The sequence below is a fragment of the Oncorhynchus masou genome, chromosome 5 (genome assembly GCF_036934945.1).
Source record: "Oncorhynchus masou masou isolate Uvic2021 chromosome 5, UVic_Omas_1.1, whole genome shotgun sequence".
Classification (NCBI taxonomy): Eukaryota; Metazoa; Chordata; class Actinopteri; order Salmoniformes; family Salmonidae; genus Oncorhynchus; species Oncorhynchus masou.
In genome coordinates, this window is record NC_088216.1 from 26,976,759 (window position 1) to 27,030,934 (window position 54,176).

The window sequence follows — 54,176 nt, forward strand, 5'->3', positions numbered from 1 at the left end:
ATAAATATTCATGATTGACATGTCGCCCTATTGTATCTGTGTGCTTACAGGTCTATTTCCTACATGCTTTAAGATGTCCTAATGCCCTTGATGTGTCTATGTAGAGCAGACCATTGATTACTTGTATACCAAATTACAGCAATATCAGAGCTTGCAATTTTGGGTTACATGAGCTTAGGTGGCTCACTCCCCCTCCAGCCAGGCATTATTCTGCACTGTTTGAGTTATGGGTGTGTGTCACCATATCTTTCAATTTAACCACTTTTGCAATAGGATTATTGTATACAACCATCCATATATGGGAGAACTTAAGAGACATGGAAAAACATGGTTGTGCTTTGTTATACCTCAGGTAGCGTTCTCTAAAAAATGTAAGCGTTTTTGAAGATTGGCAACTAGCCTAAAAAGATCATGTGTCTAGTAAAAATATTTTGAGAAGTTGTTAAATGTGATTGCTGAATAGATCAATACTGGAAATAATGGTTTCACTTATTTTACCCACAAAACAACTTTGCTACTTTGAAAACCAGAGACACTCTACACATCAGGCCAAGTTGAGCAACATCTTTATTGTCCAAGAAGAGCAATCACAAATGATCAAATATTTATACAACCCCACCAGCATGCCAGCATCTTCATTGAAACTGTACAATGTGTGAAGGAATGTATGGGAAAGCATAAGATCATTCACAATATCTGAAACACTTTTACATCCATATGCTTAGGGTACAGTACATGTCAATTCCACTTTCTGATCCAAAATCCCTCCCTCTTAACATACTAAAACAGTATCACGCATTTTCTGCTAGCACATCCTACTCTGTGCAAACGCTACAATTTTCCCCATCAACGTCTCTTTCCGTCAATATGTCATTGGGCAAAGGCTGGGGCCTGACTGTGGAGGTGTATATCTTAACCCTACCAGCTCCTGTTCCTAATGAGAGCTGAAACACCGTCAATGTCTCCAGCAGCAGACGGTGAGTCATTCTCTACTCCTGTGCTTTCTCTGGTACTTGTCATCTCATTTGACCTCCGACAGCAGGCTCTAAGGGTCGTAACAAAATGTGAGTGAGGGGGGGAGGAGGGAAATTGGATTTGGGATTGATGTACATTAAGGCAAAAAAAATACAAAATCGTGGTCTTTCTTTTTCACGTGACCAAAGTCGACGATAAGGCCTCATGGCTAAGGAACACAAGTGTGTTATCAATAATGATGCCGTGGCCTGCTGGGGTGGGCAAGGAAAAAAACACATAGGTAAATTGTAGGTGGTGTATTCTATTCTCATTCTAACTACCATGTTTACTTGTGTTTAGCGGAGGTTGAGTTTAGACAAAACAGGCCAGGAGCAGCATGTGTGTAAACTTTACAGGGAAAATCACAACTAGCAAAGAGATTAAGATGGTGATCAGTTGATAGTACAATATGCCCTTGAGTGAGTCTACCTGATGGCAAGCACCACATGAAATATACAACATACAGCCCAAGTCATGCACCATCTGTTAGTGCACCACCATGATAACTGTGCAAGAGTAGTAAACTGATTATTGGTGAGTTAAACTGATTATTAGATTTTTCGGTATAAGGCAGCACTGGGGCTTACGCCATTTTTTTTCATCCAATGTTATGATATCTTTCACTTACTTGGCCCTAGCCTCTGCCGAGTCCCCAACAACTGGAAGTTCCTGTTTTCAGGGTAAATGGACTTCCGCTTTTGGACATTAACAAGGCGACACGCCTCCTCCACATACAACAGAAAACCAGCAGGCTGCGGACCTCGTAGGGTAAGAGTTGAATACTCCTTATGTAGGAGATCTAGTTTGATGTTTTTTTTTTATACACCTGCTACATTAGGTGACCGTGGCCCCAATCCCCATGTAAGAGGAAAGGGTTAATACATTTAAGGGGGGTGGGAGGAGCTGAAGTAAACCAGCTCAGTATTAATTCACTGTATGTTTAAAAGACACGCTCCAGAACTTTTTTCCCTATATTCACCCCCACTTGGGCAAGCCCCTTAGTAATTCAAGGTTCAGCCAATGAGCTTCAGCCCCTCACCAGTGACGGCTAGCAAGACGCACACACAATAGAGCGAGAGAGAGAGCAATGACGTGGTGCACATATCTGCACATTTGTGACACAAGCAATTTTGGGGACTACTTTTGGATCATGGGTGCTACTTTCAGAACCACTGGCAAAAAATAATACAAAAGTTCAGGAGAATATCTTTAACAAGGCAGGTCTTGGTAAAATATATAAAAAAAACAACTAGCAAGGAGGCAAGCAAAGGAATGCTAAAAGGGGGCAGAACAAAATGGCGGGGAAGGAATGACCATAAAAGATGATTAATATCAACAGTGACATGAACAAAGCCACAGTATACTAGTATTCATATATATATTAAAAAAAGGCAAAATGAAAAGTTGATTGTACACTTGCTTTTCCACGTGTACTTCTTACTGACAGGAAAACCATTTAGGGAGCAAAGGGGGGTTTAATCTCTTCAAGCAGGACAAACCATGAGGGGTGGGGGGGTTGGAGGACAGATCCTGCACAGTACAGCTATGAGAGACTTAAAAAGGTCCAATGCAGCCGTTTTTATATGTCTATTAATTTCTGGGTAACAATTAAGTACCTTACTGTGATTTTAATTGAAAACTATGTCCAAAAAAACTAAAATAGCTTCTTAGCAAAGAGCAATTTCTCAAGCAAGAATTTGGCTAGGACTGTCTGGGAGTGGCCTCAGTGGGGAAGGGAAAACTAGCTGTTATTGGCAGAGAGGTTTGGAACTATTCTTTATTGGTCTATTAACTAATTTACTGACTGGTGAAGTCACCAGGGGGCCAAAACTCCATCCCACCAAGGCAGTCTTTTCAAACAGCTCCAACACTGAAAGGGCATTATCATAATTTTAACAATATTATTCCAAACTCAGTGTCGATATATATGTATATACAAAACACGGCAAAATCACATTATTGACTGCACTGGCAGGTTGAGGACAGTGAATCAATTATGGTGGACTTTGTGCAACCAATGAAAGCAGAGGGGGATGGACGGACAGAGGGGGCCGTTGCTTCTGCTGCCGCTACGAATGCAGACGGATAAATGGGGAGAAACGTGGGAGACGAGAGGGATGGATGGGTCGGAATGAAGATTGAAGACATGAGGATGGGATGAAGTAGAAGAAAATAAACTCATGGAGAAATGGGGACATGGTTGTGGGGTTTGGTTTTGAAGGCCTCTTTCTTAGTCTTTCCAGTCTTTCTTGATGTTGAGGTTCCACTCCCAGGAAAGGTGGTCGTGCTTATCGTCGTCGGTGAACTTGGACTTGATGTTGTAGGTGCCGCGGGCCAGCATGCCTTTAGGAGCCTCCTCCAGCGGGGTCAGGAAGTCATACTCATTTGGCCTCGGCCCATAGCTCCCCACCATGTAGTCTGACTTGTCAACTACAGAGACAAGAGAGAAAAGAAGGGCTGTTTGAATCACCAGGGAGGATAAAAAAATACACGGTGGTGTTCATTAGGCACTAAACAGAAAACTGAATGAAACAAGGAGTAACTAGTAACTACTATACTAGCTCTCTGGGAAGAAAGTTATCAATAAAAAAGACTAATGAAAAACAAGACTAATGAAAAACATGACTAATGACTTTTGCGACAATTTATAGATTTTTTTTGTACTTTTACCCCTTTTTCATGTATCCAATTGGTAGTTAGTCTTGCCCCATCACTGCAACTCCCGAAGGGACTCGGGAGAGGTGAAGGTCGAGAGCCATGCATCCTCCAAAACACGACCCTGCCAAGCCGCACTGCTTCTTGACACAGCTCGCTTAACCCGGGAAGCCAGCCGCACCAATGTGTTGGAGGACACACTGTCCAGCTGGGGACAAAGTCAGCTTGCAGGTGCCTGGCCCACCAGAAGGAGTCGCTAGAGCGCAACGGGATAATGGAATCCCAGTCGGCCAACCCCTTCCCTAACAACACCGGGCCAATTTTGCGTCGCCTCATGGGTCTCCTGGTCACGGCCGGCTGTGACATAGCCTTGGATTGAACCCGGGTCTGTAGTGACGCCTAAAGTACTGCATAGCAGTGCCGTAGACCGCTGCGCCACTCAGAAGGCCTGCTCTAATTTATTTTTAATCTGTCGATTTTTCAATAAGCCTCACAAACACGACTCACTAATAAAGCAATTGACACAACAGGCTGTTTTGTGCCTAAACGTGCATCCAGTTTCAAACAAACCTGCCCTTTTCTGCTCAGGAAAAATCTAAACAATCTCTCAATAATATCCCCATTGACAGTGTTGAGTCTGTTTTTCAGCCTTGACTTGTGCATCCGGTTTGAAACAATATCTCAATTTCAGTCCCCGGACCTTCTGCCGGTTTCTCTTGGCAGATTAAAAAGGGAAGGCAGTGTGTGGGCCGGGGCCGTCTGGCAACGTCATTAAACAATGGTAGTCTCCACAGGCCATAAGTGTTTACAGCTCTTCATTGAACTATTTCAACGGATTCCCTTATTGTCTAAAGAAAAGGCGTTGATGTGGCATTATGCCACTTATCTCTTCAATTCTGTTAGGACCAACATTTGGAAACCATGACAATGTATCACCTAGTACATTCCCATAACAGAGAAATCTGCAGAAACTGATGGCGGTGGGAAACTTCAACATTGATGTCAACATTCGCTTGAGTCTAGGGCATAATTTCCCACATTTAGTATGGGAGGAAGGCCTGTGAGGTTGAGATGGAGGTCAGGAGGGAACAAACAAGAGGGATAGGAAGCAGTAAGCACTCACTTCTCACTCCTTTCCTGTGGGTCTGCTGGACATACTTGAGTCCCGAAACAATCTCCTTGTTCACCTGCAGAGAACGAGACATTGTTAGTGGCATGGAAAATCAATCTAGCTTATCGCAAGCGCATCTGACAGAAATAGTCCATTTAAAGACCCATTGAACCATGAAATCTGAAAAATACAATACCTACAGGTAAGCCAAGTTCATTAACAGCACAATCTGAGTGTTTGATTTCTAGTGGGGGAGAAGAGTATAGCCACCGCCTTTTTATGGGGAAAGTGAAAGGAGGATACTTGGCCAGTTGAACAACAATGCATTCAACTGAAATGTGTCTTCTGCATTTATTAACTGATGGGGTCTTCATACAAACAGCTTTCATTCGAGTAAATTTAACTACATTGATTCTCTCAAAAGAGAATCAATGTAGTTCAATTTAATTGTTTTACGCAATATCTTACATATTGTACAGGTAACTGCCAAAATAATGGAAACACTTTAGTAAATGAGGGATACAAAGTATATTGAAAGCAGGTGCTTACACACAGGTGTGGCTCCTGGTTTCAATAAGAAATGAACATCCCATCATGCTTCGAGTCTTGCATAAAAATGCTGGGCGGCGATTATTTTGGCAACCATGGCTATGCCCCTATTGGATGACAATGCCCCCCATCCTCAGGGCACGAGTGGTCACTGAATGGTTTGATGAGCATGAAAACAATGTAAACTATATGCCATGGCTGTCTCAGTCACCAGATCTCAAACCAATTGATCACTTATGGGAGATTCAGGAGCGGCGCTTGAGACAGCGTTTTCCCTTCACCATCAACAAAACATAAAATTATGAAATTTCTCATGGAAGATTGGTGTCACATCCCTCAAACAGAGTTCCAGACATTTGTAGAATCCATGCAAAGGTGCATTGAAGCTGTGGTGGCCCAACGCCCTATTAAGGCGCTTTATGTTGGTGCTTCCTTTATTTTGGCTGTACTCTCACTTTGAAGCTGATCTTTATTCTGTACTCCACTCCCTCCTTCAGGATAAAGGACTGCTTCTTAAAGGCCTCCAGATCTCCTGTTAGAAAGACAATGAGGGGGAAAAAAACAGTAAGGTTTCTCCAACACACACACACTAACTAACTAGGGCATGCAGCAGGGGACTGCCAACCACAAGGCCCCAGTGTGGAGTGTGAAAGCAGGATGTCTTTAACAGTCATGTAGAGTCCTAGGCAGCTCTGACAACTCAGCGAGGGTCATTATCTCAGCCCAGCAGTGGCACTGCCTCATTAGCACACTTAATCAGGGGTTTTAATACTGCCTTCTAGCTGTGCTGCAGCACTCTCGCTCAACATCTAGCAGTGTAACAAATTGGACTGGGGAAACAGAAGCAATACAGTATTCTCCTCTTTATTCCCCCCACGAGGAATGCGTCAAACCAGTTTTTACCCCAGAATATGCCATGTGCTGTACATGGAAAGACCACAAGGTAAGGCTTTGAAATGTTCAAAAGACACCAAATGTATTCCTATTCATTCACCGTTTAGTGCATGTTACCGCTGACACGAGTGTCTGTGTTATACTGTTCCTCAGGAACCCTTTTTCTGTGTTAGTTTATGACCGACCAATCATCACTACAAGTACATACGAGTATGATGCCCGCATTTTGTTACTGGCACTGGCCTGCGTCATTCAGGATGACTCAGGTCATTCTGTTCAGCAGCACAAGGTCTCCTGCTCACCTCAAAAGAGTCAGGTGACAGTAGCAGGTCTTTTCTTAGAACACGGGCTAACAGATCAGTTTGTCAGCGCCAGTTAGTTACACACTCGGAACCATTTCCCCCATATTTTGAGACGCTCGTACGATAAGATGTCAATTTCTGGGGATTACAGTAAACAAAGTACTACAGCATTATAGCTCACCTTGAAGGTCCAGGGTCAGTGGGTTCGGAGCAGTCTCACACATCAGTGTCAACCGTGTCACCTGGACGTTGGGAACGCTGGGATCTGTAACAAGACCAGACAAAGAACATCCATAAGGATCACGTAACTGACCCACAGCAACCTCACACCCTACTTACTTAACCATAGGTTTGTATGATATGTAATGTTTGTAAATGGTTGGTTTCAGACCTTTAAACTTAATAGGTCATTCAGTGTGAAAATACATCAAACATATTTTATAATCTGACATTTAGCACAAAGACTTCACTTAAATTTATTTTTATATAATTCTGCATTTGTGTCTGAATGACAACTGAACTGAACACATCCAAGTTTTGATAAATGTGAACTGCTGGCCCTTACCGAGGCTTCCATTTAAACATTAAAACTTTTAATCGATTGGACAGACCAAGACTTCTTAGAGGCCCTTTTCTTAGAGGCAACATTGAGGAACGAGGACTGCATGTATACTATCAGTAATAACCAGCTGTCCAACGGTCTCACCCAGATGAGAGCTGAAATCACCACAGCTATCCATTATTTGGAAGGGCCCCATCATTAAAGAAGCATTAGTTTATTCTGAGATAAACAGTCTCTGGGCATTAGCTATAGCCTTTCCCCAGATCTAAGCAGTGTCTTATTGACCCGTAAAGATACTTAGCAGGCGCCAGGCAGACACGCATACAAACACAAGTATTGAGAGAGAAATGACACACACACACACTCACCAGCAACAGCAGCAGCGCCGGCTCCTAGCAGAACCTCCTTGTACTTCCGGAGGCTCTCGTCATCCTGGTCCAGCTCCTGGATCTCCTGCAGGGTCTTCTGGGCCGGGGGCTTGTAGTTGACCGTCTCGCCTACGTCATTTTCCGCAGCGATGGCTGCGAGCTGCTCCGGAGTCAAATCGTCCTCAGCCATGTCTGTGGCGAGAGAGAGAGACAGAGAGAGAGGGGAAGAGGAAGAAGAGAGGGAGAGAGATGAGGAATGGTACGACCAATATTAGTTCCGTTAAATCGCTACTCCTCGCATGTGGTTTCTTCTCAGATGTAGTATATTCTACTCAAATAAAAGGATGACAGCATCTCATCAATTACTATGAAATGCTGCTATGACATCACACAAGGCAACAAACAATGAACTAAAATGCAGAAAGGTTCCCTGATCGGAAGAACCAAAAAAGGTGCAGAACTAAAAATAAAAAAAATCACATTTTTTTTAAAATAAAGTGTTCACCATTGAGTGAGAAGTCCTCTTTTACTACCAATGACTTAATCCTGGGACAAATGTGAAAAATCTGGGCACACTGAAACAGCGTCAGCACTGGTGGGAGACCATCACCATCGAATGAGGTCATGTGTGAAAAGTCGCATGACACGGGCCCCTAACACACACACGATTGAGGTCAGAGGAGCAGGGGCTGTGTTCCTTAGCATTGAGGGAACCACCAGAGGGGTTGTTCTAAATACAGACCAATCAAACACAGTCAGTTTCTCAGAACCATTGGTCTCCAGTAGAGGTCGACCGATTATGATTTTTCAACGCCGATACCAATTATTGGAGGACCAAAAAAGCCGATACCGATTGATCGGACGATTCTTTTTATTTTTTATTTCTAATAATGACCATTACAACAATACTGAATTATTTTAACTTAATATAATAGATCAATAAAATCAATTTAGCCTCAAGTAAATAATTAAACATGTTCAATTTGGTTTAAATAATGCAAAAACAAAGTGTTGGAGAAGAAAGTAAAAGTGCAATATGTGCTATGTAAGAAAGCTAACGTTTCAGTTCCTTGCCCAGAACATGAGAACATATGAAAGCTGGTGGTTCCTTTTAACATGAGTCTTCAATATTCCCAGGTAAGACGTTTTAGGAGGTACTTATTATAGGACTATTTCCCTCTATACCATTTGTATTTCACTAACCTTTGACTATTGGATGTTCTCATAGGCACTTTAGTATTGCCAGTGTAACAGTATAGCTTCCGTCCCTCTCCTCTCTGGGCTCGAAACAGCAACACAACGACAACAGACACCATCGAAGCAGCGTTACCCATGCAGAGCAAGGGGAACAACTACTCCAAGGCTCAGAGCGAGTGACGTTTGAAACGATATTAGCGCACGCTAACTAGCTAGCCATTTCACTTCGGTTACACCAGCCTCATCTCGGGAGTTGGTAGGCTTGAAGTCATAAACAGCACAATGCTTGACACACAACGAAGAGCTGCTGGCAAAACGCACGAAAGTGCTGTTTGAATTAATGTTTACGCGCCTGCTTCTTCCTACCATCGCTCAGACAGATACTTAGATACTTGTATGCTTGCTCAGTCAGATAATATGCAACGCAGGACACGCTAGATAATATCTAGTAATATCATCAACCATGTGTAGTTAACTAGTGATTATGATTAATTGTTTTTTATAAGATAAGTTTAATGCTAGCTAGCAACTTACCTTGGCTTTCTGCATTCGCCTAACAGGCAGTCTGTGGGGTGCAACGAGAGAGGCAGGTCGTTATAGCGTTGGACTAGTTAACTGTTAGGTTGCAAGATTGGATCCCCCGAGCTGACAAGGTGAAAATCTGTCGTTCTGCCCCTGAACGAGGCAGTTAACCCACCGTTCCTAGGCCCTCATTGAAAATAAGAATGTGTTCATAACTGACTTGCCTAGTTAAATAAAAGGTATAATAAATAAATAAAAACCGTCAAATCGGCACCCAAAAATACAGATTTTCGATTGTTATGAAAACTCGGCCATTCCGATTAATCTGTCGACCTCCAGTCTCCAGGGGCCTCTTAGCCTGACTTATCAAAACAAGCTCACACCAATCTACTTACACCGACTGTCATATGTTAAAGAATGAAAGCAAGACATCACTGTATCAAGTGAGTTCAACTACGCTGACAGATGTGGTCAAAACGATGTTGACATACAGAATTCACATGCTCCTAAAATAGACCACATGTAGGCTGCATTCTTTAGATCAATGCAATCAATGAACATGGTCCTTAGATGTAGTTTTTGCCTGTTTGACACAGATCTGTAATGGCCAACTCCTAAGGTGGTTGTAATGACAAAACTTATGTTTGGATCTGGGACAACTTCCAGGCTTAATTTGTGGGGCTTTCCTCAAGTAAAATCTGAATGAAACGGTTCTTGAAATTGCTTCTCAAAACTCAACCTGTCCACCTCTGTCCTTTGAACCCATGCCGACTTCATTTGATGCTAACTAAAAACCGTTTGACAGCAAGCCTAATGGCATTCACAACAAACAAGATGGCCAATAAAACACACTCCAGATGCATCATCGCTATCCAGGGGTTATAATTGGAATGAGAGGCCTCTCCTCAAAATACTCGAGTCACGACAACTGGAGGGGCTCACAAAAGCAGGAAGAGCTGTTTTTATGCCAAGAAAAGTCCAACATTCCCAATAAGGCGTTCTCTTCCACAATAGCCTAATCATGAATCCTCTGTCTGTGTCTGCCACTACTACTGAAAAGCCAGCGATCGGAATGGAGCTTCAGTTCCATCAAACGTCCATGTGTTTTAGGCTAATAAAGTTATTTTCCACTTGATGTTGGTGACCTATCATTCTTTGCTGGGGCTTGGGAGAGGGAAAGTATTTCAATGTTGGCGTTTAGTCTTAAGAGTTAAATGCACACCTGTATCCTTGTTAATCAAAGAGTGTGAGACTTTAAAAATCTGACTAGCAGCCTGGTGTGGGACTTTGATTTGGAGGAAAATGGAGCAGGGAGAAAGAATGATGCAGTTCGTTTTGGAGTTTTGCATGGTGTACAGTGCTTAGTACAAGTATTAGGAAACTAATCCCTCACTAAAGCCAATCTACAGGGGAACAAAGATAACGACAAAAAAGTACACCATAAAACAAAAGAAAAATGGGAAATAAATAAGTACTGCTGCGTCAGGGTTTCCGGCTTTTGGGAAATACATGTTTAAAAAAAAGCCAATGAATACAATTGGCACTGGCCAATTGTCCGGAAGGAGGAAATAAAATCCCATTGCAAAATAATGCCTTTTAGCCTATTCATTGATGGAAATACCATATCGGTCAAAAGGTTAATTTACATTTACTGTTAAAATGAATTACCATAACCTAAACGGGATTTGTGTCTTACTGAGTACCGTGGACGCCCTAATTAGGTTACGCACCCGATGCATATGGGTCAGGTAAATCAAAATACATTTTCCTAACGGAAACTGTGTGCTGAATTTAGAGTTGTTTCTAATGTGTTTATGTGAGCTGGCCTCAAGAGTTTCACAGAAGCCCATCCTCCGTGTGACAGAGTTGTAGTTCCACCATTGACCTAATGCCAGTACTTTACCTCCGCCCATATACAAGAGCCAAACAACAAGCTGTTTGAAGAGGCTAAAGGGCCGGTACGACGGCCGAGTCTGCAAGTATGATTCAGGCCTAATATGAAAGGCGGGTCATCTCATCTTGACGACAACTTGGAACCTTGACGGCAAACACTCCAACTAATTGGAGGAATGCATTCTACTTTTGTATTTAAAAAAAAGCCCTTCCACGCATCTATATTAACGATCTATTTGATGTTAGATTACTGTCAGAGTTTGTAACATGAAAACTGTAGCCTATTTCCTAAAGGGCTAGTTTGCCTTGGAAACAACTGCTCACAAAACATCTCTCATTGTGCTAGGGGCAATAAAAGGCACCTAAAATGTGCAGTGTTGTCACAACACAGATGTCTCAAGTTGAGGGAGCGTGCAATTGGCATGCTGACTGCAGGAATGTCCAACAGAGCGGCTGCCAGATAAGAGAAATAGACATTCAATTATCATAAGCCGCCCCCAACGTTGTTTGGCAGTAGGTCCAACCGGCCTCACAAACGCAGACCACGTGTAACCACGCCTGACCAGGACCTCCACGAGCCACCCGGACAGCTAATGTCTGCATAAGAATGTCTGCATTAACTGTCAGAAACCGTCTCAGGGAAGCTCATCTGCGTGCTCGTCGTCCTCACCAGGGTCTTGACCGAACTGCAATACCGGTTTCAACTGTACCAGGCAGATGGCGTTGTGTGGGCGTGCAGTTTGCTGATGTAAATGTTGTGAACAGAGTGCCCCATGGTGGGCAGGCATAAGCCACGGACAAAGAACATAATTGCATTTTATCGATGGCAATTTGAATGCACAGAAATACCGTGACGAGATCCTGAGGTCCATTGTCCTGCCATTCATATTTACCAGACATGCCTGTATATTTACCAGACATGTCACCCATTGAGCATGTTTGGGATGCTCTGGATCTGCATTTACGACAGCGTGTCCAGCTCCTGCCAATAACCAGCAACTTCACACAGCCATTGAAGAGGAGCGGGACAACATTCCACAGGCAACAATCAACAGTATGATCAACTCTAAGTGAAGGAGATGTGTCAAACTGCATGAAGCAAATGGTGGTCACACCAGATACCAGATACTTACTGCCAATAAAAAGAAAAGATTAAGATGGGCAAAAGAACACAGACACTGGACAGAGGAACTCCGTCTAGAAGGCCAGCATCCCGGAGTCGCCTCTTCACTGTTGACGTTGAGACTGGTGTTTTTTGCGGGTACTATTTGATGTAGCTGCCAGTTGAGGACTTGTGAGGGGTCTGTTTCTCAAACTAGACATTAATCTACTGGTCCTCTTGCTCAGTTGTGCACCGGGGCCTCCCACCCCCTTTTCAATTCTGGTTAGATACAGTTTGCGCTGTGCTGTGAAGAGAGTAGTACACAGCATCTTCTTGGCAATAGCCTTAATTTCTCAGAACAAGAATAGACTGACGAGTTTCAGAAGAAAGTTATTTGTTTCTGGCCATTTTGAGCACAAATGCTGATGCTCCAGATACTCAACTAGTCTAAAGGCCAGTTTTATTGCTTCTTTAAAACAGTTTTCAGCTGTTCTAATATAATTGCAATAGGGTTTTCTAATGATCAATTAGCCTTTTAAAATGATAACATTGGATTAGCTAGCACAACATGCCATTGGAACATAGGAGTGATGGTTGCTGATAATGGGACTGTATGCCTATGTAGATATGTCATTAAAAATCTGCCGTTTCCAGCTACAATAGTCATTTCCAACATTACAATGTCTACGTTGTATTTCTGATCAATTTGATGCTATTTTAATGGACAAAAAATATATATATTTAAAAAACAAGGACATTTCTAAGTGACCGCAAACTGTTGAACAGTAGTGTACGAGGGATTGTTTATTCATTGACAAATAATGATAATTTAAAGCAATTTCCAAGTAAATGCTAACTTTATGGATGCTCTATTTAATGAGCCGTGATGTTCCACCGTACAGGGCTCAATCAATGTTATCCTGGCTTCCAGTCTGAAGGGTCCACAACACCCCGCCCAGTCTAAGATGTGATACTTAAAATTCAGGTTGACAGAAGAAACTCAAATCTAACTACGCTAATGAATTTCCTTTCTCACATTCACCAACTAGAATTTGCATCAATAAACAAAATTGATTATGATTGAAATAATGACTAATAATTCATTCAAACTTGCGAACAAAATGTATTGTACTCTGCACAGGTGCAGAACAGTCTCCTTCCCCTGTGCAATCACTGACAATACTCTACACAGCCACCAGCTGTAAAATTATAATTTGTGCTGCAATGAAACTGGGTATGCAGTGTGCACTACAGATCAATATAGTACGTAAATACAATTGTCATCTTATCAACATCGCGTTATGCACCTGTGTTACTTCCTGGAAGATAAACAGCGAACAAAGAAATCTCATTTCCATTCTTTTGTCTGTGGGTGGCTAAATAGCTTGAGCTTTAGCGTTAGCTTGCTGCAAAGAAAGACTGCCCGGTTACTGTAGTTACTGACAGGTGCCGACTTGGGAGAATCCCAACGAATATCTAAATAATAAGCTAAACATGTGTTAAACTATCAAAGAACAAAGGTTGCCTAATCGTCGAATTTAGCACTGTTTCAGGCGACAAAGTAACCAAACGTCAAAGACAGCCAGCTAGCTAATGTGTTAACTGGCTAACAGGTCTCTGACCGGCTAGACACTGCCGCAAGTCATCAAGCTGCACGAGGATTGCTAGCTGGCTAATTAGCAACATGGGTGTTGGACTCCCTAGCTACCTGCCACCCAATTAAACTAAACTATGCTTTTACATAATATTTTGCTCTGCTGCAGTGGAACTTAACAGTAGACCAACGTTTATTTCACGTTTCCCTGGCGACAAATGGGCACTGCTGCAGCCAGGGTGTGAAGTATGTAGATACGTTGGCAGGCTAACGTTACCGTGGTTGACATGCTAGCACAACTCAGCAAATTGCTAGCAAAGTTGGGAGGAAATGACACCAGATACAAAGTACGTCTAAAACATAATGAACCGTCATATGCTTGATTGGTAACTATTCTATAGGTTGTGAAAGCATGTCTTTACCGTTTTCCTGCTGTTTTTTCCCCAGGCGTTTGAAGAATAAGTGCTTCTGTCGCTCTTCTCTGTGCAAGTATGGCGAACAAGGAACGGCGCCGCCCCATACAACTCGTTTCCGGGAACTATGCCGCGGCGCGCACGCTCAATGCAGGTGGCGTGCAATTGCTGGTGCCGCGCGCACTGAATTGATTTTAGGTGGGGCTCGTTTGAAGTCTTGAACAAGTAGTGCTAGTGTATTTAACACTTCATTTTAATAGTTAAAATATATATTTTATTAGGTCCCCATCCTTCACTGCTGACAGAAGACTAATCAACTGGTCCGTCTATTTCTTTGACCATTTCAAATAATAATCGAACAAGTCAGTGATGTTAGTTTGAAAATTAATATACCTTACATTTTAATAACCACAATAGTATGAAAAGTTATTACACATGGTGTTTGACAAGCTCACAAGTGTTGAGCATGTTAAAAATGGCTTTAGCTTTTTACAAGCATTTGATATAGCAGTAGTGAACTACCATTGGAAATTCAATAATTTCCACACATTTTACACAATACCCCTTGAGGTCTAAAAGCCAATTAATGCTTGAGGTGAAAATGTGGTCTGAGGCACCATGTGGATGGTGTGACATAATTGGAGCCTCTAGAGGCACGCAGAGGCCGAATTGAGCTCCACACCACATCACCATCCGCCTCAAATGTAGTAAAAGTGAGGAGGGCTCCATACAACTCCTATTTGACATGATTGGCGGAAGGTCCTGTAAAAAAAAAAAAAATCACTTCACAAGAGGTCTGCGCCACAAAGCACAAGTAGTATGAATGTTCCTACTTCTGCAGAGGCTGTATCACCATAAATGATGTACGGCCAATGCAGACGTCATATTGACCATAGGCTTTTAGTACCGGTTTCCTGGACACATAAAGCCTAGTCCAGGACTAACATAAGCTCTTTGGAGAATATACACCAAAATAGTTTTAGCCCATGACTAAGCTTAATGTGTGGGAAACCAGCCCATAGTGTTGTACAGACCTTCAACAAGAGGCAGATGCACTGGAACATTTTGTTTTGTAGGTTTATTACAACTATGCACAAGGAGAAGGGGAGGCAAAGGGCAAAAAAAAACAACCTCCCCCTCAAACCTACAATTGTCCCAAAACGGTACAAAAAGTGTTCATAATATTAAAAAGGGAGTAAAGCAAGATCCAGCCACACATTAAAATGATACCAAATAACAGTAAGTGTAAAAGATCTGGTCCATTTCAGGTCCAAGTCCACAATATCAAGCTTCAGATCCGACAGGATGAAGATGAGGGATTCAAATGAGTGCTTCTGGGAATTCTAACTGGTCTCCATCTGCAATAAAAAGCAAGTGAAAATTAGGACTGTATTCCAGCTACAAAGCGCAAGCCACTTACATTGAAGAATTTATTATTTCTATACTTTCCTGCCTTTGTCAATGTAAATAAGAATTTGTTCTTAACCGACTTAAATAAAATAAAAAATACGTACCTTAGCATTGTAAGCATCCAACTGGGCATCCAGCTCTTCAGCAGACAACTGCTGCGGTTTGCCTCCACCACGTCCGCCTCTACCCCTCCCCCTGGAGCCTCTGCCGGCCCGCCTGTCTCCACCTCCCCGTCTGTCTGAGAAATTGGGGCGTCCAATTCTGTCTCTGTTGAATCCACCTCCGTTTGAACTGCAAACAGATTCAAAGACAATCAATGAGCTACAACTGGGATTAACTAGATGTAAATATATATCACATATCATACATGACAAAATAAAGAAAGCTTATAGAATCACATACCTCTGTGATGGTCGTCTCTGGTTATCGTCTCGAATTTGTGACGTGACGTGCTGAATGCTCATGGCGCGGCCTGTGAGCAAAAGGAAAACAAGATTAGGCATCTTTGTTCAGAAGTCAATTACTACATTTCATGACGAACAAGCTTCAAAATAATAGTAATCAACTAATTCAAATTAAAGCTCACCATCGAGTGGTACATTGTTGTACTGTTTCATGGCTTTGAGTGCATCAGCCCTCCTCTCAAAGTGGACATCAGCGGTTCCCTGGCTGCGGCCAGACCGGTCATAGTGCACAGCCGCTTTCTTCAACGTACCGAATTCCGCAAACAACTCCTGGAAAAAACATTACAAACATGTACAAATCATGTATAACGTCAAAACACTTTGGCGAAAAGGCCGACATCTTGGTAGCAATTGACTGTAGAAATTACCTGGATATCAGCGTCAGAGACACCGAAGTCAAGGTTTGAGACAAGGAGCTTGCCACCAGTCTCCACACCGCCACCTCCTGCTCCCCCACCACCGCCAGCATTACTGCCAAAGCCACCTTCGAACATGTCGTGTTGCCATTTGTCCGGCAGCTCTCTGGGCTGTAAAAGTACAATGAGAAAAATGCAGCTGCTGACTTCTGGTTCCCCTGCTCCTGCTGATCAGACTGAGCACATTTGAGTCAGTTGCTTAGGCAGGCAGGGGAATCTTGCTTCATTACTACAATTAGACACATTGGTCTATGGTGGATTCATGGTCAGTGTAACAGCACACATGATTTAATAAAAACAATTATATTAATATAGGAAAGAACCAAAACTAAGCTAGTAGGACAGATGGCAGGACTTCCAACTCAAAATGGCTCCTGCCCTACAGGTGGTTTGAGGAATGTGCAGGTAATTAGAATGGCAGTGCAGGAAAAAAAACTGACTTGAGCTCGATGGCAAGGACAGCATCCAGATTCTGCTTCAACTCCAAGTGTAGAAAAAGTCCATCCAAAGAAAAATCCTCAATTCAAAAGTTGTGAAAGTCATTTCGACATGCTCCCTTAACCGACCATGGAAAGTTCAATAAAGTTCTTTGGGGTGCTTTGCAGTCTGGATCAAAATATGAAACAAAGAAAAAAAAAACTCAAGTTGACTGAACATCCATTTTGAGTGTCGCCATTTTGTTAGCTTAGTTGCATAAAAACAGTCCAATTTTTGATAATTAGACTAATCTGGAACTTAATGTAGGGCCAACGAGGCGCCAGTCGACAAATTATTAATAATTTGTGGACTACTAAAAAACCCACTGTTTTACAGACCAAATGTGAATATCTGGAACAGCTCACATTCACACTACACAAACAAGTGTTAACTAGCTAGTTTATGAATGCAGATCAGCTCCGTTTTGAAGCGGCCCACGAGGGTGAACATGTTAGCTAGCTAGTTAACGTTCACTCCCAGAAACGTGGGACATGACCAGTAAAATTCAATAGTGCTGGCAAGTAACTGTTTGACCTGAAGCGGGGAAATGCAATGTAGACCACGGGCCCACAAACGACGTTGTACGTCATTAAAGGAATACACGTTTCCGAACAGTGATTTCTTCTTTGAGTTATGCCCTATAGCGCACTTCCCGTTGATAAATCCACATCCATCAGCAACTTTGTGAACTACCTGGTACGTGTCGCAGCACATTTAACAAGATCAGCTAAACTATTTAACATTCGTCGTCGCCTCCTCTGCCATTCCTCCTTTTTCTGTGATCCTCCGTGTTCCTACCCTGCTGTATGGCGTGGGTCTGCTGTCGCTTCTGTCTCCACTGAAGTTCTGTCGACTCCTCATGGGCCCGGATCCCCCGGTCCGGCCTCCAGAGGCAGCTGCACCGGGTCGGCCTCCACTCCCACCTCGACCCGATGATCCTCGGCTGCGGCCTCCTCGATTTCCGCGGCCACCTCCGCCTTTCTTACTTTGTTGAATAATGTCATCCAAAGACATATCCATCTTATCAGCCATGGTGGCACTTGTCGTATTAAAGATCAACAAATAAATGGAGAATTTACTTAAAGAATGACGCTTTTGGTAGCAAAATCTAGCCGCTTTCCTCCGTGCTGATCAATGGCGAATAGTTTGAGTGACGTGAGTGGGCTTAAAAATAATTGTAGTAAGTGACGTGAGTGTATTCTTACAACCATTTCCGTTGGATTTTGCGCTTCTTTCACCACCAACGTCCTCTCTGCTGCTGTCTAGTGCCTCTATCCAGCATTGCAATCACAAAGGTACCGTTGCAAATAAACCAAAGGAAAATACGAGACAGGCTTCCGAGTGGGGCAGCGGTCTAAGGAACTGCACCTCAGTGCTCGAGGCGTCACTACATACCCTGGTTCGATTCCAGGCTGTATCACAACAGGCCGTGATTGGGAGTCCTATAGGGCAGCGCACAATTAGCCCAGCGTTAGGGTGTCATTGTACATAATAATTTGTTCTTAACTGACTTGACTAGTTAAATAAAGGTTAAATTAACAAATAAACACCTCTCTGGATGAGACATGTCGAATATTGTATCTCTTTTGAAATAGCTATTTTTATCCTCCACAGGCATGGGTGGCGATATTTTCCCCGATTCGAGGATGTGACGTTAAATGTGTCGGAACTCTCAGGAAATATTTTGTGTCTTCATTTTAAAATCCAAGGTAGGATTTTAGAATTGCAATACCTTTGCCATGTTACTTACTAGCTAGTTATTACGAATGTCAACAGCGAAGTAACATCATGTGGTGCACCAGCTTTCTAGACGAGCAAAAATTATGTTAACTATTGTGTATTGATAGCTAGCAACTAAGCTAACGTTAGTAGTTAGACACCTTGAACATTCATACAACGTGTGCCTATCAGGTACACGGGAGATGAAGGTTAAAATCAAGCAGTGGAACGGCGTGGCATCCTGGCTGTGGATGGCCAATGATGAGAACTGTGGGATCTGCAGAATGTCTTTTAATGGCTGTTGCCCAGATTGTGAGTTTATATAAAAAGCTGCTTACTAACTAACAACTGAGTTAATCGACATGTCTCATCACCATTTGACCAACTTCCTGAAATGAATGTATACACAAACTCAATATGCTTCTTAGTGCATGTACATTCGTGAAGTTTCCAGACCCATTGACTTTCTCCACATTTTGGTCAATTACAGCCTTATTCAAAAATGGATAAAAACATGTCAAAAAAGATCCTCAGCAATCTACACACAATACCCCATAATGACAAAGTGAAAACAGGTATAAAAAAACAAATGCCTTATTTACATAAGTATTCAGACCCTTTGCTATGAGACTCGAACTTTAGCTCAGGTGTCCACCTGTGTTAAATTCAATTGATTGGACATGATTTGGAAAGGCACACGCCTGTCCATATAAGGTCCCACAGTTGACAGTGCATGTCAGTGCAAAACCCAAGCCATGAGGTCGAAGGAATTGTCCGTATAGCTCCGAGACAGGCTTGTGTTGAGGCACAGATCTGGGGAAGGGTACCAAAAAATGTCTGCAGTATTGAACGTCCCCAACAACACAGTGGACTCCATCATTCTTGAATGGAAAAAGTTTGGAACCACCAAGACTCTTCCGAAAGCTGGCCGCCCGGCCAAACTGAGCAATCAGGGGAGAGGGGCCTTGGAGACTGGACAACCATTTCTGCAGCATTCCACCAATCAGGCCTTTATGGTAGTGGCCAGACTGGAGCCACTCCTCAGTAAAAGGCACAGCACGCTTGGAGTTTGCCAAAAGGCACCTAAAGGACTCTGACTGTGGGAAACCAGATTCTCTGGTCAGATGAAACAAAGATTGAGCTCTTTAGCCTGAATGCCAAGTGCCACATCTGGAGGAAACCTGGCACCATCCCTACGGTGAAGCATGGTGGTGGCAGCATCATGCGGTGGGGATGGTTTTCAGCGGCAGGGACTGGGAGACTAGTCAGGATCGAGGGAAAGATGAACGTAGAAAAGTACAGAGAGATCCTTGATGAAAACCTGCTCTAGAGTGCTCAGGACCTCAGACCGGGGCGAAGGTTCACCTTCCAACAGGACAACACAGGAGTGGGACAAATCTCTGAGTGTCCTTGAGTGCCAGAACCCAGGACTTGAACATCTCTGGAGAGACCTGAAAATAGCTGTGCAGCAATGCTCCCCATCCAACCTGACAGAGCTTGAGACGATCTGCAGAGAAGAATGGAGAAACTCCCCAAATATAGGTGTGCCAAGCTTGTAGCATCAAACCCAAGAAGACTCGGGGCTGTAATCGCCGCCAAAGGTGCTTCAACAAAGTACTGGTCTGAATACTTATGTCAATGTGATATTTCCGTTTTAATTTTTAAAATAAATTAGCAAAAATGCATAACCTGTTTTTGCTTTGTCACTATGGGGTTTTGTGTGTAGATTTTAGAATGAGACTAATGTAACAAAATGTGGAAAAAGTCAAGGGGTCTGAATACTTTCCAAATGCACTGAATGTCTATCGATGCCTTCATATCTTAACGGTTATGCATAAATTGTGCTTTGATAATCATGACGTGTTCAACATTGTGACAGCGTGGAAACTTATTCTCCATTGAGGGGAGACCTTTCAGCAACAATGTCTACTTTCCAGGTAAGGTTCCTGGAGATGACTGCCCATTGGTCTGGGGCCAGTGCTCCCACTGCTTCCACATGCACTGCATCCTCAAATGGCTCAACTCCCAGCAGGTCCAGCAGCAGTGCCCCATGTGTCGCCAAGAGTGGAAGTTCAAAGAATGAGCTCATCCGGAGAACGTCACTTGAATGCCTTTCAAAGACTGAGACTTCACAGAGGATTGTAGTGTTTCGGAATACATATGCTTCTGTTTTTTGTTGTACATTTCCAGCTACTTTGTTTTTCTCTGAGGCTGTCATAGTTTGTTTTCTGTGGAGGGGTGTGTGAATAACAATGAATGTGAATAAATGTGATTAGGATTTAAGCTTGAGCTGCTACCGATTTACATTTCATATAGTGGTTTTTTTCAAACTCAGGATTTACATTGAATGAGAGTAACTCTTTAACAAGCTAACCAATTACAATCGACAATAACGATTCAACAATGCAAATTCATTGAATTGGTATCAATAACCCCTGAGATTTACACAGAGTGGACAAAACATTAGGAACACATGCTCCTTCCATGACAGACTGACCAGGTGAATCCAGATGAAAGCTATGATCCCTCACTGATGTCACTAGTTAAATCCACTTCAATCAGTGTAGATGAAGGGGAGGAGAACAGGTTAAAGGATGTCTAAGCGTGTCAAGAACTGCAGTGCTGCTGAGTTTTTCACGCTCTGTAGTTTCCCGTGTGTATCAAGAATGGTCCACCTTCCATAGGACATCCAGCCAACCTGACAACTGTGGGAATCATCGGAGTCAATGTAGGCCAGCATCCCTGTGAAGTCCATGCCTGACAAATTTAAGCATTTGAGGGCAAAAGAGGGTGCAACTCAATATTAGTAAGGTGTTCCTAATGTTTTGACAGTCAGGACCACACAGAACAAACCAAAAGTGGAGCCCCGCCCCAAGTACATAGTACTTGACACTCAACAGTATCAGCTTCATACAGCCCACTAATATGTTAGGGGTTTGATGCTTGACGTGGCAACTTCCACTCTTAATACTGATGGGTATTTTCTTGTGGCTAAAGCACAACCCTGACTTGGCTTTAGATTTCCTCAGCTGCCCTTTCCCAAACTCTTGTCTCTCTTAATCCATCAGAAACCAGCACCTCAGCCAATACTGTACAGAGGCATGGATAATCACCTTCCTGCAGAGAGCTGGTCCAATTAACAAGCATTCAGTTGATCCCCGGCCAGAGACATCTTACTTAGAAAGCCTACTGGGAACTGTACCTTGCTTCCATGTTGGAAATTCTTCTCAGTCCACCAAGGTTAATTGGAACCAAGATTGGTTACTGTAGTTTGAAATTAAAGTAAAAATAATATATTTTATTTCCCTTGAAATAGTTTTGTCACGTTGATGAAGACCAAATAGATCACCACTAAGTTATTTTTGTATGAAACAATTTTATTGAAAAAATGTATAAAAAGGCAATTCATTACAAAGCGGTGTAACCACAATTGATTGCACACAGTTTGTAAAAGCAATTGTAAACACACAATTAGCCATTCCAGTGGTGTTTGCAAAAGTATAGAATAAAAAAAAAGTATAGAGGTAAAGCGTTAGACAAACATTCATGTGGTACATTTTAGAGTACATACAGTATGCAGGGTCTTTGTTTCAAATGGAAAAGCTGTAGGGTGTAAATGACAAATCTTGAACTATAAATGCTGTCAGGAGGTAGAGTTGACCTATCACATTGGTTTACTGCAGAGTGGCCCTACGAGTCACAGGACAACCACAGATCCATGTTTCACAACTTCCAAAAAAGCTTTCGCACATCAACTATAAAGTAACTAGAAAAGCTCATTACCATACTGTCATTCCAGTGTTGTTCACCCTCTATAAAAAAAAGTACAAAAGCTCAAACTAACTTCTGCACCTGCAAACAGCATTACAAAGCGATGCCTGCTGAGATTGCCTGGGAGGAGCCCCTTTCCAGCAACAGTTCAGTTCACTCTCAAAGGCAACCATCTACTGTTGGCTGGCAGCCTTCCTCCCACCAGACCAGATATGTCTCCAGGAAGTCTACAATGAGGGCACAGAATGACGATGTTCTGCTGATCTGCCCATTTCATTCCATTGTGGAGGGTCAACCGGGAGGCCTGGGCGAGGAAGGTGACACATGTTTCAGTGACGTTTTAAGGTTAGATGAGAGCTCCGTCGTCCTCCACCCCAAGCAGCCCCTGCAGCTCACGAACCCCGGTGCACTCTGGGTCGATGAGATCGGCAGGTGACTCCCCACACTCGTTCTCCGCCTGAGGGTCTGCGCCAATAGAAAGCAGGTACCTAGTGGGAGAAGCAGGGGAAAAAAGCATTCAGTCAAAGAAAGTATCCAAATGGTATGTTCCACGCAGAGATAGCGAACCGTGAGATTCTTCAGGAGGGTTAGAGGAATATGGCGGATCCTCAGTGTAGCTTACTGCTATTGGCGTATGAGTGCTACTCAAAATTCAGCCAAAGCGTGTTTTGGTTTGTCTTCCTTGCAAGCACTTGACACTGTAAACCGGCAGTGTGAACTGCAGCCTCGTGACATTCTAAATCTGAATCTTCCCCTATCCTGAAGTGCATTGAATTCCTGAACTTCAGGGATGCTGCATTGACATGGTATGGACAGCAGCATAAATACGAGTTAGTCAGAGCAGTCAAGGCTTCAAGTTGATGTTAACAGTACATCGGCTCAAGTCCCACTTGTGCGAGAGACCACTGACCTATTTTAGCGTGTGTGGATAAAAAACTAAAAGCTAGTGACTGTCGATGTTGTGGTTATGCTAGGTGCGTTGACTCACTTGGCAATGTCAGGGAATCCGTCACTGCAGGCCATGTGGAGAGGTGTCCAGCCCTCCTCGTCTCTCTGGTGGACGTCTGCTCCGTGCTTCACCAGCAGCTTCACACACTCCAGGTTCCCAGAGAGGACAGCCTCATGGATCGCTGCCATTCCTGCAGAGCAGTCAATGGGAATGGACGGCAAATAGCATCTGTACAGGTTCATTTTAGGGACATTGAAGGGAACACTCAATGATCAGTTTATACTGAGGTATTATTCCATTACTGCACGTGCCAGAGACAAGTCATTGCATCAATACCAGAGGGATTATAAATTATCAAGTTTTTGGAACTGTTAAGCCCAGTTGAAATCTAACCAGAGTCTGAAGACACTTCTGATGCTTCAAACTCTTGAATGGATTAAAATAGTTTATGTTCTGATTTCATGGTGACTCACCAGAGTGGTAGATGGTTTCCAAGCTGACCCTCCTCTTTCTGATGAAGAGTCCGATCCTGTCCAGCTCGCCCTGCCGGACGTAGTCCTGGAACACAATGTCGTTGGGGAAGTGGACGCTGCGGACTGGTTTGATCTGTGGAGAAGAGTGGGCGCAAGAGGAGCTGCTGGACTCCTTGGGGCCATAAGCCTGGATGCCCATGGACTGGCAGACTGGGTCCTGGTAGTACTTCATCCTTATAAAAGTTCAGTCTTGCTCAAAGAAAATTTAAAAAAAAAATCTGTTGAAAATCTTCAAGCCTTTTTCAATGGTAAAATTATAAAGCAAAAGGCAGTGAAATTATTGAATTAAGATATGTCCTTCAAAAAAGGCCTTTCCTCTTGTCAACGGCTCTCGTGGTGCAGTGAGTGTCCTGTATGTTTCAGACAGCGGGGCAAGTGCTGTTCTGAACTCCAGGGCCTGCGTATAGACCTCTATATACTCTCTGCAGGGCTATTTTTGGTTCAGTCACCTGACAGGTCAAGTTCTAGAATTGGATGAGTGACCTAACGAGGCAGGACCCTCCTACCATCCTGTCACAAGCACTGGATGCAGCTCATAATGCCAGCCATGACAGTAGCAGTAACCACAGCTTCTGTTTTCACCCACAGCCTATTAGACCCCCCCCCCCACTTTTGAACATAACCCCTCCAGCTCCCAGATGCTCACCATTCATGATGCATGACAGCCACTGGTCACGCATCACTGAAGGGGGAGAACCTTCTCGTAAACAGGACACGGAAGGGGGGGGTCAAGTGTATTGACTGGGCTGTTGAAAATTGAAATGCTTCAACACTGCTATTAGACTTCAGCAAATTAATCTGTCAGTCATATACTGTGCATACCTTTAACGTTACAGAGGTGTAAATCAGTCAATATGGCTTTAGTTTGGTTGTCGTGGGAAATTAACTGCAAGAGACTAATCCAGTAAGCATGACTGAAAAATTTGCACTTTCATTGAATCATAGTTCCAGACAGGAGTACTGACTGTCCATGTGTTATAACCATTAGAAGCATTGGGCCCTAGTTACAGCCTATTTAGAATACATTTTTATTGGTTACATACGTAATTGCGGGTGTAGCGAAATGCATGTGGGAGCTAGAAGCACGGCTGCCCTGTCTGTCACCGCCAAGTACTATTTACTGGCATACGCATGTTATCATGGTAGGCAATCCAGTTGATAGTCTCCCTTTAAAACTCCACAGTATTGATATATTGAAACAATGTGCTAAAAACTGCAAGAAAAAAAGCGAAGTTATTTTTTCATATTTTTATTTATTTGGCCACCAGTTTTCACTTTTCCACATCAAATTCTATGTGATGGAATGCGTTTGTTTCCAAGTCATTTCCCCCCACCCTCTTGAACAGCTGCTGTTGAACCTCACAACCCTCACCCCGGTCTGCCCTACTCAACCCTCCCATCCCAGCCAAACATCAAAAACATTCACAACCTTGTCCCTGGACTTAGAAGAAAAAAGCAGATGCACTCAATCACACACCACCAGGCACACAAACATCTCCATGGGGACAAGAGCGTCAGTTAGAGACGAAGCCAGAAGGATGGGGGCAGTACAGGTACGGTGGGGCTTTTGCACTGTTCCCCACCTCCCCAAAGACAACCAGGACAGAGACCGCTCTAAAGAGTCGCAAAACACAGTTCCTTTTAAGTATCCAACCCCTCATACAGTAACCATGTGGAATCTGGCGGCATAAACACAGTAGCCTGGTCTCAGATCTGTGTGTCATCTGGTCAAGACTATAGGAGTTGGCGAGACTGCACAAACAGATCTGGGTCCAGGCTATGAACACAGTGATACAAACAGAAACCGTCCTGGGCCTCCCCACAAATCCCAGGTCAAACAGAGTCAGAAGGCCAACTCTACCCCAGCTTAACTTTAGCTGGGCATTACTGGTATACACACATTATTTAATGACAGATTTTAAAAAATATATATTGAATGAAAATACAATTAAATAAAACAAGCTAATTCCAAAGTATCTTTTTTCTTTCTTTAAAAAAAAGTAAGTCAGTAGCCATGCTGAAATGAGGGAAACTGAACTGAAAAACATGATTTGCAGACTTAGAGGGAATGAAGGCAGAGAGAGAGAGAGAGGAATAGGACCCTCAAGATTGGTCTCAGCTACAGATGCATATATTGCTTTCCAGGGGCCTCTGCTACACGGAACACGTTGCTTCTTTATTTTGTTACTCTTTACAAAAAGACAATAGGATGGCCCCCATTCCCCTGAGAGATCAGTCCATACATCCCACCATATAACACCTCTGGCCCTCAGAAAGCCTAGCAGAGGAACAAGGACATTAACAGCCCCCCATCCCCCCACCCCTAAAAACCAGCTACACCACAAAACTGCACCATCCTCACACTGAAGCAGACTGGGAGAAAGTATTTTGACAAGAACTGACAGGTACATAACCCAATTTGTGGATCCAACTGGATATGTCAAGAACAGTATCTTAATGCCACTTAACATTTTGGCAACACAACTCCATCGTTTGATTGATGAGGAACGTTGGTAATGAAAAAAGCCGTTAAGACCACGAGGTGCCGTTCTGCTCTGTTGAGTTCCCATGACAAGGGGACAGACGAGTCCATCTGGTCCAGCGGGAGGGAGAATGGGGATAGAGGTTGTCGAGGTGGCTTCAGGAGGGGGGCTGGCCGACGGTCCTGCCACATCTGACGACAGACTGACTGAGGAGCAGTTAAAGGAGAAGTATTAGTGTTCACAGAACAGGGGTGGAAGTGATGGTGGTTGGTTGGTAAAAGGGCTGGGGGTTCGTCTCTCCTCTCTCCTTCGCCGGGTCTTATAACTCGTCGTGGTCGCCACCGTCGGCATCGGAATCACTGTCCTGTTCGTCCAGGTCCACCATATCCTAGGAGGAGGAGAGAGATGGTCTTTAACACCTGCCTGGAGGAAGCCGCTCTGAGTCTGCCCTTAATGGGCATGCAGTTCTTGGGAGTAGAAAGCTTGGATGCTATACGGAACATTGTGGTGGGAGGATACTACACAGCTCATTTTGTGTGGCTGTCCTGACATTAAACCATATGCTCAAATGTTGTTTTTAAATGGGCAACATGACATGCTTGAAAGGTTGTTGAAAAAAATGTGACCTGGAGAAACCCATGTCCATCTATGGCGAAACATATGCACATAAGAAAACAACGTAAGGACAAGACGTGTGGGGCACTGAGATTTAACTGAAAGGCCCTCCATGCCCATTCATCACTTTTGTCAGCCTGCATGAACAAATACAGCATGGTAACCAAAACAGTATGTCAATAATGAATAACACTGTTTTACTAACATCATATGTATATACTGCATTGTAGACCAGGCATATCCTATTTAACACGTGCTGTACATACACTATTCTTCACATATCCATCCACAGTGCATTCAGAGAGTATTCAAACCCCTTTAACTATATTTTGTTACATTAGCCTAATTCTAAAATGGATTAAATTGTTAGGTTTTTTTCAACAAACTGAGTAAAGGGTCTGAATACTTACATAAATGGGATTTATTTATTTATTTTTAATTTGAATGAAACCTGTTTTTTGCTTTGTCATTATGGGGGGGGGGGATTACGTAATCCATTTTAGATTATGGCAGTGACATAAAATGTGGAAAAGTCAAGGGGCCTGAATTCTTTCCGAATGCACTGCACATTCTATCCACGTTGTCTAAACAAACACTTCGGACTCAGACATTGCTCGTCCTAATATTTATAGATCCCTTAAATACATTATTTTACCTTTTAGATGCATGTATTGTTAAATATTACTGCACTGTTGGAGCTAGGAACAAGCATTTTACTACATTCACAATAACATCTGTTAAAATGTGTATGCAACCCAAAGAAATGTGAAATGACAGTCTTGCAAAGAGGCCATTCAGTCACAGCTGCCGGGGGGGGGGACACTTGACTGAGGATGTGGGGGTGAGGAGGTTGGGGTTGAGGATATTGACTTGCACGTTCGGACAGGAGGTCTGGTCCCAAGGGACAGCCTGGTAAACATCAGCGACAGCTGCAGTTGGCATTAGCGACCGCAGTCGGGGAATGGTCTGCAATTAGACTTCTGAGAAGGGAGTGTGGTAGGTGGGGTGTGTGGTAGTGGGATGAGGGCCTTCAACAGGTTTGAGCTGGATCTCCAGTGGGTTTTGGATACAGGCCCTGGTCTTAGCACCCAGTTCGGTGCCAGGGAAGGAGCGAAACCCCACCCGCATCTCAAAAAGCCACAAGCTTTTTTTTACAGAAGCATTAGAGAGATGTGCAAGAAGTCTTGGATGACGACATCATAAGGAACATGATTCAATTTCTCAAAATGTCTTACTCCATTTTGTGCATTACCACACACCTGGGCATTAGGGAATATCCTGGTATAAATTCTATTAGTCAGAATTACTACAATCTTAGGTCAGGATTTTGAGTGGGAAAGGTTTGTCATCTCCTTCATTGATGACAGACATGGGCTGCTGGACTAATGACTGTCTATGCCTTAATGGGTCATGTATTGAGCGTGTCTGTCTGGCTGCTTGCTGTGCTTGAAGACTGAGTTCATGGAAGTCTTTGTCAGCTTGACCTACATCACCACTAGAGCCCGTTTCCTCCAGGTTGGATTGGAAAGTAAGATGGGGAAAGAGACTTCAACACTGGCAAATAAATAACCATGCAAATACCCATTACAACGGGTTCTGCATTGTCCTGAGGCAAAGAGTAGGCTTCACTTCTATTTAACCTTTATTTAACTAGGCATCTCAGTTAAGAACAAATTCTTATTTACAATGACGGCCTAGGAACAGTGGGTTAACTGCCTTGTCCAGGAGCAAAACGACAGATTGTGACCTTGCCAGCTCGGGGATTCGATCTAGCAACCTTTCAGTTACTGGTCCAAAACTAACCGCCAGGCTCCCTGACTTTTAAAGCGACTTAAAGGTAGTTAGGAATGTGACCCAAATCTTCAGGAGAGGTGGTCCTGTGGGTCTATTCTGGGTGACCTACAGGATACTGAATATCCCCCCAAAAGACAGCTGGTGTGATAAGACAACTTGCTTGCACATGCACGAATCTTGGGCCAGTTTCTGGGGAGAATTCAATTGATCAGAACGCGTTGCACCAAAAGTTACACCTTCTCCAACATTGCTGTATTCTCCTGACCACCAATGCATTCCTCTTACTGGATAAGGTTTGGCTGTAACTCAAACGCATCATTTTTTGACAGTTTGAAAGCGGCCTTGAGCAACATTCACATTTCAGTGTGTACTCAGCATATGACCGTGTAACAAACAAGTCATTGTGAAAAAGGTGAGCGTTTTTAGATCAAAACTGCATGTAAAACGATTGGGCTTTTAAAGAGTTTGCACGATTTCATTTTGACCGCATAGCAATGCCTTGCGGTTTAATGCAAATCTGTCATGCAAACATAATTGTAGTGTCTGCTTAAGCATGAAGACAAACCGTTTTTCATACCAATCCAAGGGGTGTACTTACATCAGTCCCCTCATCCCCTTCCTCTCCAGCCGGTGCTCCGCCATCCTTGCCTCCGCTCTCCAGGAACTTGGTGAAGCCCTCCAGTGTCCTCTCACCATTGTAGTCGACCACCTGCATGGAAGAAAATCACATGCATCAAATTTCAATAGCGATTCAAATTGATATATTTCCATTGCTTTTCCATGAGAAGAAAAAACTAACCAAGCCAGACTGCATGCACCATCAACTATCAAATGGGGCAAAATTGGAGCTAGGAAACTCCAGTGGTCCATTTGTCAAATAACTACTGAATTCTTATCCAAATGTCTAATTTTTCAAATCAGCCTGTGGGGTCCCTCAACATCACGTGCTAATTTGAATCTGGAGCCAAAAACCTTTGATGCCTCCAGCCATCTTCAGATCTGTGCCAATGAGCAGTCAAGAGGAGACACCCAACTATTGATGGATGAGAGAAGGCCAAAGGTGTGTTTATGGCCCTTCTCAGTTACTATAGGACTGCCCTTGAGATCGGTCTTGAGGACAGTCGCAGAGCTCTGCCTCCAGACCCATGTAGTCTTAGCCAGTCAGTTAATACAGAGCATAGCGAGCCAACAGACAGAGGCAGAACCTGGGGCTACTCGTGCAGCTGCCTCCTTCCCTAGCCATCTCTGGCTCTGTCACAAGGAGGAATGGCTCAGGGTCAGGGTAAACCCCAGGGCTCTTCGCAAGGGGAATCCCAACACAAAGCTCCCAATTAAGGCTGCCAACCTCTTCCAGGAGGCTTTCTGTAGTTGACCGCTATGGGCTATAGTTCGGCAGGGTGGTTGGCATGCCTCTGGGGGGGTTGAGTGCCAGGGTGGTCCTTAAGAGCAGATGTGCATTTAGTCATCTTGAATCTTGTTCTGAAGTGGTAAAATCCTAACCACACTGCTAAACCTATTGCCTAACCTGAAATTATAAAGCATTTTTAAAATATAGCCAATTGACATTTCAGCTGGCCTATCTAAGGGGAAATGCTCAGCTCTGCCTCTAAGACAAGACTCGTGACAATAAATGCCAACCTGCTCTTTAAGAGCTGGGGTGAGGGTCTCAAGAGGATTTTAAGAGGGTGAGGGCATTATCGGGCAGCCATAAAAAGAGGGGTTGTGTTTGGTAGAAGTGGTAAACACCACAATGGCAGAGTCACTCAGAGGGCCAGCAGGCTTGGGTTTCTGCATGTGTGGCTGGCGCTGCTTAAATCAACCCTCCTTGTGAGTGCGACAGCTACTTAACCTGACCATAATAACCGCACACCCACCTATAATACTGTGAAATGAAAGATGATATTTCAGTAGGGTGGATGGATGGGTGTGGGTGGGTGGCCAAAAGCCATGCTTCTGAGATGTTTACCGAACGAGTCAAAGCCCAGAATGGGTTGTGTTACTAACCGACAAGGGATTCAATATTTCTTGCGAGGGCTTGGTTTTCAAGTGTGAGACCCGTGCTCAAATGCCAGGAAATTTAACGCTGGCCATGTTGGGGAAATGAGCCAATTAAAAAAAATGTTGTCATGTTATCCAAAAGTGGAATTAGACCTTGGCCATTCCAAAATGGGGTTGTAGTGATGCAATAACCTCATCACATTTGGGTATAAAGCAGAGCCCCTCCGTCTCACCTCAAACTCAATCCCCTTGTGTGGGACAGAGGAACTGACCCATGTCAATGAAAACATCAAGATATACATTTGGGAGTCAACTGCCAACAGTTCCAAATGGCTTCTAACACTGACAGAAATTCCACCTGGTTTCAGTAGACTGACCTTGTGCTCATCGCCTGCAGGGAAGAACTTGAGTGTGGGGAAGCTGTGTACTTTGACTGTCTCGATCTCGTTGGCTGTGGAGTCCATCTTGGCCACGACGATATCGGCGCTGTCCTGGTACTTCTCGCCCAGTTTGGTCCAGATGGGGTCAAGCTGTTTGCAGTGGCCGCACCAGGGTGCATCTGCAGTGGGGAGAGCAGAGGAGCAGTCAGGGACAAGAACATTTTCATGTCCCATACAAGCTCATTGATCATCACCTGAATGTTTAGGCTGGTTATTGTATTGCATGATGTTACTTTGCCCTCCATTTGTATCCACAGTAGAAGTATCACGACATTGCGTCAGCATGGATATATATACACTCACTGATGCACAGATACACATGCGTGGAAAACATAATGCACAGCTTTATCGGATCATTTATACAATGGAAAGTGACTGGAATAGGGGAATGGCTTGCCAAGAGCCAATTAATTCAAGCCTGTGGGCTGTAATTGCCGATGTTGGCAGTTAGGTTTACGACAGCTGTGCCTCTCTACAATGCCATCCTGCCCCGGCAACCCAGACACTGGGACACTTCACATGCAGAGAGCATAGCACGTGCGCCCCCAGCTAATCGCCCTCGCTCCCCTCAACCGACTAGGAAATACCCTCCACAGTCGTATGAGAACCTGACACCCCCCCCCAGTCACTGACCGTAAGCGACTTTACATTAAAGCCCAGGGATGGAAAATTCCTCACTCTGGCTCACCACAACAGCGGAGGAAAGTTTAGTAGTTGTGAGCTATAAAAATCTCCTCCCGAGCCTAAATTTATCCCAATGTTTCCTTATTCAGTTTTGGGTTACACGTCGATTCGTGTGGAGGGCTGATGGAATGACCTTAGGTCCCGGTCTCTTGTACATCTAATGGGGCTTAGCACAAAGGTGCAGGGGGCATCGCCAGGGCAAGGAGAAAGACTCCTGTTTCAGACTCAGGACAGCTTCCCACCTCCACGTGGGCGGTGTAATCAAAAGAGCGCACCTCAAAATATATCAGGGCCATCGACCCCTGAAAGGTGAGCCTGTTGACCACCTGGGGCTTACATATGATTTTTATGAGAGGGGGTAGTACTTACAAAACTCAACAAAGACGTTCTTTTTGGGGTCGAAGACGACCTCCTCAAAGTTCTTGCCGACCAGGACTCTGACGGGGTTCTTGTCCCAGTCTTCAGGGATGTCCTGGCTCATGAGGTGGGGCTGTGGGGGGAGGAGACATAAAGAGGAGAGATTTGGATGGTTGGATTTCATGACTTTTGCAAAACTAAGAATGAGCAGAATTATGTTAGTTCCAAACAAAGCAACACTAGAATTATGGGTCATTTCTCTGCTGAATGGTACAGAAACATGATTCACAAGTCATGAGGCAAACTCTTATAGAATGGGAATGATGCAAAACCTGCACAGCGCAGACAAACCACTAAAATAAATATGGAGTCTGACCAATACTTGCTAGTTCAGGTTTGTGACGCAGGCCCACAATTGGTTGTCTCCTAAAAGTCCTAACAACTGGCACTAAACCTTATGACCTGACAATTGTCATTTGTAACACTTTCTTTCACAGCATGTCAGCCCACATCTGCACTTTCAAGCCACTGACGCCCAGCCATCGAGGTTTGATGACTGCACTGCAGTGACCTAACAGTGACTGGTTCATCAATGTCTACAGTAGGGCACAGCTGTTCTCACCGTCTAGGCTGGGCTCTGGCCTACTGTACTTAGCAGTCAGGGGCACCCCAATGATCTAGAAACCCCAGTAACAGCCTAACCCTGTAATCTGAGTAACACTATGTCCTAAAACACACACGGAGCATGTACACTTGGAATGTCTGTAGTCATTGTTAGGCCAACACACACACCTTGAGTTTTCCCTCTGTGAAGAGTGTGCAGAAGGCGACGATGTTGTCGGCAGTGATGGCCTCGCTCTCGGGCCTGTACTTGGTCATCTCGTCCTCCAGCGTGATGAGGCGGATGGCAGGACACTCCTCTTTCTTCAGCCCAAAGAACTCCAGGATGCGCTGGTTGTCGTCCACTTCGCTGTCGATGAAGATGAACAGGATCTGGGGGTGGCGAGGAAGAGGATGAAATACAAGGCGTATGCATCTAGATTTTAGTCTCGGTAGGTATTCTATATACACTCCAGTACAGTCTCAATGGTACATACCGACAGTGATGCACATGCAGTAAATCACTTTAAAGGCGCTGGATGAAAAATAACTCTCCCTTTCTCATAATAAACAGATCAGGCATAACGAGCAAACTGCCTTTACTGGAGGTTGGGTACAATGAATGAAGGTCGTCACTTTCAGTCTAGTCCACCCACCTTGCCCTTGAATCCCTCTGATGCCTTCTTGAACTCCACCATTTTGTCGGCGAAGTCGGAGGCAGCCTTGGGCACGAACATGAGGATGTGAGACTTGATTTCTCCTCCGAAGATCTTGGGGGCGGTCTACAGAGAAAACACAATGTCATGAAGCACGAATGTCAGACACGGAGAACAAAGCTCGGGATATAAAGTTGTGGGAACGGCACTGAAGGTTTTCGTGACAGCCGTCATAGGGCCTTGGTGGGGATGAGGCCGTCAATAGAATCTGTAGCTTAGTGTGACAGAGGAGAGAGTTAGTCTCTTCGTGAGTGAGTCAGTGAATATGAGAGCACATCGGTTTCAGTGGTACAAAGCACGGCCATTACCTGTTCGGTAAACTCGATGACCAGGGGCAGCTGGTTGGCCTTGATGAAGGCCAGCAGGTCAGCCTTGCTCAGCTCTCCGTCAAAGGTGTTACGACCCTCATCGAACTGTAGAGGAGAAGACAGATGGAAACATTAGTTGGAAGCCAAACCTGTTAATACGTCACCAACTTTCCAGTTTGGTCCCATTTCATTATATTCTGCCTGTGAACTCCCCACAACACAGATTTACCAAACAAGCTCATTTAAATCCCTTTGGTAACCCCAGCTGAAGAAGTCAACAGCAGGCTAAACGGGGTTTTATTGAGTGTTAAGAATAGCAGTACAGTGCCTGTCAGCCCTTACTGGTACACAAAGGGAAAGTTGGGAGACCACAGGTGTGTGTTTGTCAAGGCTGAATCACACACACAGACACACAGAGAGAGATAGCAGACAATAGTGGGGTAGTATGATGACTGATGAGTAGGGGGCTTACCGGGCGATAAGATGGTTAAGCCTTTAAAATGACAGGCAGAAATCTAATGAATTGCGACATGTAACGGCCTGCCGTTAAGCTGGCCCACCCTGACCACTAAAAGGGCAATAATATAATAGTAGGATAAAAAAAACTCAGCAGATAGAGAGATGGAAACAGGTTTACAAGTGTGGTCTGGTCTAGTCTTGTCCAGCCATGAATATCCAAAGGCTTATGGGTGACATCTGTTTTTAAATATCAGATGGGAATCTTACTTCTGCTGAATAGGAGCCAAATCCTAACTTGATATCGAACACATTTTCTCTCATAAACATCAGTGCCTTATTTCTCAAGTTTGATATTCAGCCATATGCCTCATACCGGAAGACTGTTTACAACTACTCAACCCAAACCCCCACTAGCGGCTGGCTTCTTTCCTTGTTGACCAGTGATGACTTGTCAGGTGAAAGGAAGACTGCATTTGACATAATGTCTGATTATCTATGAAAAGGCAGGAATGCGGCCATAACATGTCGAATAACAACTAATGGAAAGTCCATGTGAACTGTGACCAAGTTCAGCCCAGGACCGTTTAATCTGACAAGATTTGGCTCCGAAATACAGATATCCAATTACCACATCTGGTACTTTTAAGTATCGTCATTTGAGGGAGGGGAGAGGGTAAGACCATTACATGTCGGAGCCAAATTGAATGACCAGTTAACCTTCCCTGTAAAATCTGAATGAAGAGGAATCCCTCATCTTGCTATTAACGGGGAAATGCTTGTTGAAATGAGTGAATTCCTCAGACAGAGACTTGAGTATGAAGGAAGAATCTCAGGGGGACTATATCAAAGATAACTTTCCCCTTATTTTGAACTGGAAAGCACTGCACTTTACTTTAGAGACTAGCAGGGGAACCCTATGACCTAATGCAGTCACTGCCAGTAACCCATCAGTGATCATTTTGGTGTGTCTAGCTCAGTGATCATGGTTACACCATGATCAGGGTAGTAATTTTGAAAGAGATTACACAATTTGCGTGATTACGTCATACGGAATCTAAGTATTCGCTCCGTACCTTCTTGAAGAGGACTACGCCATCCTTGGACACCTCGAACTTGGAGTAGACTGCGTCGTTGGAGGTGATGCCGAACGGAACATCATCGACGGCCTCTGCAGCATTCAGGAAAGCTTTGGCTCCCTCAGACTCGACATCCTGGAGGACAAAGACGCTTAGCTTAGATGCAGTCATATATGAACCATAAGACTCATTAATGATTAACACATGCCCATCTATGCCTTAAATCATTTGAACTGAAAGTGATTTGTATGTATTTTTATTGAAAATAAGCCAACCATTTGATCAGTACTGAAAAAGTGAGAAACAACTAGCTGTCTAGTGGGAAATGGGACTTAGTTGGCACTAAAATTTCCTTCAAAGAATCCCTAGAGATTGACCTTGTAGTAGCACAGTGACCGTGCGCAGCAAGGCCAGAGTAGTAGGTCAGAAGTCATGGTCTCACCTTGAAGAAGCCGATGACTGCTACTTCGTTGTCGGCAATCATGGACTCCGCCTCAGCAACCTCCCCCAGGGTGGTGGCTGCTGGTCCAGTGCGCTTCTTCAGCCAGTTGACGATGTCATCAGCCTGTCTGCCAGCTGCAGGAAGGGAAAAGTTCTAGTAAGTCACTATGGCAGCGTTCAAACATTAATAATGTATGAGATTGATTCCCTACTTCCTTTGTTTGTTGTACTGTAATGTATTCACTGAGCAGACAAGGTTGGCCATGGTAAACAATACAAGAGAATGGCAAGCCTACCTTCATGTTTTCTAATCATGTACAGATCAGAGATCACGGCAAGGGCGGACGCAAGGATGCATTTTGAATATTGGAACAGGGCCCAGGTCACATGACCAGGGCTGGCTGAAGAGAGACTAATGGTACGGGCCGACACGGACAGATCAAACAAAGCTGCAGGCAGAAAAGCTAATTTACTCTGCCACGACTGTGGTGTCCTTGAGTAAACACAGCGCCAAGTATTGCTGCCATTATTCTACACGAGGTACAAAGGACAGTTTAAGATCTCACTTAATAAAGTATTTCTTATCTTATTTGGTCACGCCAGCACTGTTACTGGCAGACAAAGGAAAAAGGTAGCAACATTCCTCTGCGATTCATTTGCCCCACCAGAGAAGACTTAAGCTCTCTAAGAACCAACGTGTCCCAATTAAGTGGACTGACTCATGATTAACCTGCATGTTATTCTAAAAAGAGCCAATGACGCAACAGCGGAGCAACACCGCTGAGCAACGCTGCAGCCAGGCCAGACAGACAACTGGAGAAGGGATACTGCTGCCTGTGGCCTTGAGTGCTCCGCTTTTAGTCCAGAGACAGCAAGTGCTGGAAGTTAGGGCTGTCCTCTCCCTCCCCCCATTTAAAAAAGTAAAAAGAAAACACCGCCAGTCAGTGAGCAAACGTGAGGAACTGCACATTGCCTGGCTGGGGGGGATGGGCAGGAGAGAGAGCATGGATAGAATGTGTGGAGGAGGGAGGGGCCCCTTCATTTAGTCATAGTTATATGGGGAAGAGTGAATGTGCCATTGGCTAACACACACTTGGCTGATAAGATCACATAACCAGCATAAGAAAAGGCAGTACTTTGTGTCAGCCATCCTTCAGAAAATAATTACCTGATCATACAAATGATCTATGGCAGATGATCATAGCCAGACTACATGACACAGCTTATCAGTTTGTTGGTAAGAGTTGTCCCAGTCCCTGAGGTACTTAGACATTGAGTAATTAGGTTGTTCCAGATTTAGTCATTGAGATCATAATTTACAACAGAATAATTTGTCAGTTGATAATCTATTTGATATAATTGGATATTTGAAAATTTATTTCTGTTTAGGGGAGATCCTTGTCCAACTGACTTGTGAAAGTGAAAAACTGGGTAAAATTTGTAACGGCTATCCAAGTACACAGGACAAGTCCAGTTCTGCCTATGGACTCAGTCCACGATCATGTCAAGCGCATTATATGCTGTATCTAGGGCTGTGACGATTATGGATTTTAAGGTTACAATAATTGTCATGCAAAGACACGGTTATCATAATTTAAATTTTTGTAAAAAAATAAATAAGTGTAGCGTATAGACCAATGCATTATAGGAAAATGAGTTACAACATACCTAATGAAAACACAGCTTTGGAGAACCCCCCCAGTCTGAAAAACTGGTGGTTTTGACCGCTTGGAACTTTTGGAAATAAAGCTTCTCATCCCGCATGTGACATTCTGCTCATAAAATGATGAAACTTCAACCACTTCATGTAAAAATGAACTGCTATTGGGTGAACTGCATCTCGTTAAATATGAAGTTGAACCCCCCCCCCCCCCCTTCTCCTGAAATTAACGGGGTACGACGATTCGGATTGGTACTTTCTTTAGTTCACAGTTATTGACGGTTATACGACAATCGTGCCAGCCCACGCTGTAACATACATCTCTCCACTACACACCAGAGTACTCTTTGGGCGACTCCTTGTCTCCCCCCTTGAAGAACTTGATGGTAGGGTACCCCCGGACACCGTACTCCTGGGCCAGGTCTGCCTCCTCTGTGGCGTCCACCTTGGCCAGGCGGATCTCTGAACCCTCTGCCTTTAGCATGCTGGCAGCTTTGGCATACTCCGGGACCAGGGCCTTGCAGTGGCCGCACCACGGTGCATCTGGAGCAAGAAAGAAATCGTAGAAATAGAAAAATTAGACCACACAGCTTCAGAGTTGAGAGATTCAAACCGACAGGTGAAGTAGATGCAAATACTGTAGTGACTGTTGATATACTACGTTAACATTTGAGTGTTGCTACATGTTTGGGAAAAAGGGATGCTTTCTAATTACTAAACAAAACACCAATATTGGTACAATGTATGGAGGGAGACGTGCGTATTTAGAATTTCCAGTTAAGTGAGCAAAACATTTACATACAGTAAGCTATTTAGAGGGCGTGGAAAAGTTAGTTTTCAATGAGCTCACTGAAAAGACAAGTCTTGGGCTATAACTAAAATAGTGAAAAAGTTGCCTGAGAAGAGAGGTGGATTTCTATTCTGACTTCTTATGGAGGACATAGAATGGCTTGTAAAGGTTCTGAATGCATGAAACCTATGAATAAACCATGAAAGTTTCAACAAACTTAACCTATTGACTGCCTGTGATGGTGTAATTAATGGTACTTGAGATGTCAAGATATCACCATAAGCTTGACAAGTCCATTAAGCTTGGTTGTAAGGTCAATGTACAAAAGATACTTCCTCAAACTATAAAACAGTCCTACAGCAATTATTTTAACTAAATATGTTTATCGTTTCAAAACTTCAATAAAACAATGAGTTGGTGCGTTTTTGGTGCAGTGTTTTAGTTTCAGTGGAGAAAACCCCCAAGTTCCATCAGCCAGGAGAGTTAAACTAAAGTTGAACAGATGATTGAACTTTGAAGTACACGTCAACTGAGCATCTCATGCAACCCTTCAGGTCCAGCCAGTCCGTGAGATACGTGAGCAAAGAGTTCAGCCCTCCCCCACGTCGCTCATTGGAATGTCCGAGTCGTGGAGTCCTCCGATTGGTCTGCAGACTTGTCAGCTAAAAGTTCAGAATACCTCAGAGTTTGACAGTTGTAGCAGAACTTGCCTGCTGGTAAGGTAAAAACTATTTATTAAAGAAAGCCATTGTACTTAAGAACAAGTGGAATCAACCAAGTTCAAAAGTTAATAAGCATTAAACAAATATGTCAAAACCACTGCAGCAACTTATGTGAATGTCAGTAAACCTAAATCAAAACAGCTTCTAACTTAACCCCGGAGTAGAAGGTGTGCATGACCAGGAAACGATATCGAGCAATCGAAACTCAAGTGGTGAATGAATCAAACCATACACTTCACTCTTGCAACTAATGGAGTCTGCTTGATGCAGTCACACGACTGAATGGTGTGATCATCACTCAAGAGATGCTTTGCCGGCAGTGTTGCACATAGCCAGAGTATTCTAAATCGTGCATTAAGTATTCTCTCAAGGGTACACAGAAGCACAAGCCATCCCCTGTAAGCTAAACAATAAAATGTAGTCACGTTTATAAACTTCTAGATCTATGAAGCAACCAAGGCTGGTAAAGTAACCGGCACTTTCACAAACAAGAGAGGTCACAGACGAATGTGACTAAGTTTTTTACTTCTCAGTCCTGTGACTGCTAGATCGGGATTCACTGAATGCTCAATTTGCCTGTGTGCCAGGTATACTACCTAGATAGTTAGCTAAATGCAACAAAGTCCCGTACTAGTAAGGGTAATCAAATGTGCAGTAACCCAGTTAACGTTAGCTAGCAGGGAATGACATTGCCTTAGATTCCGTCAAAATATATATAACGTTACTGCTTGAAATACAACGGCCAGCAGTGCAATCAACAGTTAATGTATGACAAAGGCCTAACGTTAGTGAAATTGGTCGCAAACTAGCTAACGTTTGCCCAGAAAACCAATCAGGAAAGCTAGCTAGCTGACGGAATGCCATTCCACATTTGCGGTAGCTGAAGTGAAGCTGATAACACAACACAAGCGAACTCCGCTAGCATAGATGCGTGAACATATTAGCAGACAAGCAAACTATTTAAGTTGTCTCAGCCTTTATATGATGAGGTAGTTTACTTACAGAATTCAACTAGGATGTTTGGGTGAGCTTCCAAAGCCTCCTCGAAATTACTTTTCTTCAGCACCAGAACATCATCTTCTTCGCCGATATCAGCCCGGCTTAAAACCGCCAGTGTGCATAGTAGGAACAACTTCAACATAGTTGCTGTAGACTGCGGTTGCTAACAGAAAATGTGTTCGTGCTACAAGTGAATGGGCTAACGACTGAAAGTGGTGTATTTATGTATTTTCTCGTTTTACAGTTAGAACTGTAGCTTGTATGTTGTGTCTACCGCTACTAACGTCGTGGCATTACGCGCAGGAACCAGAAGGGTCAGCCGTAGTGCGCAGGCGCATTTATGAGCTTGAAAGCTGCTCGTGTTGAATTGTGACTGGACCACAGCTGAAGGTACCTGGAAGTGAATCCAATTTGTCAATGGATGTGTATTGAAATCGATTGATATTCTTTGCGGTCAGATTCTTGCTGATATTTCAGATTTGTTGACAAAAATAACTAAAATGCCTAAGAATGAAGGCTTAAGGTTTTATGCAGAAAAGGTGTTGAAACAGTATAATATTCTGGGAGGAGATGGCAGATGGAATGGCGAATTATACCTTATTATTCAAGACTGCAGTAAATATGTTTTCAGTTTGCATATTGTTTTGATATTCGGGGGTTTGCTCGACAATACCTCATCAACATAAGGTCCTATGATGATTAGGGTGATATATAGCAAGGTACAGACTTTATTTATTAAATGGGGGAATATTAAGGGCGCTATATGGTCAATTCGTCAGCTGCATTCGCCATGCAGCATTTACGGTGATACGGCCTCTGCAAACATTCATACTTCTTGCGCTTTGCAGAGCAGCATGGATCTGTTGTGAAGGAAGTACTCAAGGAAGTGATTTTGTTTTTATACAGGACCTCCCGCCCCCACCTACAGTCAACCAATCATGTCAATACAGAGCTGTTTGGCTCCCTTGGCATTGTTGAAACATTTGAGAGGCGTAATTTGTAGCTCAATTTGGCTTCTGCTTGCCTTTGTAGGCTCCGAATTGCGTCTCACCCTCCACATGGAGCCTCCAACCACATTTTTTTCAGATCAAGCATAAATTGGCTTTAAGAATTCCCTGAACTCGACAGAGGCTGTATCCCTTTAATAATGCAGATGTCAGGTTGAGCATGGAGCGCCTTTAAAGAGCCGTCTTAAAACTGCAATCAGCCAAACTTGGTGTTTACAGAAACACTTAATTGTATCAAATGATCTAGAGATCTTAAACAGACGTAATTTTTCCCCCACAACAATTAGATTTTAAAATAATTTTACATTAATATTTCTTGTGATATGTCTAAATTTCAATTGCTCACTGTCCATATGAGCTATAGCTCTAGACAAGTGTGGTGGGTTCCTTGGCACCTTCTATTTTTTCCCAAAGTTCCTCCCCTTTGATTTTCGATAAATATTTATCATATTACAGCTGTGGTTATTAATTCATGTAAAAGATTTCATTTTCAATTGCTTCCAACCCATATGACATATACATCGAACCACTTGATGTTAGGTCACTGACCTCCCTCCTCCATAGTACCTCCATTAGAATTGCACATTTGATTTCACATTAATATTTCCTGTGAGGTCTAATTTTCTATATGAGCTTCAAGTCTACAGACAAGTGCGGTGGGTTCCTTTACCTTTCTTATCAATGGTACACTTAAAATAAATATTCCTGCCCTTGGTCCGATTGGAAATATTTTTTTCAGATTACCGCTTTGGTTACTAAGTCACATACAGATCTACTTTTATGTCCAGATGGTTCTGAAATCTAACTGAAAATACTCTGATTCAGAGGGGTTGGGTTAAATGCGGAAGACACATTTCAGTTGAATGCATTCAGTTGTACAACTGACTAGGTATCCCCTTTTCAATATTATACACATTTAACATAGTCGGCAGTTTATTAGGTACACCCATGTAGTACTGGGTCTGACCACCCTTTTGCCACTCGAACAGCCTGAATTATTTCAGGGGATTCTACAAGGTGTCGGAAACGTTCCACAGGGATGTTGGTCCATGCTGACGCGATGACATCACACAGTTGCTGCAGATTGGACAGCAGAACATTCATTCTGTGAACAGCCCATTTCATCTCATCCCAAAGATGCTCTATTAGGTTCAGGTCTGGGAACTGTGCAGGCCACTCAAGTAAACTGAACTCGCTGTCATGTTCCAGTCTACGTTTTTCCACTCCTCAATTGTCCGGTGTTGGTGATCGTGTGCCCACTTGAGCCGCTTCTTGTTTTTAGCTGGACAGGAGTGGAATCCGATGTGGTCGTCTGCTGCAATAGCCCATCAATGAGTTGTGCGTTCTGAGATGCCACACCACTGTTGTACTGCACTGTTATTTGTCTGTTTGTGACCTGCCTGTTAGCTTACTCATTAATTGCCATTCTCCTTCGACCTCTCACATCAAACTGTTTTCTCCCACAGGACTGCCGATAACTGGTTTGTCGGTAAACCCTAGACACTGTCGTGCGAGAAAAGCACAGGACGGCAGCCATTTACTGGACCGGTGCGCCTGGCACCGCTGAACATACCACACTCAGTCGCTTAGGTCACTTGTTTTGCCCATTCTAATGTTCAATTGAACAGTAACTGAATGCCTTGATGCCTGTCTGCCTGCTTAATATATCAAGTTACGGCCACGTGACTCACTGTCTGTTTGAACGATCCATTTGTGAACGGGGTGGTGTACCTAATAAACCGGCCGGTGAATGTAAAGCAGATGCCAAAAGATTTGGGGAAATGTTCTTTGTATTCACACTGCCCTTGCCTTTGAATGAGGACTCACTTGCCAGTTCACCTATTATGTTGTCAGAGTCCTTTTTGCATTCACATTCCTACTTTCAGAAAATTAACCAAAATCTTTTTCCAACATTCACTCAATGCACTCTGGGAGCAGGACAAGCCATTCCATCAGAACGTGTTATCGGACAGCTAAATATGCTTACATATAACTAATAAATCGCATTTAGTTAAAAGATGACATAATACTTGTAATCAGAAGATACTATTAAAGTAAATATTATCGGTAACAGAATAAACCCAATATAGGCTGCTGGCCCTTTAAGAGACATTTTGTACCCTATGTTGTGATTCTCACCAAATATGTAATCTTCTCACACTATTGAAAGCCCACAATTGAATAAACAGCTTACGAAGCTCTCAGCCTATCGATCACATATTTCAAACAAATAATCTGAACTAAAAACTCCACACATATTTTTACATTTTTGTGCATCCTTAACAATCACTACTCAATATCCAAAAACAGCACAAGTTTCTTTTTCGGCAAACCTGGATTATGTCAGGGGAAACGGTGTTGCAGTAGTCTAGTGTGTGGTGCGGGAATAATGAAAAGCGAACCTAGGGAGCTTTGTATTCACACTGCCCTAAAAAAGGTAACCAAAACAGTTCGCTTCAGGGGCTCTTTTAAGGGGTATGAGTTCCTTTGGAGTGTTTACGCTGCACAAAAACATTATGCAAATTGCACAGAGTACAGAGAAAATGGCTGAAAGGGACCAAGTGTAGAAACAGCCTTAGGCCATTCCTCCATACATAATCTTTCCATATCCTTGATATCCTTCATCTGCGCTTCAATTCAAACCACAAGTTTTCTATGAGGTTCAAGTCCGGAGACTTAGATGGCCATTGCAAAATGTTTATTTTGTGGTCAATTTACCATATATTTGTGGATGTTGATGCGTGTTTGGGATTATTTTCTTGTTGGAAGATCCACTTTCGGCCAAGTTTCAGCCTCCTGGCAGAGGCAACCAGGTTTTTGGCTAAAATGTCCTGGTACTTGGCAAAGTTCATGATGCCTTTGACCTTAACAAGGGCTCCAGGACCAGAGGAAGCTAAATAGCTCCAAAATATCAAAGATCCACACTATATTTTACAGTAGGTAGGAGGTACTTGTCTGACCATAGCACCAGTTCCAATTCAAGTGCCAATGCCGTTGAGCATACTCTAGCCGGTGCTCTGTTCCGATGACAGAAAATAGAGCTCTTTGGTTACACGCACCAGTGATGACCTCATACCTACTGTAAAATATGGTGGTGGATCTTTGATGTTTATGGGGATATTTTTCTTCCACTGGTCCTGGGACTCTTGTTGAAGGGGAACTGCACATGCTGATTTGGACCTGTTTTTTGGCTTGCTCCTCTCAAGAAATCCTGGCGGCCATGACCAGTGGTGTAGTGCAATTAAAAAACCTTTATTTAACTAGTCAAATAAGTTTAAGAACAAATTCTTATTTACAATGACGGCCTACACCGGCCAAACCCGGACGATGCTGGGCCAGTTGTGCGCCGCCCTTTGGGACTCCCAGTCACGGCCAGTTGTGATACAGCCCAGAATCGAACCAGGGTGTCTGCAGTGACGCACGCATATAGTACTGAGATGCAGTGCCTTAGACCACCACGCCACTCAGGAGCCTAAATGAGAGCAAATTTTTTTTAATGACCTCATAATTTCTCAAAGTTTGTATCGACAGATGTGGCCTATTGAATATCATTGTAGAATAGGCATAACATTCATCCTCCAATTGCAATGTCTGCCTACGCCCACAAAGGCCTATTATCTCAAGAAAATGTTCCATTTTTAATACCCTCAAACACCAAGTTATGCACACAGTTGCAAGAAAAAGTATGTGAACCCTTTGAAATTACCTGTATTTCTGCATAAATTTGATCTTCATCTAAGTTACAACAGACAAACTCAGTGTGCTTAAACTAATAACAAACAAATTATTGTGTTTTTATTGTCTTATTGAATACATAATTTAAACATTCACAGTGGAGGTTGGAAAAAGTATATGAACCCCTAGGCCACTGACTTCTCCAAAAGCTAATTGGAGTCAGGAGTCAAATCAATGAGATTGGAGATTTTGGTTTGAGCTGCCCTGCCCCATAAAAAACACTCACAAAATTTGAGTTGGCTATTCACAAGAATCATTGCCTGATGTGAACCATGCCTCGAACAAAAGAGATCTCAGAAGATCTAAGATTAAGAATTGTTGTCTTCCATAAAGCTGGAAAGGGTTACAACAGTAACCTCAACCCGATTGAGATGCTGTGGCATGACCTCAAGAGAGCGGTTCACACCAGACATCCCAAGAATATTGTGGAACTGAAACAGTTTTGTAAAGAGGAATTGTCCAAAATTCCTCCTGACTGTTGTGCAGGTCTGATCCGCAACTACAGAAAACGTTTGGTCGAGGTTATTGCTGTCAAGGAGGGTCAACCGGTTATTAAATCCAAGGGTGCACATACTTTTCCCACCCTGCACTGTGGATGTTTACACCGTGCGTTCAAGAAAGACATGAAAAGTAATTGTTTGTGTTATTAGTTTAAGCAGACTGTTTGTCTATTGTTGTGGCTTAGATGAAGATCAGATAACATTTTATGACCAATTTATGCAGAAATCCTGGTAATTCTAAATGGTTCACATGCTTTGTCTTCCCACTGTACCTCATTAATTCAGTAATGGGTCATCGCTGTGAATCGTGAAGAACAATTCTTCCCGTTTACTGGTTGAAAATGTCCAAACTTCATGCCAATAATTTCATCTCAATCAGTTTCATGGGAATATGCATTTAGATCTTCTTGAATTACTGTTTTGTGACCAAATTAAAGCAGATAGTGTTGAACTATAAGCCTTTTTTGAAGGCCTATTGTCAAAGCATTTTTCCTGCATAGTAGTGTGTGCGGTTGAGTTTTGGCCATATGAGGAAAAACGTGACTATTCAGCTTCAGACAAGAAATGACTGAGGTGTTTTTGGTGTAAGATATTATTTTCTATTTAACATTCATTTTACCTTTATTTAACTAGGAAAGTTAGTTAGGAACTAAATCTTATTTACGATGACGGCCAAGGAATAGAACTGCCTTGTTCAGGTTTTCACCTTGTCAGTTTGGGGATTCGATCCAGCAACTTTCCTGTTACTGGCCCAACGCTCTAACTACTAGGCTACCTGTCGCCCCAGATAGGCCTACTATATTACAGTATATGATATTATATTCAGTTCTGTTATGTCAAATACTTATGAATCATTATGTGATCTTGTGAGACATTAATTCAGCTTTGATCTAACTTTACCTTCTTAGGCCTCACTCTCCCCTATCTGAGATATCTACTGCAGCCCTCATCCTCCACCCGTTCTGCTAGTCACATTCTGTTAAATGTCCCGAAAGCACACACATCCCTGGGACGCTCCTCTTTTCAGTTTGCTGCAGCCAGAGACTGGAATGAGCTGCAACAAACACTCAAACGGGACAGTTTTATCTCAATCTCTTCATTCAAAGACTCAATCGGTGACCCTCTTACTGACAGTTGTGGCTGCCTTGATGTATTGTTGTCTCTACCATCTTGCCCTTTGTGCTGTTGTCTGTGCCCAATGTTTGTACCATGGTTTGTCCCCTCGACCATACCGGGCGCGAACCAGGGACCCTCTGCACACATCAACAACAGTCACCCACGAAGCCTTGTTACCCATCGCTCCACAAAAGCCGCGGCCCTTGCAGAGCAAGGGGAACTACTACTTCAAGGTCTCAGAGCAAGTGACGTCACCGGTTGAAACGCTATTTAGCGCACAGCACCGCTAACTAGCTAGCTATTTCACATCCGTTACGCTACCATGTTGTGTTGCTACCATGTTGTTGTCATGTGTTGATGCTTTGCTATGTTGTCGTCTTAGGTCTCTCTTTGTGTAGTGCTGTCTCTCGTTGTGATGTGTGTTTTGTCCTATATTTATATTGTATTTATTTTTAGTCCCCACATGAGGCCTTTTGCCTTTTGTTAGGCCGTCATTGTAAATAAGAATTTGTTCTGAACCGACTTGCCTAGTTAAATAAAGGTTAAATTAAATTACTAAATGAGCACCATTGTGAGAAGTGAATCTATTTCTAATAATAATTATAACAATAATAAGTGATGAGTAGAATATTAGAAGTAGGCAACAGACACAGATCTTGATGAGGGTTATTTTAAGATTACGAGAGCCCTTCGAATTGCGGCACTGAAAGGACAGCACCCTAATCAAGTGGTCACATACTGTACTGTTCTGGGTTCCACTGGCAAGAGGGGTCCATGTATAGCCGCGGGAAGTAGGGGCGCTGAGGGTGTTGTAGCACCCCCTGGAACAAAAAATATATATATATTTACATTTTAATTTAATTTTTCACAAAAGTTGTGCACTGGGCCTTCAATATTCCTGTATTAGCAGACTGATATAGCCATCTCCAGTGATGACATAGCACCCCCAAACTACTTTCCGAGGCTATGGGTCCGTAGAGTACTATGAACATCAAGGCAAACACGCATTGATTTTATTTTCTTATATTTTTGTTGTTGTACTTTTACAATTTTTTCATCCCAATTTTGTGATATCCAATTGGTAGTTACAGTCTTGTCCCATCACTGAAACTCCCCTATGAACTCGGGAGAGCACCATGTGAGAGCCATGCGTCCTCCAAAACACGTCCCTGCCAAGCCGCACTGCTTCTTGACACACTGCTCGCTTAACCCGGAAGTCAGCCACACCAATGTGTCGGAGGAAACACCGTACAGCTGGTGACCGAGTCAGCTTGCAGGCGCCTGGCCCGCCACAAGGAGTCACTAGAGAGCGATGGGAAAAGGAAATCCCTGCTGGCCAAACCCTCCCCGAACCGGGACCAAATGTGCTCTGCCTCATGGCTCTCCTGGTCACGGCTGGCTGTGACACAGCCTGGGACACTCGGGAGGCCCACATGTGGTGAATTTGGATCCTAGATCTTGCTGGTGTGATAAGGTTCATGCAGTGTATCAGTTTGTTTCTGTAGCACTCTGACAGTAGGGTTAAAGTGCATCGTACATGTGCCCTAAGTCCATAAACTGTTTTGAGGACAGCCATTCTAGCAACCCCTGGTATATTTCTATGTCTGTGGCTGTTCTTATTACGTTGGATGTGGACAGCTCAAAGTGACCAAGCCTCCGACCTCTGCACACACGCCTACAGTTATTCATCATTGGCGCCACCACCAGAGAGAGAAGACAAGGAAGAAACCACCATTTACCTACCTAGAGGCTGCTTTTGCCTACATACGTATTTCATTTGTCATTTTCCTACAGAATATTTCTGGTAATTAAATATCATTTATTTAGAATTGATCAGAATAAATTTTACAACAACATCCCTGGCCATGACAGAAGCCAAACATGAGTTGGATTGGGGGTGTGGTTTGATGTGGGTGTTTCATGGGTGTGTCCTTGGTACCACCAAGACACACCCATCTGTCAGAACCTTGCCCGCAGGTGTTTTCCCCCACTCAGTCACAAACAAACCTCCTTCAGGTTGAATTCAATAACTAACTACAGGCAGATATATGGTGAGATGCCAGAAGAGGCTTTGAATAGGTCAGAAGCTTACAGAGTAATATAAGAAGAATGCAATTACTGAATTTATGTAGATATTCCAAACTATGTGTTTTGATAACTTTCAAACATTGTAACAGGTCCATGTAAAATAGACAACCTTTCACATCTGGGGTGTCAAACACATTCCACGGAGGGCAGTGTCTGCGGGTTTTAGTTTTTTTAAAGACTTTCACAAGCAGGTGAGGGGAGTTCCTCAGTCAACTACAAGGGTGGAGCGAAAACCCGCAGACACTCGACCCGCCAAGGAATGAGCTTGACACCTCCTTTACATAATACCATAGAATTACCACTGTGTTCTGATAATATAACAATGTGCAGCTTTCACCTTTCATTGTCATTCCCAGCCAATACAGACAATGTGCCTGTCTGCATTTTGCCTGGTGGTAATGGGGCTACTTTGGCAAACATATCAGAGAGGTCATACCTTCCTGTGCAGTGTGTCCCCTATCAGTTATTCCCTGATCCTGATGCAGAATAACAGGGTTTCTTCCCCCCCCCATTCCATTCTATATTAAAAAAGACAATACAAGTAAAAGTTGTCTAGAAAAATGTTTATTCCGAGTGCCAGGTCTCTCTCCATTCAGAGACATCAGTATCAAGCCCGTCTGGACTTCATCACAGTCCATACACGCAGACAAAGGATATCAAGGATCTTGAAAGATTCCTAATGGAGGAAAGGTCTATTGGGAAATAGCCATGACAACTGGTTTTTCAACGTATTCAGTGCAGCGTCAGCATAGTGATAACCCTGAATTGGACAAAATAATTATGATGTGCGCTGATGGCTCCTTATTTGGGATGAGCTAGCTCCTGTGGGATGAGCTTGCTCCTGTGGGATGAGCTTGCTCCTGTGGGATGAGCTTGCTCCTGTGGGATGAGAGCTTGCTCCTGTGGGATGAGCTTGCCCCTGTGGGATGAGAGCTTGCTCCTGTGGGATGAGCTTGCCCCTGTGACCTAACCATCGCAGACTTTGTACAGTACTTCCTGAACACGTCACACAACACTTACTCATACCAGGTTGTTATTATGGCCAGCAATGTTGTAATTAATTAAATTCAACACTGTCAGTTCAGGGAATTAATATAAGTTAATTTCATGAATTGAAAATAACAATGAACATTTTTCAAATTCATACATGGTGTTTCCATTCAGTTACCCTGACATTTGATGTTATACAGTACAATATAAAATTAGGCAAATAATATAGTATTATATTGTTTACATTTACAGTAAGCTAGCATAAAACCTTTTACACAATGTTTGATACTGTCAATGTTTGATACTTCAAATCAAAGTTTATTTGTTGTCTACACAAATTTGCAGATGGTAAAGCAGGTGCAGCGTAATGCTTGTGTTTTTAGCTCCAACGGTACAGTAATACCTAGTAATAAACCAAAAAAACAAACTTTTTTTTAAATTAAGAAATATCAGAATGAACAATGTCAGAGACCAGAATATAAATAAACAGTATATGTATATTGGTGTGTATAGACAATACGGACAGGATATGAATATAGAATTGACCCTGTACAGCTTCTTACTTTCTTGTGTTCTTATTTCCTATTTTTATGTTTTTGTTCTACCCTATGTTATTTTTAGTGCTACATTATATTCATTACTACATTTTTGGGTTTGGTGCTTGCAAGAAAAGCATTTCACTGTACTTGTGCACGTGACATTCAAACTTGAAACTTGAAAAGGTGTACACAGCAGTAGTTATACATGTTGTGTGTCCCGAGACGCGTCCCTCGTCCATAGTAGGCTATTAGAATTTAAATGTTTTATTAAACTGATTTTGGATGACTATTTCCTGTGATAGGTCAAATGTTCTATATCTACAGACAAGTGCTGTGTGTTCCTTGACCTCTTATCAAAGGGACACCTTTCATTTATTTTTCATTCCTCACCTTTGATTTTCGACAAATACACTACTCTACACTGAGCCTTTTTATTAAAAGATTTATGACATTGGAGAACACATTGGGAGGGATCTTAGACCTAGATTGTCTTGTGATCTTTTAGGCATGATTGTGACCGTGTGCTGGTGATGACTAACAAAACCTCTTGCAGCTAATTGGCTATGTATTGCCCTTGAGTGCACTGAAAGCTAGTCACAGTATTGGTCAATAGTGAAACACTGATGAAAAACATACATACGCTACAACCGAGTCAGTCATAAATTGTGCATTTTCAGTATATATTTAATAAAGATGGCTTAGCGCAAATAAAGCTTACAAAGTCCATTTTAACAGTTGAGCTGAATAAATGCAAATAGATTGTTTGCACGTCTTTATCTGGTCTAACTGCCAGCATACCAGTGACAAACTGGTATTCTTTCACTGCCCTATGGGCAAGGGCAGAAAGGGCACTTCTTTCAGACAGGTTGCAGCCTTTGTTAAGTTCTTGTATTCATTTCAGATAACAGAATTCTTAAATGTTTGGCACCGTAATGCTGTTTACATAGATGTCTTTTCCTTCCAAACAAAGGCAGATAAGCAGAAAAGTTGTGAATTTGTGTTATGTGCAAATACTAGCAGGTGTCATGACTAACATCGCATTAAAGGGTGCCAGCTCTTCTCACAGTCATCTAATCTGTCACACGATTGGCTGACAAACTGATTTGACAGTTGCTCTGCTCACACTTGGTTTGCCCACACCATCTCAACTACCATCATGCGAGTTAATTCTTTTCCGCCCTGTTTTCACAGTCAGTTCAATCTACTTCCATTAATGCAAACACACTGTAAGTACTAAGTAGGCTACTCTAATGACAGATAGACAAAACAAAATATACACGTTTCTCTCCACACCCATTCACCACATGCCAGTATTAGCAACACTCACAGTGCCTACAGGGCAGGAACAATAGTATTGGGCGTGAAGGGTGGCATGATGTTTATCTAATGTTTTATTTTAATCTGTAAGTCAATATGCAAATTATATTTCAAATAGAAGGATGCATGAGCACTGTGACTGTCACCCTGGTCCCTGCCATTTCATTGGGCCAATGATGCTATATATTTGAGCTAGAAAACAATGCTACTTGGTACATAAGTCATATTACTGTCATATTATAGGCTACTCTCATCTTGTCTGACCCAGCAAAACATATTATTCCACTTCCCATTCTAGATGTGAAAAATGGTGCGCACAAATTAACCAAATTTATTCATCCAAAAGCACAGCGCCATGATTACATTAATACAAGGCCTGCTATCGAAGCACTCAAGCGATGTTATGGCCATTCTGCTACTGTCCTTGAATTAGTCTAACAGGCTTCTGACCACGATGACAGACAGACAGAGAGAGAGACAGAGAGAGAGCAAGAGCTGGGGACATTATGTAAATGGGCCTAAGATCGAAGAGTGTTTATTTGTGGTTGCCATGCCAATGCTGTAATTGCAGTTCCACAATGGCCTTGAGGTTATCAAAGAGAGGAAATGACGATTTAGATAGATAATTGACTGTAGGTTCTGTTGTCGAGACAATGAGAGATGATTACGAGAGTATGTCTCGGTGTTAGCTGACAGATAGGTAATTGACTGTAGGTTCTGTTGTCGAGACAATGAGAGATGATTACGAGAGTATGTCTCGGTGTTAGCTGACAGATAGGTAATTGACTGTAGGTTCTGTTGTCGAGACAATGAGAGATGATTACGAGATTATGTCTCGGTGTTAGCCGACATGTTCGTAAACAAACACAGAATAGACATCATGCACCGTACTCGAGGAAGCAAAACTCAATGGAGGGCCACGAAGACGTCACACGCGTTTTTAAGGTGTGAAAATGGTGTTTACCTGTTTCTATGAAGACAGAGTTACTCTGCAAGAGCTCTAAGTTTAAGATAGCATAGGCCTAAATATATTATAGTTTCACAAAAACAACCAAATAGGATTCTCCTCTCCAAAATAAACAAAAACCGAATCCGGGTTATGTATTTGACACACGTCTCAGAGTAGGAGTGCTGTCTGAGCTCCTTTCAGTGCCTTAGACTGCTGCACCACTTGGGAGCCCTTACAATATTGTAATTGTTGTAATGTTGCAATTTACAGGACGATTGTAACCATTCTCTATTAATATAACATATTGCATAACACACCGTAATAACGTAACATACGATACTCACATTTTAGAAAGATAGATATGATTTTTTTTTTTAACATTACCTTGACTTTACTTGGATCATTTTGTGTGTGATCTTAAACGCTGTAAGAAGGTAATTTAAAACCACGTACAATTCTGTATGTCTGAGTCACTTCAGGCCTGACACTGTTCTCCCTCCAACTTTCGACACACTTGTACACAGCCTGGCAGGATGTGACATCACAAACACCATATACAATCAGGCTGAGCAGCTGGAGACATGCAGATCCTCTGTTGATATTCACTCTTTATTTCCATAGTTATTGCCATAGTGTGATTCAGGGAAGGCCCTACAGGAGTGTGCTCTGGTTTGGGTGTGGACCCAGTCTAGTGACAGTAGGGAGGTTATCAGTCCACTCACACTGCCCTGCAACGGAATTCTGAAAGGGGGATTGTTTTAGCCATCATGACAGTGCATAACTGTCATGCTATGCTTCTTCAGGCAGAAGTTTGCATCCTGTAGCTCCAACTCCAAAAAGTTCTGGGACACTGAAGTCCATGGAGAACAAGAGCACCTCCTCCCAGCTGCCCACTGCACTGAGGCTAGGTAACACGGTCACCACCGATAAATCCATGATTATCGAAAACTTCAACAAGCATTTCTCAACGGCTGGCCATGCCTTCCGCCTGGCTACTCCAACCTCGGCCAACAGCTCCGCCCCCCCGCGGCTCCTCGCCCAAGCCTCTCCAGGTTCTCCTTTACCCAAATCCAGATAGCAGATGTTCTGAAAGAGCTGCAAAACCTGGACCCGTACAAATCAGCTGGGCTTGACAATCTGGACCCTCTATTTCTGGAACTATCCGCCGCCATTGTCGCAACCCCTATTACCAGCCTGTTCAACCTCTCTTTCATATCGTCTGAGATCCCCAAGGATTGGAAAGCTGCCGCAGTCATCCCCCTCTTCAAAGGGGGAGACACCCTGGACCCAAACTGTTACAGACCTATATCCATCCTGCCCTGCCTATCTAAGGTCTTCGAAAGCCAAGTCAACAAACAGGTCACTGACCATCTCGAATCCCACCGTACCTTCTCCGCTGTGCAATCTGGTTTCCGAGCCGGTCACGGGTGCACCTCAGCCACACTCAAGGTACTAAACGATATAATAACCGCCATCGATAAAAGACAGTACTGTGCAGCAGTCTTCATCGACCTTGCCAAGGCTTTCGACTCTGTCAATCACCATATTCTTATCGGCAGACTCAGTAGCCTCGGTTTTTCGGATGACTGCCTTGCCTGGTTCACCAATCACTTTGCAGACAGAGTTCAGTGTGTCAAATCGGAGGGCATGCTGTCCGGTCCTCTGGCAGTCTCTGTGGGGGTGCCACAGGGTTCAATTCTCGGGCCGACTCTTTTCTCTGTATATATCAATGATGTTGGTCTTGCTGCGGGCGATTCCCTGATCCACCTCTACGCAGACGACACCATTCTATATACTTCCGGCCCGTCCTTGGACACTGTGCTATCTAACCTCCAAACAAGCTTCAATGCCATACAACACTCCTTCCGTGGCCTCCAA

General features: G+C 43.3%; 5 protein-coding genes across 6 annotated transcripts; 1 reads left to right on the forward strand and 4 right to left on the reverse strand.

Annotated features, from left to right (window-relative positions):
• Positions 1-549: 549 nt before the first annotated feature.
• Positions 550-14,298, reverse strand: LOC135538878 (rho GDP-dissociation inhibitor 1-like). Its single transcript, XM_064964767.1, has 6 exons — positions 14,186-14,298; positions 7,456-7,647; positions 6,707-6,790; positions 5,785-5,861; positions 4,793-4,856; positions 550-3,444 (listed from the first exon to the last, which is right to left on the reverse strand). The coding sequence occupies exons 2-6, from the start codon at positions 7,643-7,645 to the stop codon at positions 3,245-3,247; spliced, it is 615 nt and encodes a 204-aa protein (XP_064820839.1). The 5' UTR covers positions 7,646-7,647; positions 14,186-14,298; the 3' UTR covers positions 550-3,244.
• A 931-nt stretch (positions 14,299-15,229) lies between these two features.
• Positions 15,230-18,094, reverse strand: LOC135538887 (THO complex subunit 4-like). Its single transcript, XM_064964776.1, has 6 exons — positions 17,742-18,094; positions 16,419-16,577; positions 16,173-16,320; positions 15,989-16,058; positions 15,691-15,877; positions 15,230-15,534 (listed from the first exon to the last, which is right to left on the reverse strand). The coding sequence occupies exons 1-6, from the start codon at positions 17,973-17,975 to the stop codon at positions 15,520-15,522; spliced, it is 813 nt and encodes a 270-aa protein (XP_064820848.1). The 5' UTR covers positions 17,976-18,094; the 3' UTR covers positions 15,230-15,519.
• LOC135538898 (anaphase-promoting complex subunit 11) lies at positions 17,537-20,951 on the forward strand. Of its 2 annotated transcripts, none has more exons than XM_064964786.1 (4): positions 17,537-17,639; positions 18,558-18,652; positions 18,855-18,974; positions 20,600-20,951. In XM_064964786.1, the coding sequence occupies exons 3-4, from the start codon at positions 18,866-18,868 to the stop codon at positions 20,743-20,745; spliced, it is 255 nt and encodes an 84-aa protein (XP_064820858.1). In that variant the 5' UTR covers positions 17,537-17,639; positions 18,558-18,652; positions 18,855-18,865; the 3' UTR covers positions 20,746-20,951. The 2 variants fall into 2 exon arrangements, with proteins under 2 accessions (XP_064820858.1, XP_064820857.1); XM_064964785.1 differs by lacking the exon at positions 17,537-17,639 and adding an exon at positions 18,156-18,238.
• A 1,081-nt stretch (positions 20,952-22,032) lies between these two features.
• Positions 22,033-24,422, reverse strand: LOC135526509 (protein phosphatase 1 regulatory subunit 27-like). The gene is made up of 3 exons (XM_064954945.1): positions 23,856-24,422; positions 23,422-23,572; positions 22,033-22,921 (listed from the first exon to the last, which is right to left on the reverse strand). Exons 1-3 carry the CDS (start codon positions 24,085-24,087, stop codon positions 22,780-22,782), a joined length of 525 nt encoding a protein of 174 aa, XP_064811017.1. The 5' UTR covers positions 24,088-24,422; the 3' UTR covers positions 22,033-22,779.
• A 726-nt stretch (positions 24,423-25,148) lies between these two features.
• Positions 25,149-40,377, reverse strand: LOC135538918 (protein disulfide-isomerase-like). Its single transcript, XM_064964796.1, has 11 exons — positions 40,061-40,377; positions 37,883-38,089; positions 35,888-36,021; positions 35,443-35,580; positions 33,911-34,015; positions 33,543-33,668; positions 33,079-33,279; positions 32,299-32,419; positions 31,183-31,364; positions 29,406-29,516; positions 25,149-26,786 (listed from the first exon to the last, which is right to left on the reverse strand). The coding sequence occupies exons 1-11, from the start codon at positions 40,197-40,199 to the stop codon at positions 26,718-26,720; spliced, it is 1,533 nt and encodes a 510-aa protein (XP_064820868.1). The 5' UTR covers positions 40,200-40,377; the 3' UTR covers positions 25,149-26,717.
• Positions 40,378-54,176: the final 13,799 nt, after the last annotated feature.

What these genes read in the sequence shown, in the direction of transcription:
- LOC135526509 (XM_064954945.1), bottom strand. Translation starts at nt 24,087, where the DNA reads ATGAAGTACTACCAGGACCCAGTCTGCCAGTCCATGGGCATCCAGGCT. An exon ending in GGAAACCATCTACCACTCTG is followed by an intron (nt 23,573 to 23,855) that starts GTGAGTCACCAT and finishes ACTGCTCTGCAG; the next exon opens with GAATGGCAGCGATCCATGAG. An exon ending in GGATTCCCTGACATTGCCAA is followed by an intron (nt 22,922 to 23,421) that starts GTGAGTCAACGC and finishes TTCTCCCACTAG; the next exon opens with GTACCTGCTTTCTATTGGCG.
- LOC135538918 (XM_064964796.1), bottom strand. Translation starts at nt 40,199, where the DNA reads ATGTTGAAGTTGTTCCTACTATGCACACTGGCGGTTTTAAGCCGGGCT. An exon ending in GTCGCCCAAAGAGTACTCTG is followed by an intron (nt 36,022 to 37,882) that starts GTGTGTAGTGGA and finishes CCCTTCCTGCAG; the next exon opens with CTGGCAGACAGGCTGATGAC. An exon ending in GAACGTCTTTGTTGAGTTTT is followed by an intron (nt 31,365 to 32,298) that starts GTAAGTACTACC and finishes TCCCCACTGCAG; the next exon opens with ATGCACCCTGGTGCGGCCAC.
- LOC135538898 (XM_064964786.1), top strand. Translation starts at nt 18,866, where the DNA reads ATGAAGGTTAAAATCAAGCAGTGGAACGGCGTGGCATCCTGGCTGTGG. An exon ending in TAATGGCTGTTGCCCAGATT is followed by an intron (nt 18,975 to 20,599) that starts GTGAGTTTATAT and finishes TCTACTTTCCAG; the next exon opens with GTAAGGTTCCTGGAGATGAC.
- LOC135538887 (XM_064964776.1), bottom strand. Translation starts at nt 17,975, where the DNA reads ATGGCTGATAAGATGGATATGTCTTTGGATGACATTATTCAACAAAGT. An exon ending in GACCCACGCCATACAGCAGG is followed by an intron (nt 16,578 to 17,741) that starts GTAGGAACACGG and finishes GTACTTTTACAG; the next exon opens with CCCAGAGAGCTGCCGGACAA. An exon ending in CAGAGACGACCATCACAGAG is followed by an intron (nt 15,878 to 15,988) that starts GTATGTGATTCT and finishes ATCTGTTTGCAG; the next exon opens with TTCAAACGGAGGTGGATTCA.
- LOC135538878 (XM_064964767.1), bottom strand. Translation starts at nt 7,645, where the DNA reads ATGGCTGAGGACGATTTGACTCCGGAGCAGCTCGCAGCCATCGCTGCG. An exon ending in GAATAAAGATCAGCTTCAAA is followed by an intron (nt 4,857 to 5,784) that starts GTGAGAGTACAG and finishes CGTTCTCTGCAG; the next exon opens with GTGAACAAGGAGATTGTTTC. An exon ending in CCACAGGAAAGGAGTGAGAA is followed by an intron (nt 3,445 to 4,792) that starts GTGAGTGCTTAC and finishes TTGTCTCTGTAG; the next exon opens with TTGACAAGTCAGACTACATG.